At 44.6% G+C, this 72089-nt stretch overlaps 3 protein-coding genes across 3 annotated transcripts in view; 2 read left to right on the forward strand and 1 right to left on the reverse strand.

Annotated features, from left to right (window-relative positions):
• Positions 1-997, forward strand: part of CD93 (CD93 molecule) — a 7417-nt gene extending 6420 nt beyond the window's left edge. The window contains exon 2 of the mRNA XM_082744389.1: positions 1-997. This exon is cut by the window's left edge and continues 3809 nt beyond it. The gene's annotated coding sequence lies outside the window, so the exon portion shown is untranslated.
• Positions 998-36851: 35854 nt separating this feature from the next.
• THBD (thrombomodulin) lies at positions 36852-40609 on the forward strand. Its single transcript, XM_082745386.1, has one exon. The coding sequence runs from the start codon at positions 36871-36873 to the stop codon at positions 38746-38748; it is 1878 nt and encodes a 625-aa protein (XP_082601512.1). The 5' UTR covers positions 36852-36870; the 3' UTR covers positions 38749-40609.
• An 11217-nt stretch (positions 40610-51826) lies between these two features.
• On the reverse strand, positions 51827-54025 carry SSTR4 (somatostatin receptor 4). The gene has a single exon (XM_082745743.1). The coding sequence runs from the start codon at positions 53922-53924 to the stop codon at positions 52554-52556; it is 1371 nt and encodes a 456-aa protein (XP_082601869.1). The 5' UTR covers positions 53925-54025; the 3' UTR covers positions 51827-52553.
• Between the last annotated feature and the right edge of the window lie 18064 nt (positions 54026-72089).

Raw genomic sequence — 72089 nt, forward strand, 5'->3', positions numbered from 1 at the left:
CCTATTTCCCACAGATATTCTTATGAAAACTAAGAGAACAGAGGTGAGATTTGACCCCCCCAAAATACTACATTCAAAATAATGCAGTTTTTAAAAGCAAATATAGGGCAGCCTTTTCCTATTATTTTTCTCCTTACCTTCTCCATTGTCTGAATCAGGAAAACAGGAAAGCATGGCTTTCTAGCAGCTGCAAAATGGTGTAATGTCCCCTCCATATTTCCATCACCTTAAACAATAGATTTAGCATGGGAATCTGAGATATGATCCCTGAAAACATCTGTTTCTGTCTGGCTGCAAAAGCTACCGCTTATGTCTGTAGGGTTTGTGGCGGTTGTCAACCAAAAAAAAAAAAAAAAAAAAAAGGCTGATAATCAAAATTCTCCATGTGTTCTGTAATCAAATACCATATTCCGTTCCAGATTCCTGAAACTAATACTTGCTGAAGTGCTTTAAAAATAAAATAAAATAAAATAAAATAAAATAAAATAAAATAAAATAAAAAGAATTGTGTTTTGATCATGCCCATCTATTTTAGGAAGAAACTGTAAATTCTTTCTTACATTGTTCCTCTTATCTGCAAGGGGGCAAGCATTTCCTTTCTACAGATTTTGCCCTCTGTTCTTCTGGGCTGGGTTCTTTACATGCATATTTGGCTGAAGTTTGAATTACGTCGTTCACAAGGCCTTGTTCTGTGATACTTGATGTGATCGCAAATGTCAGTCATCGCTGCACAAAGGCTAGATGAGATGTTTGTATTTTTAAATCTGTGTATTCAAAATGCGGTGCACTAATTCTGTCACTGTGGGATTTCTTCTGTGGGGCTTCTTTCTGCCCTGGGCGCGACTGTTTCCCAGGGTGGGGAGGACAGGTTTGGCCGCTGCGTCGGTCTTAGAACTCTGAGAAACCAGGGGCATCTCGGGTCCGCCTCAATGAGTAGCCTGCTTGTTGTCCTTTGTGTTTTATGTCACATGCATAACCTAATAAACTCTGGAATGCATTTGTTGTCAACTTGTTTTAATACATTTCATAACAACTCGAACTACATGGCAGAACTTGAATTCATGGTCATTAAACATATCCGTTTCTCTCCTCAAGAGTCGCTTTAAAAAAGTACCTTGCCGGGGCGCCTGGGTGGCTCAGTGGTTTGGGCTGCTGCCTTTGGCTCAGGTCATGATCTCAGGGTCCTGGGATCGAGCCCCGCATCGGGCTCTCTGCTCCGCAGGAAGCCTGCTTCCCTCTCTCTCTCTCTCTCTCTCTCTCTGCCTGCCTCTCTGCGTACTTGTGATCTCTGTCTGTCAAATAAATAAATAAAATCTTAAAAAAAAAAAAAAAAGTACCTTGCCTGCCCCACTTCTGTATCTTTACCGACGGGTCATGAAAACTAACTCTGGGGCACCTAGCGTGGGGCGAGGGACAAGGACGTTCAGATAGACTGGGCTGCACTGTGTACTGTGTTTTGGCTGCTGAACCCAGCCAGGCTGGCCTCGATGGTTCCAGAGTTTGTCTTCTGATCCGAGTCTACTCCCTCGTGCCTCTCTGCCCGTTTAGTTTCCTGCATCATTTTAATTGCATGGGGGACACCTGGTGTGGGATTAAACATGCCCAGTTGATGTGATGTGGAAACACCATTCTGTAATTATCACAGGAGCATTTGCCACCACTTTGTCAGCAAAGCCTTTTCCGTTTGTTTAGCTAATTGCACAGGCAAACCAGATCCCTCCCTGCTTGGCTGCTGAGTCTCACTGTGCCTGAGAGCTGGGGCAGCAGGTGGTCAGATCTGAGTCTGCCTGCCTCCCAGACTGCGTGCCTGGTGAGAACAGGGCCTGGGTAGGACACAGTGCTCTGCTGCCATGCTAAGGGACAAGACACTTCTGATAACCATTCATTGCTTAAGGTTAAATAAAGCTGATCCTTTCAGCAGTCTGATCACTAATGAGATACATTTGGAAATTCTGTCTTAATATGAACAACCACGGCCGGCCCCAACCCACCTCCCCACCACACACACACACCACAATGTTTACATCCTTCTCTTTCATACTGAAAAACCTGAGGCCAGTGTTCCCTAATTCAGGAAAAGCCCATGAACAAAAATGACAAATTTAAATTCCTCTTTGTGACTTTTGCTATCTGTTAACTAAAATAACAACTATTAGATACATCTTTCAAATATGAATCTTGTACAAAGAAATTCAATACATACACAGTTCTATTTATTGCACAATACAAAGTCCATTTGCAAGAGATGGCATGTAGATTCAAACGCGAGACTTGCATGCCGTGGAGTTTAACACGAACCAAAGGAACATATCAAATTCTCAGCTGACTAAATGTACTCAGTAAGAGGAGACAAGGTACAGACAATAAACCCGCAAACTCAAAGCCGCAATGAACACTTCGCAGCTTCCAGAGAACCCCCATGTCATCCTTTGTGGAGGAAATAACCGACAGGTAAGCAGTGCAAAGGTGGCAAAGTGCAGCAAAGAAATGAAACAGCAGGATAACCCAGGAGGCTGGCAACTAGCCCCAGGGAGCCTGACTCGACAGAATGTTCTTCACGAGGCCACACAACCACAGGTCCTCACCTGAGCCTCCCAGTACCCAAACTGCCGCACTGTGAGCCACTTCCCCTCCCTGAAATCTTTGCGCTGGGCTCTTCTGTGAAGAGCCATCCATTGACTTGGATGTCGATCTTCTCCTGTGGTTGAAACTGGTCCACAGAACTCAACTCTATGGTAGGAAGGAGGGAAGGGAAGCAGGAAGGAAAGAGAGGCAGAGAGGGAGAGAGGGAGAGAGAGAGAGAGAGAGAGAGAGAGAGAGAGAAGAATGGAAGAAAGGAAAGAAGGAATGGAAAAAAACACCAAGAGAAAAAGCAGAAGGAGACAAAGGAAGGAAAGGAGAGAGAGAAAAGAGGGCGTGGAGGATGACTCTGATGTGGCCTGGGTCACTCAGCTTTAGTCTGAGATGCTTGGGGACCTCTTGTCCTCAGGGCCATCTCTAACTTCCTGGACCACACTTGGCAGAAGACAGGGCTCTATTTCCACTGAGCTTGGCTGAGGACCAACACCCTCTGTATCATGTTCTTGCCACCTCTTCCTGCAAAGCACCGCTTATCTCTTCCTCTTCATGTTTTATGCCTGTCCACATAATTCATAGCATAACGTCTTAAACTGGGTCGATGTCTTCTGTGCTGTAGAGATCCTTCTACATTCAAATATCCCACGGAAATACTGAAATATGTGAGGTAGAAGCAAATAATTGTGCCTTTTCCCTTCTTTCCCCAGGGTCTTCCTTCCCCCAAAAGATTATATCACAAATCAGGTGTTTCACTTCCTTGTCAAAATAGTCATCTGCACCCCCAGGAGCTGACCCCCAGGTATCCTAGCCCACCTCACGGTGATATGGCTTTGCTGACCTCCTCACATTTCTATTGCTTTTGTTTTCTACATAAAATTGTATGGTTAAGGGACTGATGTGTATTTGGCAGATTCTTTACAAACATGAAACTTTCTGAACATGAACCTGAACCTAAGCATGAATGTGAACATGAACATGTTTCTGAACATGTTTCATATCCTATTTTGTCTATTACAACTGATATACCTGATTATTAGTTGCATTTGATGAATACTTTTTCATTTTTAAACATTTAAAACGTTTCAGCTTCCTCGTGCCTCCTCGCTTTTCTCTCGCAAAAACAAAGCTGGATTTCACTATCTTCCCCCCATCACCCCGCCCAATTGTTTATTCAATCAAAAGTCTGTCTTTTAATGGGAGATCTAACCTATTCACAGTTACTGAGATGACTAGTGAATTTGCAGTGGCTTATTTTGTACATTCTATTTATCATGTTTTCTTGGTGCTTCTCTTCTCTATCAGTTATCGGCTTGCTTGACATTTCTTTGTCTACTTCTCTCTCTCTCTCTCTTTTTTTAAGATTTTATTTATTTATTTGACAGACAGAGATCACAAGTAGTCACAGATGTAGGCAGAGAGAGAGGAGGAAGCAGGCCCCCTGCTGAGCAGAAAGCCTGATGTAGGCCTCCATCCCAGACCCTGGGATCATGACCTGAGCCGTAGGTAGAGGCTTTAACCCACTGAGCCACCCAGGAGCCCCTCTTTGTCTACTTTTCCCTTTAATACTATGGAACTCTGTAAGAATTGCTTGTATTCTTCAAGCACTTCATTTTAATTTTTGCCTCCCATCTTCAAACCTGTCCTTCTTCATCAATATCTAATGTTAACTCATAATTATGCCCTTCTCCCCCCCCCAAAAAAAATAAGAACCATAGCAATCTGTGATTTCTTTTCTCTTCTCAAACGACACCAACCCCTAACACCATCACTCACTTTAATTGCATCTGAATTTTAGTGTTTGATTTCTACACTTTTTTTTTTATCAATGCCTGTTTAGATACTAAGAATTTTACATGATCCTTTTCTCTGTTCCCTCTCCCCTAATTCCCAGCGCTCTTGCATTTCATGAGAGTGGAGTTAACTACCAAGTGTTTTGGTTGTTTAGCTTTTGTCTTTTTCTGCGGGTGCCATCAAAGAGTACATTTTTGCTGCATCCTTGCATGATTGGAAATAGTTCTTTTCCCTGTCGAATGATGGCTTACCTGGATAATGATTTCTGTAATATATAGACCTTTCTTGATTTACAATGGGGTAGCATCCCACAAAAGCTATTGTAAGTTGAAAATACTCTAAGTTAAAAATCCATTAAATACACTTAACCCCTTAAACACAGCTTAGCCTAGCCTGCCATAAACATGCTTGGGCATTAGCCTACAGTTGGGCAAAATCATCTGACTCCAAGTTTATTTTATAAAGTGTTATAAATAGAGATAGTGTTAACTATCTCATGTGATTAATGGAATCCTGCACTAAACGTGAAAAACAGAAGAGTTGCTAGCACACCATTTGTTGGCCCCTGTGATGGCTTGGCTGACTGGGAGCTGCCTCTGCTCAGCATCATGACAGAGGATCGTCCCACATATCCCTAGCCTGCGAGAAGATCAAAACTCAGAGTGTGGTTTCCACTGAGGGCATGTTGCTTTCAGACTGCCAAGAAGTCTAAAACCCAAGTTGAATGATGGTAAGTCGGGGGCTGCCTGTAAACTATTGTCCTTCAGAACGCTCGAGATGTGGAGCCCTTGCTTTCTCTCAGGGGCTGTTCCGGATGCAAAGACTATGGCCAAGCGGTTACTTTCCTTCACAAGCAATTTATTTTCTTTCTTGTTCTTTCCCTGATGCTTCTCTCACTTCAGGTGTGCCAATGTGGTCCTTCTTCACAGCCTGCCTGCACTAGGCAGTGACTCCCATCTCAGGAAGGTGCTTTATTCTGGTGTCCATGCATGCACACACACGTGTGTGTAAGTGTGTGTGTGTGTGTGTTGGGATCCCCTGGAATCCCCTCAGGGCATGCTGGAACCCAGAGAGCTGGGCCTCAGCCCAGAGTTTCTGAGTCAGTGAGTTTGTGATGAAGCCCAAGAAGTTACATTTCCCATGGGTTTCCAGGTAAAGCTGCTGCTGTCACCAGCCTAGAGACCTGCATCCCCCCCACCCCTCACCCAAGCTTGGAGAACCTCTGCTTTATTCGGTTTTGGGTAATTTTCTTCTCTTACTATTGTGAGTATTCCCCCTCGTCCATTCTGTTGATTCTCTTGCTCTGGAAACGATTTTGTGATGGTATTCTTTTCCTCCACTGGGTTATAGAACTCTTCCTTCTCTCTAGCCTCCCAGGGACACTGGCTCTGCCTTGCTTTCTTTTTTTCCCAAAGCACTGGGTACCTTCTAGCATAGTTTATAACTTCGTTTCACAATTATGATGCATTACTTATAGTCTCTTTATATATGCAAGCTCCACAAGGGCAGCGGTCTTTGCTATGACCCAGGCATCTAGACCAGGGCCTGGCATACAGTGGTGTTCAACAAATGTTGAGTGCATGGGCGGCCAGAGGTATTGCAGCAATATAATACGCAAGTTGAGCCAACGCCACCCCTGGGTGGTCATGTTTGCACCCTTGATGTCCGTGACTTCTCTTTCCTAGTAGCCACAGACCACCAACTGCCCCCCCCCCCCACAGTCTGCTCACCCTGACCCTGTCTGGCTCAGGTGCTGCCCATACTCAGGCCTTCACTATGGCAACCCTGGACTGTCGCCGTCATGTCTGCTTGGCTTCCAAGCTCTTTCCACTCTAACTCCCAGAAGCATAGCTGGAGACAAGGATTTCAAAGCAAATACTTTATTGAGAAGTAGAAGAAATTGTGATAGAGTCTTGTAACCATGGAAACTCTAGGAAATGTTATAAAACACAGCAGAGTCATTCCACCTGCAGGACAAGGGAACCAGGATATTTATACAACTCCCATCTATAACTGGTTAAGGGCTATTCCCAATGTTGGTAATGAGTAATTCCTGGCACTTCCAGACAACCCAGCCTGTGGGCAGAGGGGTTGGGGAAGCCATCAGGTACAGGGACAAGGACACAGGTGGGTAGAATTTGACCCTGCCCATGGTGAAAAGGCTAAGGGCTGTGGATTGAGCACTAACAGCATCCTCATCTGTCCCTACAGGAAGTTGAGGCACTCCTTCCTTCCTCTATAGCTCATGGCCTGATTTCCCCAGGAGGAAGCTGGGCCCAAGGAAGGGCTTTTCTTTTTGAATTGCTATAATCCAAATCACTTAGTTTCTTGAGTGCTGGCTCAGAGGCCACATGCCTGTGTATTCCTAAGAGATGATAAGGTGCTGGAGGGCAAGCACTGAATCTGTATCATGTATCACACAGTGCTTTGCACATAGCTGAATAGCAAATATATTTTTAATAGATTTTATTTTTAGAGAGAGAGAGAGAGTACATGTGAGAGGAGGGGCAGAGGGAGAGGGAGAGAGAGAATCTCCAGCAGACTCCCTGCTGAGCAAGGAGCCCGACATGGAGCTCAATCTTACGACCTTGAGATCATGACCTGAGTCAAAATCAAATGCGGATAGTTAACCGACTAAGCCACCCAGGTGCCCCAAGTTGCAAATATTTTTAAAAATAAAGACCAACTGAATATGTTGTTTCATATGACATGTTATTAAAACCACATACGGGAAACCAATTATTTAACCTCTACTACTTACCTGATATAGAAGTAGTATTTATTGAGAAACAGGCACTATTAATATTCTCACTTTATAGGTAAGGAAGTTGACAAACTTGCCCATGGTCACATGGCTGCCAGCTGATGAAGTACGGGTGGGATCTTGCCGTGTCAGTCTTAATCACTGGGTTTCCCTGACTCCTATTAAAGTGAAAGGGAGGTGCATTTCTAATAGTGCCAACCAGCAACAAGTTAGACTGGTTTTCCTCTCAGCCTGTTCAACATAGGGAAGGTGGAGCACTCAGCAATGGTGGGTGGTTTTAATATTTTCTCATGTCCAAATGAACATACTCAAGCTTATGGACACCCCTAATACACACACACACACACACACACACACAGACACACACACACACACACACGTTCTAGGGCTGGAACTGCTCAAAAGCTGCCTGCCATCCCCAGAGAGACTGGCATTCCCACCCCACCTGTAAATCCCACAATCACATCCTCATTGACTCAGAGTGGTCATCCCTATTCCGTCTTGAGCAAGATGTCATGTTTGTGTGTCAACCAGATGTTCTTCAGCAGGTGAATGGGTAAAGATTGAGGTTTGCCCATCCGGTGGAATATGCCTCCTTGAGAAAAGGAGAGGACTAAGACATCTTTTGATATACACAATGACATGGGTGAATTTCAAAAGTATTGTGTTTTGCAAAGTAAACCAGACACATAAGAGTACAATTCTAGACTGGGTAACACTATTCTATTGTCTGAGAAAGTAGAATAATGGTTATATGAGAGTGGGGGTGAGGTTTTACCGCAAAGGACCTTGAGGGACCCTTGTGGAGAAGAATCTTCTGTCTTGATTGGGTGATGGTTACTGAGTGTTGATATTTGTCAAAACTCATCAAACCATACATATAAAATGGATACATTTTATTGTATGTAAATGACACCTCATTAAATTGATTTTATTTTGTATTTCATATTTATTTTTAAAATTTTAATTCCAATATGGTTAACACACAGTGTTACATTCATCTCAGGTGTACAATATAGTGATTCATCAATTCTAGACATGACTCAGTGCTCATCATGCTAAGTGTACTCTTAATCCCCTTCACCTATTTCATCCATTCCCACCCTTCCCCTCTGGAAACCACCATTAGGTTGATTTTAAACTCTTGCTTAGTGATGTTATAGATGAAATAAAGGTTTACAAGCTGTGATCTCTATTTTTTATAGAACAGGGAACCATGAGTGAGTCGGACTTCGTTATTTCAGAGGTAATGAAGAGTGAATGACTGAAGTTAGCCTTGTAATGTACGAATTTTGTCCATTTTCTGTATCTTCTTGCTCCGCCAAGGAGTGAATCTCTTGGGCAACCAATCCTCTCTCTATCTTCCTCCAAGGCAGCACAGGCATTACTAATCCCCTTCATTTTGCTGACCTCCATCAAATAGTCAATAGCACCATGAAGAAAGGGGCTCCCTGTCTGTTTCCTGACTCTCCCTCACACACAGTATGGACTTTTACAACTCACATTGTTGGATTATTTCTTTTACCACCCCTTATCTTCCTGAAAAACATCTAACTACATTTCCTTCTTCAACATCAAGTCAAACCCTACCTTTTTGATTTAAACCATGTACTTTTAGGGAAGTAGCTTTTTATTATGGGAAAAACCTTTCATGTTATTAAAATTCACAAATAAAAACAACTTTAGAAAATCTCTTAGTTACTGCAGATGCCAAGTTGAGAGTGAAACCAGTGTCAGCAGTAAAGTCATGGCTTTTCATTAAGAGGCTTTTTCCATTGCAGAGGAGACCAGATGCCCAGAATGACTTCTTTAATACAGAGACTGGATTTGATGTTTAATGGTTTGTGGTTGAAATTAAATGTTATTTGGTAACTTCAGCTGCATGTTGAAGGTCTTCAACATGAGGCATTTATCTTTTTTGAGCATAGGAAAAGATGATTCATTTAGGCCATGTTTTTTCAAAATCGGGATCACAAGGTCTGGAATCAACTCATGGGTTAGCTGAACAAACAAGAAAACAAACCAAAAACAAACAAACAAACAAACAAATAAATAAATAAATAAAGGTTTGCTGGAGAAATGAGGTTCATGAGAGGTTCCCAGCTGTAGCCAGCTAAAAATTCATCTCCTGGGGCACTTATCTCAATTTATATATGTATTTTTGTAAAACAGATACGATATATAAGTAATTCTTACATGAATGCAAATCAATATCTGTTCTGGGCATGTGATGCTGGTTCTTCTTGTATGTGAGGGAAACTTGTAATATTTAGCTGTGAATTTGCCTGAATGTTATAAAGCCTAGTTAACATGATGCTTATTTCTCTCAATCACCAGAGCTCAAAGGTGGGGGTTCTGGGGCTCCTGAATGTGCTCTCAGGGGCTTTCTATCTTTTTGGTCCTTCATCACCAGCCTGTGGGTTTCATCCTTATGGGTATGGCATGGCCCACTACGGCAGTCCTTTTTATTTTCTGTTTTAAAACATTGAATTAAGGGGTGCCTGGGTTGCTCAGTGGGTTAAAGCCTCTGCCTTTGGCTCAGGTCATGATCCCAGGGTCCTGGGATTGAGCCCCACATTGGGCTCTCTGCTCAGTAGGGAGACTTCTTCCTCCTCTTTCTCTCTGCCTATTTGTGATCTCTGTCTGTCAAGTAAATAAATAAAAATTTTTAAAAAAACATTGAATTAAAAAATTATATACAGAGCAAGGTACCAATGCCAATGATACAATCTGATGAGTCTTGAAAAACGTATATACAGCATAACTGCCTTTCCACTCAAGACACAGAACATGCCACCATGTGGCATGATTCCTGGACTCCCTTCCAGTTCGTTCTTACCCCAGAGACAAACACCCTTCTGCTTTCTACCACAGCGGGTTCATTTTGCCTGTTCTAGAAACTCATATTGATGGAATCAGAATTTATCAAGTTGAGGCCTCTCATTTTTGTTATTTGTTTTCTGCCTCTTGTACTGTGTGCTTGTCTTTCTTCTCTTTTCTTGTTTTATTTTGGATTAATCAAATACTCTTTTTTTTTATCGGACTTTTGTTTTCTGAGCAGTTTCAGGGTTATGGAAGAATTGATCTGAAATACAAAGAGTATTTCAGTATTTCAGTATTCCCATGCAATCTCTCAGTAATTTCCCTGTTATTAACATTTTGCATTGGTGTGGTGCCTTTGTATGCTTGATAAGCCAGTAATTCCCTGTGCCCCCCTGTCCTCCCCTCCCTCCCCACTGCCCCTGAACCCGTGGCAACCACTGGTCTTTCATTGTCTCTGTAGTTTTTTTTTTCCTAGAATGTCATATGGATGAAATCACACAGTATGTAAATTTTTAAGATTGGCTTAGCAGTATGCGTTTCAAGTTCCTCCATGTCTTTTCATGGCTTGAGAGCTCATTTCTTTTTAGCACTGAATCATGTTCCACTGTCCAGATGTACCACCATTTGTTCACACATTCACCTATCTTAGGACATCTTGCTGTTTTCAAGTTTTGGCAATCGTCCATAAAACACAAACTTTTGCATGCTGGTGTTTGTGTGAACATAAGTTTTAAACTCATTTTGGTAAATGCCTAGAAGTGTGTTTACTGGTCACATGGTAAGAATATGCTTAGTTTGTTAAAAACTACCAAACTGGTTTCCAAAAAGACTATATCATTTTACATTCCCAGCGGCAATGAATAAGAGCTCTTTTTGGTCCATATCCTGCCAGCATTTGCTATTGTCAGTGTTCTTGATGTTGGACATTCTAATAGGTGTGTGGTGGTGCCTCGTTGTTTTAATTTACATTTCCTTGTTGACATGATATGGGACATTTTTTCATTTGTGTATTTGCTATCTGTATATCTTCTCTGATGAAATGTATGTTCAGGTTTTTTGCTCATTTTTTAAAATGGAGTTGTTTGTAGTCTTAGTGTTGCATTTTAAAAATTCTCTGTATATTTTGGATAGCATTCCTCCATCAGATATTTGTTCCGGAAATATCTTCCCCCAGGATGTGGCTTGTCTTTCCATTCTCTTAACAAAAGTTTTTAAGTATATCTTCCTATTGCATTTTTATTTTTCTATTGAGTGTCAAGAGCTCAGTTGAGCTAGTAGGAGAGAGAGGGAGAGAGAACAAGAACAAGAGAAACTGTCAGGTGTTGGAGTAGCTGATTCAAGCAACAATAAGCCAAAATGAAAGAATCAGTGAAGACTTTAATCACTTAGTGAGACAGTCTCTGTAAGCAAGAGTCTAAAACCAGAGAAAGTGCTGAACCTCTTTTCCATTTTCTCCCATGGAAGGTAAAGGGTCAGCTAGATTAGCACAGACATGGGACAGGTCTCACTATGGATGTAGCCCTGGACAAAAGTCTCCAGCAGTGTTATGGGTTCTGAGGTAGGGTGAGGTGGAGAGGCAGAAGGCTATGAGTGGACTGAGTCAGAGTGAGGAAAAGTTTTCAAGGCTCCCCTTAGCCCCTAGCCCTGCCAGTAAGGAGACCAGAGCAAAGGTACCTGGAAACACCTCTGACCAGGGCCTCAGGTAAAAGACACCTGGGAATGAAGACACCCAGGGCTAGGAGTGCAAATATACAAGAAACATATCCAGCCAGGGGACCCTGAGTCTTGACTGCACATCCCTTTAACCCACTGAGGCACCCAGGTGCCCCAACTGCACCTCCCTTTAGAGACTGCCACGGACTGGTCATGCTCCAAGTTCACTATGGGGGTGAGGCAGCTTTCCCAATGACACCTGTTCCTAAGTCTTTGCAATTACCTGTGGTCAAGCCTAAAAAGTCACACATATTTTGGCCAGGAGCCAGACTTCTCATTGGGTGTTTGCTGATAATCCATTTGTATTATTTAGTTGTTGCTTTAGAAATTATATCTAAAAGGCACCTGGGTAGCTCAGTTGGTCAAGCATCTGCCTTTGGCTCAGGTCATGATCCCAAGGTCCTGCGATCCAACCACACATCAGGACCCCCACTCAGCAGAGAGTCTGCTTCTCCCTCTCCTTCTGCCTCTAGCTCTCTAGCTCTCTGTCAAATAAATAAATAAAATCTTTTAAAAAATTATATCTAATCAGCTTGTTCAGAGTTAATATTGGACCACTTTGTAAAAGATAACAAGGAACATGGAATGGTCTTCCATCTTTTTGTGTCTTCTTCAGTTTCTTTCATGAGTGTTCTGTAGTTCCTCAAGTACAGATCCTTTTGGTTAGGTTTATTCCCGGGTATCTTATGGTTCTCGGTGCTATAGTAAATGGAATCAATTGTCTAATTTCCCTTTCTGTATTTTCATTGTTAGTGTATAAGAAAGCAACTGATTTCTGTACATTGATTTTGTATTCTGCCACATTACTGAATTGCTGTATGAGTTCTAGTAGTTTGGGGGTGGAGTCCTGGGTTTTCCATATAAAGTATCATGTCATCTGTGAAAAGAGAGAGTTTGACTTCTCTACTGCCTAGAGCAATGTATACTTTCAATGCCATCCCTATCAAAATTCTACTGGCATTTTTCAAAGAGCTGGAACAAACAATCCTAAAATTTGTATGGAACCAGAAGAGACCCCCAAATTGCTGAGGAAATGTTGAAAATGAAAAACAAAATTGGAAACATCATGCTGCCTGATTTTAAGCTTTACTATAAAACTGTGATCACCAAGGCAGCATGGTACTGACAAAAAAACAGACACATAGACCAGTGGAACAGAGTAGAGAGCCCAGATATGGACTGTTAACTTTATGGTCAAATAATCTTCAACAAAGCAGGAAAAAACATACAGTGGAAAAAAGACAGTTTCTTCAATAAATGGTGCTGGTAAAATTGGACAGCTTTGTGTAGAGGAATGAAACTCAACCATTCTCTTACACCATATAAAAAATATAAACTCAAAATGGATAAAAGACCTCAGTGTGAGGCAGGAATCCATCAGAATCCTAGAGGAGAACATAGGCAGTAACCTCTTCGATATTAGCCACAGCAACTTCTTTCAAGATATGTCTCCAAAGGCAAAGGAAACAAAAGCGAAAATGAACTTTTGGGACTTTATCAAGATCAAAAGTTTCTGCACAGCAAAGGAAACAGTCAACTTAACAAAGAGGCAACCCATGGAACGGGAGAGGATATTCACAGATGACAGTACAGACAGAGGACTGATATCCAAGATCTATAAAGAACTCCTCAAACTCAACACACACAAAACAGATAATCACGTCAAAAAATGGGCAGAAGACATCAACAAACACTTCTCCAAAGATGACATACAAATGGCTAACAGACATATGAAAAAATGTTCATCATCATTAGCCATCAGGAAGATTCAAATCAAAACCACATTGAGATACCACCTTACACCAGTTAGAATGGCCAAAATTAACAAGACAGGAAACAACATGTGTTGGAGAGGATGTGGAGAAAGGGGAACCCTCTTCCACTGTTGGTGGGAATGCAAGTTGGTGCAGCCACTTTGGAAAACAGTGTGGAGATTCCTTAAGAAATTAAAAATAGAGCTTCCCTATGACTCTGCCATTGCACTCCTGGGTATTTACCCCAAAGATACAGATGTCGTGAAAAGAAGGGCCATCTGTACCCTGTTCATAGTTGTTCATAGCAGCAATGGCCACTGTTGCCAAACTGTGGAAAGAACCAAGATGCCCTTCACTGGATGAATGGATAAGGAAGATGTGGTCCATATGCACTATGGAATATTATGCCTCCATCAGAAAGGATGAATACCCAACTTTTGTAGCAACATGGACGGGACTGGAGGAAACTATGCTGAATGAAATAAGTCAAGCAGAGAGAGTCAATTAACACATGGTTTCACTTACTTATGCATAAGAAATAACATGGAGGACATGGAGAGATGGAGAGGAGAAGTGAGTTGGGGGCAATTGGAGAGGGAGATGAACCATGAGGGACTGTGGACTCTGAGAAACAAACTGAGGGTTTTAGAGGGACGGGAGGGTAGGGATTGGGTGAACCAGGTAGTGGGTATTATGGAGGGCACGTATTGCATGGAGTGGTGTGGTGCATAAACAATGAATTCTGGAACACTGAAAATAAATAAATAAATAAATAAATAAATAAATAAATAAATAACAAGAAACTTGGAACAGTACAATTCCATTAAGCATATCTTTTATATTATTTTTGTCACATAAAAATTTCATATTTACAGAATTTATAAATCTTATAATATAATATTATAGTGTTTGCTTTAAAGAGCCAGTTGTCTTTGAGGGAATTGAATAAATGTCATCTTTTATACTTACTCAAATATTTACCATTTTAGTTGTTTTTTGTTTCTCTTTGGAGGTCCAGATTTCCATCTGGTGTCATTTCCTCTCACCTGAGAGCTTCCCTTAGCACAAGTACAACACACGTCTGCTGGCACTGAATTACTTTCGTTTTCTTTTATCTGAAAATGGGTTTATTTCTCCTTCATCCTTGAAGAATATTTTATCCAGACATAATATTTTGTGTTGACCGTGGCTTTTTGTTTGTTTATTTTAGTACTTTAAAGATATCGTCCCATTGTCTTCTGGTTTGCATTGTTTCTGATAAGAGATCAGTTTGGTTTTTTCTCTAGCTACTTTTAAGATATTTTCCTTATTGTTCCTTTTCCTTGATTTGTCTATAAGAAACATAGTTAAGGTTTTGCCTGTAGTATGTGCTGGGGGCTCACTAAAATTCTTAGACCTATAGAATCTTAACAAAATTTTGGAAATTTGGAAAATATTTCATCAAATACTTTGTTGTTACATTCTCTTTCTTCTCTGCATCTAAGCCTCCAATTAAATACTCCAAATTAAGTTAAATAGCTTTGTTTATTCTTTCTGAAACTATGTATCTTTCTGTTCTTCAGACATGTTAATATCTACCGAGCTATATTCAAGTTTATAAGTTCACTGACCTATTTCCCTACCATTTCCTATATGCTTTTTTTTTTTTTGTTAGATTTTATTTTATTTATTTGACAGAGAGAGAGAGATGTCACAAGCAGGCAGAGGGGCAGGCAGAGAGAGAGGGGGAAGCAGGCTCCCCACTGAGCAGAGAGCCCGATGTGGGGCTGGAGCCCAGAACCCTGAGATCATGACCTGAGCTGAAGGCAGAGGCTTAACCCTCTGATCCACTCAGGTGCCCTTCCTATATGCTTTTAAGTTCAAAATGTAAAGTGTTCTATTCAGATATTGTACTTTCAGTATTAGAATTTCCATTTTTTTACAGTTTCCATTTCTTTACTGAGATTGTTTATTCAATGAGACTATCTTTTTCTTTAGCTCTTTGTGCTTATAATAGTTTCTTTAAAGTCTTCATCTGTTAATTACACTGCTTGATTCATTTCAAAACCTTTCTATTAACTTTTGTTTTTTTTAAATCATGCGTTATTTTTTCCCCATTTCTTTTAATGTCTAGTATTTTTAAATTGGTGGACTTCGACATACCTTGGAAGTTCTAGTTTATATAATCTTCCTCTTTTCTGTGAGTTTGACTTTTGTTCTATAAGTTGTTAAATTCCTGGTTGATTATATAGAATTTGTGAAGACTTGGTTTTATGCCTTACTAGGGCATCTTTTATTTATTTTTTATATCTTTTTATGTTTTTTATATTGTTTTATTATATCTTTTATTGTTTTTCCCCTTAATTGTAGACTAAATTCCTTTCTTCTGGGGCATAATCTTTATTTCTAACATGTGGCTTTTTGAGGGTTTCAGTGAAAAGCCCACATGTTTACCAAGCCTTCCTAATTTGGTGGGACTTAAACTTTTAAACTCTGTTTCCCCTGTGGTGGTCAGTGGCAGGCATGCATGTTCAGCCCTCTTGTTCATCATCTGTTAATTACCACTGGGTTTTTTGGATTCTCCCTCATGCATGTATTTCACAGGGTTAGTCAAAGCTCTAAGTGTAACTTACATTTAGATGATTTGAGGGCTCTTCCCTGTGACTTCCTGTTTTCTAAGATTACCATCTTACTTTCCAGCTGTGCAAACCCTGAATTCTATCCTTTAACACTTCTTGCCAGTAATACTAGGACCGTCTGCAAGGGTTTTAGTTACTCTGCACCCTGTGAATTGGGTGTGTGTTCAGGGAAAATACAAATAACATTGATCTCATCCAAAATAATTTCCTCCTTTGAAGGGTTAAGTCTTGCAGTTTCTGCCCAATTTTGGTCACTCCTCAGTGTCTTCAAATGGCTTTTTCATATTTTGTCCAAAATTCTTGCATTTTATTTATTTATTTATTCATTTATTTACCAGAACCGGATCCTAAGCTTATCATCTTTGAAGGACCCTCCAGGTCACTCACCATGCAGTGTTTTTATTTTCAGTTAGCTAGAACTGGACAACATGACCAACTCTAGGACAAGCACTGAAAGGAGGTTTAGAAAGTAGGGCTTATGGATTGGGAAGAGGGGTTGTTTCATCACAGTGTCTGCAACATTACCATTTAAAACATTCTTCAGTTCAAACCTTTCACATCTTTAGACTCACCTTCTTTTCTCTCCCAACAATACATGCTCCTATATCTCATCTAAATAAATGAGGGTTGACATAGTAATTTTAAACTAAAACTGAAGATTAGCCCATGAGTTTTGCATGACCTCAATGTACAGATTCTAGAAGATGATCATATATCCTTATAAGTTTTAAGGTTTTTGGGCCATAGATCTTCATAACGATTTCTTGGCCAACAAGTTCTGGGCAGCAATGTCAATAGCAGTATAATTTCTGACAAGAGTATAAATGGCAGTATCCATTTTCTCTGTAACAAGTTCTTGACACTTCTTCCCACATGTCTTCCTGGTTCCACCGCCCATCCTGGGTGTCCATGGACCAGATCCAGGGATTCATATCAGCCCTGACTGTGTCGTCCAAATTGTGTCATCTAACCTTAAGATGTGCATTTTATCCTCACTCTGAGAGGGAAAGGAAACTAAGACTCAGATAGAGATCATGAAAACAGCAGAAGAGTAGTAATGATTGCTTGGGCTCGTCCTATGTGTCTAGCATTGTGCTAAATGCCTTATTTCATTATGCACTAGACATTAAAAATTATGCTCAATTTACAGGTGGAGAAATTAAGACTTAATGACATTTAAGCTATTTGCCCAGTGTTACGAGCTTCAGAAGATTGAAACTGAAACCTGTCTGACTCTTCAGAACCTTGCTCTTATGAGAACCATGTCACTCCCTAAATGTTGATGAAAGAATAGCACAAGGAGACACGGTTCTGGTTCTGTTACAGAACGATGTACAGTATACATTGTGTCATCCAAAGAGATGACCTTTGTTCACCCCAGATTTAAAAAAAAAAAAAAAGGAAGAAAAAAAGAAAGAAAGAAAGAAAGGGAAAGGAAAGCAGAGAAAGTGTGATCTTTGAAGAGTTTTACTTTACTGTGCATAAAATCTGTTAAAAGCTAGTTTAGGACAGAGGAGTAGATGCAAGGCTATGTGGAAAGGGGCTGGGGGAGGTAAGGGTGGGTGGCTACATAGTGTGTGTTTGTGTGTGTTTGTACACATGTGCATCTCTGAACATTGGCTGCAAAACACGTCTTACAGATTGATACAAACCAATCAATGGATTTAAAATTCATGCCAGTTGCTATGTGAAATGGAATCTTGTATCCAAGGGGGCGGTTGAGGGCTCAGTAAGCTAACTGACCCCCTCTCCCAGTGTTACCATCTGTCTCATGGGGCTTCCCATGCTGCCTCTTCCTTCACATCCCATTCTTTATTTTGGGCATTTCCAGCACCCACTTTCTCTGCCACCTGGATCCCTAGGAGACTATCCCAGTATTGGTTAGCATCCAAGGCTTCAGCAACCCTTCTTACCCCTGGGAAGGCTCTAGGACTTGGACAATTGGTAAGTGGATACCAAAGGATGGAAGGGTAAGCAATTTATAAACACTGTACCATGTAGCTGAGAAAACTATTGAACATCTTCTCCTAGACAGGTTCTGAGACACATCCCTGGAGGTGGTTTTCATCCTCATGGCAGAGAGGAGGAACCTGTAGCACAGAGAGAGCTAAGCGTTAGCACTAGGACGGGGCTGAGAAGGGTCTGCCCCAGACCTTACAGAAGCCCAGGACTGGTTCTGTCCCTGCACCTGCTCATAATGAAGACACCAGGCAACTTAATTCTAGAGTTTGCTTGTTCGACATACTCATCTGCCTGCAATGAAATGAAGGACTGCTGGGGGAGAGCACTGAGAGGATCCAGGAACATCCTAAGAATTCAGTAAAGCAGAACTCCTCAGAGCTCTAGATTCAGTACCGTTTAAAACACTTCCTGTATGTGTGTGGTTCCTGGAGGCACTATATTCTGAATTCTACTAAGACCATTGCGTATTTAATTTCTGAAAAAATCAGAGAAGAGTTTGCAATGGTATGAGACATTGACTATTAAAAACAGCCCCAAGCTAAACTCTGTTGGTGGGAATGCAAACTGGTGCACCCCCCTGTGGGAAACAGTATGGAGAGCCTTCTAAAAATTAAAAATAGAATTACTATATGATCCAATAATTCCACTACTTGGTATTTACCCAAAAAGAATGAAAACACTAATTTAAAAAGATATATATTTCCTTTTATTGCATCATTATTTATAATAGTCAAAATATGGAAGCAACTGAAGTGTCCACTGATACATGAATAGATTAAGAAGATGTAATATATACATACAATGGAATTTTATTCAGTCGTAAAAAAACTATGAGATCTTGTCATTCCTAATCATAGATGGACCTAAAGGGTATTAGGCTAAATGAAATAAGGCAGACAGAGAAAGACAAATACCATTTGATTTCACTTATATGGGAAATCTTAAAAACAAAACAAAAAAGTAAACAAACAAAAAGCAGAAACAGACTCATAAATACAGAGAGATATGTGCTGGCTGCCAGAGGAGAGGGTCTTGGGGGAATGGGCAAAATGGGTGAAGTGGAAAGGGAGAAACAAGCTTCCAGAAATGGACTGAATAAGTCGTGGGAATGAAAGATACAGCATAGGGAATAGAGTCAAGGGTGTTGTAATAATGTATATTGACAGATGGTAGCTACATTGGTGGTAAACATAGCATAACATTTAGAATTGTCAAGTCATTATGTTATACACTTAAAGCTAATGTATTCTTGTGTGTCAGCAACACTTCAATAACAAAAGAAAAAGAAAAATGAAAGAGAATCTTATTGATAGAAAATAATCACTCTCATAGATGTTTATGATTTTCTCCTGTGGATAAAATATTGCAATAGGGATATAAAACTTGGTTGAAGCCTTCAGAGAGTTTACAAATCCTTTGAGAAGCAGATGTTCCAAAAAGAACAACAAAAATAGTAGAATTATTATAGTATTTTTAATGTTAGAACTTGAACTGGGCTTTTAAGCTCAAGTATTTGAATAGGTAAGAGCCAAGACAGGATGAGAAGAACAGAAGTCATTATTCATTTAGACATATTTATCCTGAGCCTAAAATGTGCTGGTCGTTGTGCCCTACATCTAAGCATAAGTAAATGGTGTGGATGTGTTGTCCACTCTATGGAGCAGAGAGAGGGAAGAGAAGTAAACAAAATAAATGTGTGATCACCACCTATGTGTGTGTGTATGCACATATGTGTATACATGTATATGTATAGATGCATATTTTTATGTTTATCAACATTAAGTGAGGCTTAAAGTAAATACATGTGTTGGATGGGATGAAGGGAAGGGATGGGGTGGAAGAAATGAAGAGGGGGAAGTGGTGGGTGGTGTGAGCATGGTGCTGAGAAGGAACAAGACAGAGACATGTAAAGTGCAAGATGGAAGAGAATTGCAAAGAGAGATGGGAGAGCAGCTGGCATAGCCACCCAGGGCAGGAAGGGCTGGGACGCAGAGGCAGAAGGTGCAAGGGGAAAGTTTCTGGGCAGCGCTCAGGAATGCTAAAGAAAGGGAACACACAGTTTAGCTGGAATGAGGGCTCATGAAGAAGAAAGAAATGGCCTTGGAAGAGCACAGGGGAGCCAATTAGAAGGAAACTCAGATCTGGAGCAACTTCTTAGAATGATGGCGTTGGGTGTCAGCCTGCTGGGTGGTGGATCTTGGTCCTTGCAAGGCTCTTCCCATGGCTGTCCTTTAATGATTCCCTCACTTGGACAAGGATGCAGTCCCAGAAAAACCTCTGGAGATTTGCAGGTGTCATGTGAATGGACAGCCACCCAGTAGTGCCTAAAGCAGATGCTAAATTCAGATCAAGATCGGCATCCATCTTTAAAGGACCAAGTGAGTTTCCCTCAAGTCAGTGCAAAATGTTCATCCACCCAGAGTCCATCACTAATATTGTACCCTGATTGTTTTATCACATGCCTACTCATCTATTCACCCATCGATACCTCTTATGTTGGGTGCATTTCAAAGTAAGTTTGCAGACATCAGTATATTTCCTTCTAAACATGTCGGCACGTGCCATTAACTAGAGTCCAATAATTGTTTATGGTTGTATTTTTCCTTTGAAGTAAAATTAACAGGTAATATTTAAATATAAATTATATTTTATATTTTATATATAATTTATAAATTATATTTAAGTATAAATTTTAGGTGTACCATTCCACGAGTTTTGACAGATGCAGACACCTTTGTAACTTCCACCCTTAATCAAAATAAGGAACATGACCATCACCCCCCAAAATTTCCTCATCTCCCTTCTCAGCCAATTATGACCACTCCCCCAAACTCAGGCTCTCACTAGAGGCAGCTGCTACTCTGATTCTCCCCCATCATGGATTAGTTTTAAAAAACCTTATGAAAATGGAATCAGAACATACTCTTTCGTGTAAATATGTTTTTATTCAGTGTAATTCTTCTGAAATTCATCTCTGCTATTGTGTGTTTACTTCTCCTAATGGCTGAATAGAATTCCATTGAATGGGCATACCACAATTCATGCATCTGTTTAACTGATGAACACCTGAGCTGTTTCTAGCTTGAAGCTGCATTTCACAAGACTGTCTTGGCACATCTTTGAGGCAAACCCACCCTGTGCATAAGGTTATACTTCATCTCCTTTAAAGGGATATAAAATGCAGGTGGCAAGATACAGAAAACACATTTTCTTATGACATAGTTGATGGGGACATTTTTATTACCAGGCTCCCTGTTGGGTGACATTCCTCTTAACAGAAATTTTCTTTCCACTCATTAGACTGCTAAAGCAAATAAAATTGCTCCATAAATGAAGGACTGTTGTTCTTTGCAGTGCTTTCTTGCTTCTGACCACGTCTTTTTGCCATAAACATTGCTCAAGTTCAACAGCCCTGTTCTGTGACCACTCTGAAAGTGGAGGAGAAACTGACATAGCCTTTTATGTTTTCTCTTTCAGGTTTTTATGGGGTGTAAGATGTGTGCCTTCTTGGAAGATGATGTTTCCATCTTTCAACCATTTGGCTAGGGAAGGTGACTGTCTTACAAATAAAATTAATCGCTGGGTGAGGGAAATTGAAAGTGAGTAATAAAGAATGTCCTGGTCACTGTGGGGGCCTTAGACAACTGTGTGGGCTCAGACCACCCCCAGTGATGTGTTTGAGAGAGTAGCCATCTAAGCTTTAGTTCTTGAACCAGCTCTGGCTTCTGAAGGAGGCATGGGACAACCCAAATCCAGGAAGGAAAAAAACTCACATAACCTTTTTATTTCCGTTTGTCTTTCTTCTCCTACTTTAAATTCTCCTTCTCATCTTTAAATTAAGAAAGAGAGGAATGTGTGGTATTATAAGCAAACTGAGCCTTTTAAACTCAGGTTTAGGAGCCCTGACAAAGGCTCAAGGGACACAGGGCTGGAGTTCTTACAGACCTTGCTGCTAAATCCAGGCAAGTCTGATTCAGATGACAGAGCAAAGATGTGTGGATGTGGGTTTCCAATGTTTTCAGGTGGCAAGTGAGGTACCACAATTACATCCAGCTAAGAAATTGTCTTTGAGGGGCACCTGGGTTAAAGCCTCTGCCTTCGGCTCAGGTCATGATACCAGAATCCTGAGATCGAGCCCCACATGCGGCTCTCTACTCCATGGGGAGCCTGCTTTCTCCTCTCTCTCTCTCTGCCTGCCTCTTTGCCTACTTGTGATCTCTCTCTCTGTCAAATAAATAAATAAATAAAATCTTTAAGAAAGAAAAGAAAAGAAGTCCTCTTTGAAGGGTTATAACATCGACATCGTCTTTGTCATTCATTTGGCCCAGGAATCAGCAGATGGTCTTGCAGTTTGAAGTGTGAAAGTTAAGAAACTTAATGAAATTCAAGAATGGCTTTTTTTAATGATATTTTAAAGAAGAAACAGAGGTTAGGTCAGAAAGAGATGAATGGTGCTTTTCATTCATGTCACTTAATAGCCCCTGAAGGTTTCATAAAACACAGTCCAAATGCTATATTTGCCATATTTGACCTGTGTCCTAAATCAGAAGTGTTAGGACAATGGTGTCATTTAGGCAAAATGATTTTTTTTCCTTGGTTTTATTGTCAATCCTTTATTATCTTTGGATCTACAGCCTCAGTCTGGTGGGCTCAATCACAAGTCCCCTGGTGGGACTTGCAATCACAAGTCCCTTAATGGAAGAGGAAGACAGAAGAGCCCGAGAATGAGCTATGACAACAAAAGCAGAGGTCAGAGAGTGAGAGAGGTTGGCAGGTGCTCCTCTGTTGGCTTTGAAGATGGAGTGGACCATCGGACAGGAAATGTAGGCAATCTCTAAAACGTGGGACGTTCTCTCCTAGATTCTCTAGAAGGAACACACTACTAACTCCTTGATTTGAACTTCTCACCTTGAAAGCCATTAACATAATAAATACGTGTTGTTTTAAACCACTAATCTCTGGTAGTTGGCTACAGCAGGAATAGGAAACAAACATACTCACATACTAAGCTACTCACCACAAATTATAGATATTTCCAAGTTTTTTAAAAATGTAACTTTGTTCTAGAATGTAGTAGTGACAGAGTGTTCACTGAAGAGTGATTAATAAAAGTGCATGAAATGTAGTGTCTGAATTAGTACCTGTCTGCAGGGCAGTGACCTTTGTTCCCATTTGCCAACCTTGTATGAGGTAATTCATGGTACCAAAGAACCTGTGTAGCAGACCACACTGAGCCAGTTAAATAATCAAAGGTGAGAAGGGCTTGTTTCTGCCTTTGATGTGGGGAGTTCAGAATACAGAGGAGTGTAAAGCATAGACTCACAACTTGAGGGAAATAACATGGAGGATTCCAAGTGCCCAATGGGGATCAGCCTCAGCAAAGCCAATTCAATATTTGTGGTTCTATCTGGGAGCCACGGGGAAGATTTATGGCCTTGAACTTGGAGAATGGAGCAGTGTTTCCCTCTGCAGTTCAAAGCTTCTAGTCATTTTAATTTGTCTTCCTTTCTCCAAATTCTTAAACACTCTTGTTTCTTCTTTCTCCCTCTTCCTTTACCCACCAGGGTTTCACAACAGTGATAAATACATCTATAATGGGGTAAAAATTAGAGGTAGGGCCCCATCCCTACCATTGCCCCTTATTATAGTTCCACTTTAGTGTTGGGTTTTTATCTTTTTATCTGGATATCTTCTTTGAATTAGGGAAAACTCTTGTAAGCAAGGTCTGCATCCTCTGGGATTTTTTCTTTTTTAATGTTTAAGGCAGGGATCAGCCAGCTATGACCTTCAGACCCAATCTGGTCTGCTGCCTATTTTTTAAGGCCCATGAGTGAAAAGTGGTTTTTACATGTTTTGTAGTTAGGAAAAAATCAAAAGAACAAAAATTTTTCATGGCATGAGAACATTGTAAAAGAAAATTCAGAGTCTGCAAATAAAGTTTTATTGGGACAGAGCACTTTTATTCACCCTACAATGGCAGAGACCAAATGGCCTACAAAACCTAAAATATTGACTATCTTCCCCCTTCGTTAACCTCTGGCTTAAGACATGATCTAATGAATATATAGAAGATACTATTAAATGATGACATTCAACTAAAAATAGGGGTCAGGCCTTGAAGTTTAGAGAAATCAGATCAGATAAATGACAATCCAGGAAGCTATACTTGAACTTATTCAGATTTGTACCAGCTAGGCCTGTGGTGGGCTGCCTGTAACAGAAATCCAATTATAGTGGTGGAACCAGATGAGGATTAATTTATCTCCCCAAAAGAAGTACAAAGGTTGATAGTCCATGGATGAGACTATGAATTCTTAATGCTTTCAGTATCTTGGATGCCTTCAGTCTTTTTCTTTTATCCCAATGCATGACTGTCAGCCTCATAACCATGATACCTGCTGTATCTTCTGTCTCTCTGGCAAAATTCTATAAATTCCAACTTGCTTGGCTTAGAAGCATATCCCTACTACCTCATTAGAATAAGACTTGGGATAAATGTGCCCCTGGAGTCAAGAACTGGGTTTGAAGTTTCCAGGGATGTGTTGGCAGAGCCAGAACCCAGAGTGGAAAGCCTAGGAAAGGAGATGGGGATGGTGAGAATAAGATCAAAGTGTTGGAGACCACTTCATTTGTCTCACGTGCCACGAGCCAGTGGTTCTCATGCATGTGCATCACAATCCCCAGGAATCCATGCTCAAACCCAGCTGGCTTAACTCTTGGAGTTTCTGTTTCAGGAGGCCTGGGCTGCATCCAGAATCTGCTTTTCTGACAAGTCACTAGGTGATGAGAGGTCTTTACAGAGCAAAGACATGACTGATGCTGATGGTCTTGAGAGTGCCTTTCCACACCTTTAGGGGGATCACTGAAACTCTAACAGAGGGCGAGGGAAGGAGCCTCTCATCTCAGTGAGGCCATTCAGTTGCCCTGCTGGCTCCTCCTGGGGCACAAACATGCTAGGGGACTTTGTGTGTAGCAAAACCCCAGGACCTTATCAAATGATGATTCTGATTCAAAAGGCAGAGGATGGAGTCAGAGAGGCTGTATTCTAACAAGCCTATACCTGATAATGCTGGTCTGGGGATGACACATGGAGGGACAAGACTGCGGTCACCTTGGTTGGCAGATTCTCTCCTCTTCCTCAGGCTGCACCACAGCAGGGTCACCCTGTTTCCAACCCAAGCTGCTGCTCACTATGCTAGAGAAAGCAGTGCCCAAGTATTTTGGGGTAGGATGTCCATATCTTCGTCAATTCTACTGAGGCTGGGGGACTAACTTACTTGAATGATGTTCTCAACTGCTTGGAAAGCCGGTGGGCCAGAAATGGAAATGTCAGCAAACCCTTTTTGAGAATTAGTAAGCCAAATTTTTTTTATCATTATTTTCCCCAGATTCAGAGATTGCTTAATTCTCAACAGAAAAAGCAACTTTTAGATTGCAAGATAAAATATGAAAATGATGGCCAAGCTCAAGACCACAGGAAAAGAGCAGAAAGGGCACACACTGAGAAAATAGAGCTACAGAATGTCTCTGTGGCATATTTCAAGTTCTGAACTTACTTTCTTTTTCAGCTGTGTGCATTTATCTGCTTGCCATAGAACCAGCTGGAGTTTTAAATTTGCACCATGAATAATGCTGCCAGAATTCTCCCTTACATCTGTTGGCTCCAAGGTTCTCCAGTGGCCAGCTGGTCACCAGAAGTGATCATAAAAGTACAACCAGTTCCAAGGAAAAACATTTTTCTCTATTGCCTATGGGGAGAGACAAGTAGGCATCCCATAATTCCCCTCTATGGAGAACACTTTAAGGGACTCTGGAAAGACAAAGTTTGCCAAATGTCCCAATAGTCCCTTCCAAAGCAGAAGAGATCCCAAAGACGAGTCGTTGCCAGTGCTTCTCTGAAATCTGGCTTCAGAATGATTCTCAGTCCAGAAAGTATTCCCAATGATTTTGGTGTGGACCCTTTCTCTCCATGGGTGGGCTAGCTCTCAATGCAGGTGAGTGGGATCTGAGCATGAGGGTGAGCAGGAGATGAAGTTCCCTCAATGAGGAGCCACTCCCATACCTCTCTCCTAAAAGCTTTATAAAGCCTCAGGCACCCATAGGCCTGTGGATAGAAGTGGAATTTCTGAATGACAGTCTCAAATGTTGGCCACCCCGACCCCAGAGTAAAGCTCCCTCCTTATAGCTGCTCTCTGTGATTCCTTCACTCCCCAGAGGGTCTGCTTTCTCAAGTTCAAGATGTTCCCAGTCAAATCACCCGAAGTGTCAAACCGTCCTGCAGGACTGCAGCCACCAAAGATCTGCAGCAGCTAGTCTGCAACCCTGATTGACCAGATGTTGATGGAAATTAGCCATCTGCCTGCGCGAGCATCTGTGAGTTACTGAAAGAACTAGGTCTGTATTATTCAATAGCAACCTGACAAGGTAATGAGGGAGGGGAGGTTTAAATATTGATTGCTTGCATCAATAAATTTGGGGAAGATTTGTTACATAGCAGTAGATAGCTGGTTGTGTTGGACACCCCTGTGCTCACTCATGCTACAACAGCAGCGCCGAGTAGTTCCAATAGAGACCAAAGGTCCAGCAAAGCCTGAAGCATTTGCTACCTGGCCTTTCACAGAGAAAGTTTGCCCTCCTCCTGCATCCACAGAATTTTTCCCATACCTGGTCTTAACTGTTGCTCTGACTGTCTCCCCTTCCACAACTCAAACCAAGAAGCCACAAGGTGTCATAACTAAATAGTAAATTGGTAATTATATTGCCACTGAGTTGGGACAGGGCTCTACTACATGGTCTGATTGAATCCCTATGATAAAAATCTGTTCACTTGTGAAATGTGTGTTTGGGGAAATGTATGCATGAGCTCTGGGGTGCAGAAATCCAAGTTCTTCCTGAGTCCACAAGGGCGGCTCTCCTGTGATGCTGAGGAAGACATCCACATTAAATGCTTCAAAAGCAGTGAGCTAAAAGTGACCCAAAATACATTCTATTTTGCATGAAACTTCAAAATATAGGTGGTATATTACTTACCAAATTACTTTCAAAGTCACTAGCTTTCAATTCCTAAAAAATAATTTAACCTTCTTTATAAAGAATTAGAACCCATTAGTTATGAAATACGTATTTGCTGTTGAAAGTGTGGGGTAAGTTTGAAAATCATCCGTTATGCTTCAACACAGATAATTTTATTAAATAGACATATATAAGCTACCTATTATATGATATGTAGGTTTTTTTTTTCCTAAATAAGGTAGATCATCTATTTTCACAGCTTTCCATCCAAAGGATGTATCACTTATAATTCATTAACTATCCTTCATATGCTAACAAAATATTCAGGTATCTCATTCTCAAAAAGATTATATGCAGTTAGTCTTATGACAGTTAAGTGTTTTTGTTGCTGAATTTCTTATATCCGATACATTTAAAGATATTAAAATACAATTTTGTTATAAAACATAAACAAAAATATAAGTCCTCTTTTCTGATTTTCATATCTAAGTAAGGTATGTTCTCTACACATGTTTCACTTTTCAGCCTCTCATCCCGCATGCAGTTGAGCCAAGAACATATCCCACAGGAAATGTCTGCCAGACGTCAAAGCATATTTGACGTTTTTCAAATAACGTTTTTGGATTTCTTGGCTCTCTTGTGAGAAGTGTCTTCAAGGACAGAGCATTCCTTTCAAATATGTATTGTATTTTCAGTAAAAACAAAATATGCTATGAATAAATACTATATAAAAAAATAAAGGAAGAGTCTAAAATAGCATAAGTATACCTTGACAAAACATAGTTCCAGAGGCTTCTATCTGACTAACTGAGATAGTTCTGTATTCTTTTAACTCAGTAGTTTGTAATTCAGGGGTTCCATGAATTTAATGGGAAAAAAAGTTACACCCTTTTTTTCACTAAACTCTACGTGGAACTTAGCATATCCCAACATTATTGAACAAGAAATATCAGCACTGAATTCACAGATAGTTCTCACCACAGTGTAGTTATTACAGATCTCTCAACAGCTGGTCTGCCTTGGTCATCACTTTATGGTATTAAGTGATGCACCACCAAGTGTTGTGATTTTAAATTCCATAAAGAGGCATTTATATATGATACAACATATTTGCTTCTTTTTGACATTCTCCAACTGTATTTCAATATGATTGGTGTCCTTTGTAATTCTGTGTATTTTGTCATGTGTGTTTATTCAAAACGTTATCCTGAGAAAGGGTCGATAGGCTTCTTTGCTCAACTGCAGAATGGTCCATGGCACAAATGTCCGCTCCCTCTTACTCACCGTCCGTGGCCCGAGCAGAGATCACCACATACAGCCAGACCAAGATCGCTGAAGGTGATACTGCCCAGCTGGTGTGTCTTGCTGTTTTCCTGCGTTCCTCTCTTCTCAAAAAATACTTCTTGAGAGGACACTTGAGTGAGAAGACCAATGTGACAGCCCATGGATCCATCAGGCACAAAATCCTCTCCAGTACCAGTGTGGGCCACACTGGACAACCAACCTGAAGCAGGTCACCAATCGTCTGTGAGCTGCCTTTGGCTTATGGGAAGATGCGTCAAGATGACAGATGCAGAGCTCTGTTTAAAGGTCTAGACAGTTATTGGTACCATTTGGCACCTCAAATGATAAAATCTTCAGTGGTGGGAAAAAGCTCAGAGGTGCATTTGGTGACTCCCATGCTTGAGGAACTGGGGGGACATTTTCTTATTTTCTTAGTATCTTGATTGGGAATATAATCCACAGGTCTCACAATTCACTTATTTAAAGTGAACAGATAGTTTTCCAAGAGCTTTTAGTGTATTTACAGAGTTGTGCAACCATTAACAAATTAATTTTAAAACAATTTCATTACCCCAAAAGAAACCCACACTCATTAGCATACCCCAATTCCCCACACACCCACCTACTCCCAATCTCTAGGCAACCAGCAATCTACTTTTGGTCTCTTGAGATTCATCTATGCTGCACATTTCCTGGAAATGGAATCACACAGTATGTGGCCTTTTGTGACTAGCTCTTTCATTTAGCATAATGTTTTCAAGATTCACCTATGTGGTGGCACAAATCGATATATCATGTCTTTTTATTTATTTTAATGAATAATATTCCATAGTATGGATATATCTGGATTCCTTCTACTCTTTAGCTATTATTTATAATGCTCTTGTGAACATTTGTGTACAGGTTTTTGTGTGGACACATTCTAATTTTTCCTGAGTATATGCCTAGGAGTAGAATTACTGGATCATATGGTAACTTTATGTTTAACATTTTGTGTAACTACCAAGCTGCTCTCCAAAGATGCTACACCACCATAGAAATCCACCAGCGGTGTAGAAAAATCCTATTTATTCCACATCCTTGTCAACACTCATTGTATCCTGTCTTTCTGATTCTAGCTGCTCTAGTATCAGTGAAATAGCATCTCACTGTGGTTCTGATTTTCATTTCCCTGATGCCCAGTGGTGTTGAGCATGTTTTCATGTCCTTGTTGGCCATTAATATTTATTCAGATCACTTGCCTATATTTTAATTGGATTAGTATTTTTATTACTGACTTGTAGTAGTTCTTTACATATTCTAGAGATAAGTCCTGTATCATATAAATAATTTGCAAATATTTTTCCCATTCTCCCATTCTGTGTGTGTGTCTTTTCACTTTGAAGCACAGACATTTTTAATGTCGATAATATGCAATTTCTGTGTTTTCTTTTGTTGCTTCTGCCATTGGCATATTGCTAAGAAATCATTGACTAATCTAAGGTCATGAAAATTTATACACCTATGTTTTCTATTAAGATTTTTCTAATTTTAGCTCTTACATATAGAGCTTTTATCGACTTTTAGTTAATTTTTGAAAGGAAATGAAGTAGGAGTCTGACCCTATTTCATGTGGCGATCCAGTTATCCCATCACCATTTGTTGAAGAGAATGTTCTTTCCCACATTTAACTGCCTTGGCACCCTGTGAAAATTAACTGACCATAAATGTGAGGGTTCTTTCTGGACTCTCCATTTTATGCCTGTCCATTTGCCAGTGCCACACTCTTCTAATTACTGTACATTTGTGGTAAATTTTGAAATCAAGAAGCATGAATCTTCCTGTTTTGTTTCTCTTTTCCAAGATTGCTTTAGTTATTTAGAAATAACTAAATATTTATTTAGATAAATACATATTTAATTTTTATTTAAAATTAATTTTTAAATTTAATTAAAAATTAATTAATGTAATTTTTATTTAAAAATTAAATTTTAATTACTTTAAAGTTAATTTTTATTTAATAAATAATTAAATTATTTTAATTTAAATAAATTAAATTTATTTAATTTATTAAATAAATTGCACTGAATTATGATCCATTTTGGGAGCATTGATTGATGTCTGTCTTAACCATGTTAAGTCTTCTGATTCTTAAATATAGGATGGAGTTTCATTTATTTAGGTCTTAAACATTTTTTTTTTCCAACATTGCTTTGTAGTTTCCAGAGTACAACTGACCCTTGGAACAATACAGGTTTGAACTACACAGGTCCACCTATATGAGGATGGTGTGTGTGTTACAGTGTGTGTTTGTGTGTGATAAATACAGGGCAGGACTGTAAATGTATCTTCCTTATGATTTTCTTATAACTTTTCTCCAGCTTACTTTATTATAAGAATAGAGTATATAATATAAGTGACATATGCAATACGTGTTAATGACTATGTCATTGGTAAGACTTATAGCTGACCATAAGTTATCAGCAGTTAAGATTTTGGGCATTAAAAAACTCTATGCAAAAATTTGCCCATATCAGGGGGTAGTGCTCCAACCCTTTCATTGTCCAAGGGTCGATTGTATACATGTTGCACTACTTTTGTTAAATTGACTCCTAAGTATTTTATTTTTTTTGACACTGTTGTAAATAGAATTGCTTTCTTGACATTATTTTTGGCTTATGCATTGTTACCATTTGGGATTATAGTTGATTTTTGTATATTGATGTTGTATCCTGCAACCACTAAACTCATTTATTAGTTCTTACAGTTTTTAGATGTTTTCCTTAGGATTTTCCATGTACAGACATGATAACATCATTAATGAATAGAGATAATTTTATTCTTTTTTTTTTTTTTTTCTTCTAATCTGGATGCCTTTCATTTCATTTCCATGCTTAACTGTTCTGGTGAGACTCTCCAGAACATTTGAGTGGCAGTGGCAAGAGGAGATATCTTTGTCTGACTTCTGATCTTAGGAGGAAGGTTTTAAGTCTTTCACAGTAAGTATATCAGCTGTGGGTTTTTTGCAGATGCAACATATTTCCTTTTACAAAACAATGAACCAATAAAGGATTGTAAATTTTTACCTTGCTTCTGGAAGAAAGCTTACATTTCTGGGTGAGAGCCAAATTTAGTAGACTATTTGTTCTGCCCCACTGACATACTGCTGTTTGTTGAGTAACATTTGCTTATCAGGCATTTCTTTTCCGTGCTTAGATTCATATATTGCTGCATGGCCACAAACTTAATTTTTATGTCTGCACTTTAGTATTATTATGGCTTATAAATATTTTTAATTTTATAACTTATTTCTTCCTAATATCTCAATGATTGTAATTAAAATCAAGGTTAAAAATAATACTCATGTGTTTATTAATCAAGTACTAGTAAGGGTCATATAATTTTTTTTTTTTTAAAGATTTTATTTATTTATTTGACAGAGAGAGATCACAAGTAGGCAGAGACACAGACAGAGAGAGAGAGAGAAGGAAGCAGGCTCCCTGCGGAGCAGAGAGCCTGATGCGGGACTCGATCCCAGGACCCTGAGATCATGACCTGAGCCGAAGGCAGCGGCTTAACCCACTGAGCCACCCAGGCGCCCAGGGTCATATAATTTTAACACTCCTGTTAATGTTTCCCTTATAGGTTCTGACTTTGGTTTTGATAACCATTATCTTGAAAATAACTGTTGTGAAACAATATCTTTTGAATCTAAGAAGGGGACACTCATGTGTCCCCACCAATGGCTTCCTCGAGGTGACATTATCTGACTATCTGTGTAGATTAGAACCATCTAATAGAAACTTTGCTAATGATCAAATGTTCTGTCTTCATACTGACCAATCCAGTAGACATTAGTCTATTGTGCACTTGACATGTGACTAATAAGACTGAGGGACTTAATTTTTAACTTTAATTTTAATGAGTTTAAGTTTAAATAATCACGGGAGAGCAGTGCCTGTCCTATTGGACAGTGTATGCAGCTTTCATCTACCTCATTCCCATGTGCTTCCCAAAGCAGTTTCCACCCAAGGGGCCTGGAACTTTCTTCACCAACACAAATTAGTAGTCAGTCATCTTTCTCCATGATCTCCATGTCCTTAGCACTTGGAATTATGCATTCTGATAGATGACTTTTCAGCAAGTGCTCATGTTGGAACTAGAAACTTCTTTTTAAGTCTTTTAAGAAAAAAGCTGCCTCCCACGCTTGAAACAAATCTTTGAGAAGGTATGTCTGGGGCAACACATTTCCCTAGGGTCCCCTTTTGCATCTGGACTCCTCTTTATTTCTGTGTTCACAACATCCACCAGCAGTAACAACTGTACTTGTTGAATAGCTGCTGTGTTACAAGAAAGGTTAACAATCCCTCTGTGTAAATTGTCTAATTTCCACAACAAACCCATAAATTAGATAACATATCTCCAATTTTGGGGGGAGAAAACCAGAGATTTAAGTAACTTAGCCAAACTCTAGCAACTGGCAAATGGCAAAATCAGGGCTCTGATATATTGCACATTCTAATTCTCTCATCCTAAAGTGAGCTGGAGAATCTTAGTTTCACCATTGACTAGCTGTGTGGCCTTGGGAAGTCACTTATTCTGCCTGACCTTCATCTTTCTCCACATCTGGAAAAAGAGAAATTAACAATGGATGCCTCCAGGGCAGACAAGGAGTTAGCCTGAGGTTTTATGAGAGCCCTCCAAGTGCATAGGGGCCCAGTGCTTGCTTCCTGGGCTATCCGTCCTGGCATGTGAACTTATTTTTATCCTTGATTTTTTTTCCATGATTGTTTATTGTTATTATCAGTAAAAATGCTTAGCTGAACTGAATTTTACCCAGTAGACATTTAGTGAGTCTCTACTATGGTCACGAATCATGCTGGTGTTGAACACAATCAGTGGCTGAGTTCAAATTCTAGAAAGCAGAGTGTTTCCTTTTCTAACTAAAATTTGTCGAAAGTTTACCACAGTTTACCAATTCTAAATGCTTTACATGCATAACTCACGCAATTCTCATTGTAACACTTTGTAGCAATGACTATTAGTATTCAAATATTCTAATCCTCATCACACAGTTAAGGAAAATGAGGAACAGAAAGGCTGAGCTACTTGCCATATGTGACATATGTGATAATTTATAAACATTGGAGCTGGGGGCTTAAAGCAAGCCAAGCTGGCTGCAAAGCCCCCACTCCTAACCCCGAGGCACTGAGGTCCCCCATCCTTATGTTTGCAAGTTACCCTGAGAAAGTCATTCCAGAGCCAGGGCACGAAGGAACACCCCCAAGAGGTGCTCAAACAACCCTGAGCACTGTCTGCAAACAAAACATGCTGTAGGCTGGATGTCTAAGAGTTATGCTCCATGCCCAGGAACCTAGATTGTAAGTCTAGGAAGGAGCATGATTAAAAAGCATACAATTACTTGTAAAGCAAAAGAGGTGTAAGTGCTAAGTTGCTGATAGAAAGTCCTACGCACTTCACACAGAGCTCAGTTCTGGTTTGGTTACTCAGAAACACGTGTGATGGAGCAGTGTGTCACAGGTGCCTTAAAGGAAGGGTCAGATTTCAGCGGAGGGAGAAGAGGCAGCAACGAGAACTTTACTGGTAGACAAAAAGACAGGAGCCATGGGGTGGCAGTGAGGCACAGTGAGACGTTTCTCTGCCGGTCAGCAGGGGCCCCTCTTGCTGGGCCCTTCAGCATCTGTAGGAACAAGTGAATTTGAAAAAGGTGGGTTGCAAAGAGGTATAGGCCATGGGCAGAACTGTGAGGACTGGCCACCCTCATGGGGGAAGAAGAGCAGATGGGCCACCCCTCTGGCAAGTAGAGGAGAGGAGGAGCAGGAAGGTAGGTGTCTCAGAAGCTGTGGGATGAAGAGAACCTGAAATAGCCAGAGATCAAGAGTGCACACAACATATAGACATCAAGAAAAAGAGATACCAAAAATGAGTTTTTGGCTTCAGTATTTAGGACATGATGGGTGTTCCTCAAGGGAGGCGTTGCAATGAAACAGCAAAATGGGCCTGGGCTGGTGAGCCCTCAGTAAGGGCAGCAGGGCCAGGGGCCAGCCAATGGAAAGGGAGCTACTAGTATCAATCCCATGGAGACATAGGGAGTAGCCAATCCCCCTAAGCAGAAGGTCCAGAGAGGAACGGAGGTAGTTTAAAATATGCAAAAAAGCCTCAAAGTAATGGCCCAAGGAGACCCAAATAGGGCACCCTACTAAAGATGGCCATGCTGAATCATCTAGAACCCATCCAAGAAGTGAACCAGCCTGGTGTGGGGGCAAGACTTGATTCTTGAATATCCCTCAAACTCCTTTGAGGGCTGGCAGGCTTGAAAATTTTAGTCAAGTTTGAGGAAAGGGTGTAACAGGTCCTGTCCTCTCTCTTGCCTCACACATACAGGCATTGCTCTCATTTTCTGAAATCTTTCAGGGACTATCTATCTGTCCGGGAAGGCCAAAGGGCCAGCTGCACCTGAGGCAGCCCTGCTCCAGCTCCAGCCTCCGTGGGTGGGCTGTGCATGTGAGTCAAGACCCAGGCTCAGCACAGGCAGCCGCTGGGACGTCAGACCAGATTCTGCCTGCTCCCACCAGCAGACAACCCCACTCTTCAAAACTGCTGGTCTTTCCTTCTCACCCCAGAGGTGCAGAGGCACCCATTCCAGGGTTCCCCAGACCTTAGTTTCCATGCTGCGCTCCCCCACCTAGCTTTCAGGAGGCAGTAGTTGTCCTTGTTGGAGCTCCCGCGCTCCACCCTGGGATAAGACGTTGGGAAATGCAGGAAAGGACCACTGTACCTCCTCCTTTTCACTCTTGGAGTGCCCACACCCCACACCTTTGGTCACTATCAGTAGAATGCCGGGAAGGGGTGAGTGGGCACGTGGTTGCCTTTCACTTGTGAAGAGGCCACACTGCCCTTACAGGGTCTGCGCTCTGCTGGACCAAAGAGGCAAAACACCCAGCTGAAAGGTGGAATCCGCGAGGGGGTTCCCTGGAGAAAATTTTCTTGTCCCAGGGCAAGGGCCCTGCATTCCTCCACCCATTATTAAGCTTTTCAGCCCAAGTTTAGAGCTCTCCAACTTTTGGGGCTTTGTTTAGAGTTCAACAGCGCCGCCCTCTGGTGTTTGGTTGTGAGTGATCATAGCGGAGAGGTGGCATAGGATTAAAAAAAAAAAAAGTTTGTCCCTCCCTTATGTCCCCCCCCCCCCACACTCCCTTATGTTTTGGACACCAAACACACACACACACACACACCACACACACACATTCTTGGTAAGTGAATAAGCGGTAAAGGTCGCGAAAGTGACAGATTCCCATCTCCTCGTCGCAGCTGTCCCCACCCTGTCCGTCCGGAGGACCGCCCTTCTGCAACGCGAGTGGCATTACGTTGCACTTTTACATCACTCTGATCTCTCAGCCAAATGCAAAATTCCTTAACCGTCCCAAGCCAAATTCGCTTGGAGCCCGCGAGGGCTCCCGAGCGCCCCTTTCGGGGTGTGAGATGGCCTATCCCTCTGTGAAGCTGGATAAAAACAGACCCAACAGGCTAGCGCGCTCCGCAACACGCCTGCTCCTACAGGGCTCTGCAAGAAATTCGCCTCATGCGACAAACCATAAGTGACTCTTAATCTCAACAAAACAAACTGAGGGTTGCTGGGGGGAGGAGGGTTGGGAGAGAGTGGTGGGGTTATGGACATTGGGGCGGGTTTGTGCTATGGTGAGTGCTGTGAAGTGTGTAAACCTGGCGATTCACAGACCTGTACCCCTGGGGATAAAAATATATTATATGTTTATTAAAAAATAAAAAAAATTTTAAAAAAGTTCTTTTTTAAAAAAGAATTCTTAAAAAAAAAAAAAAAAAGAATTCGCCTCATGCTCAGGGACCCGTGGGTCCCTGGTTGTGCGCGGAGCTCGCCAGTGTTAGGCCAGTTCTTCTCCCTTCCCCCATCATCGCGCCAGCCACACCCTCTGTCCTCTGGGGCCCAGCGCATCGTGTCTCCTGCTTTAGGCGCCAGGGCTCGGGACGGGGTCCAGTTCTTTCACCAACACTGCTTCTTTGGGGGAAGCCCACGCCCTTGGCACCCCCTCCCCAAATTTTCCTCTTGTCGGGCACCTCCCCCTAGATCCGGGCCGGTCGTGGGCACTACCTCCCCGTAGCTCATTCAAAGCCCTCCTCTCTGGTCTCCACAGAGTTCCGCAATCCAGACTTCCCTTGAAATCGGTGGTAACATTCTTTTATAAGAAAAAGAAAGAGGACCGAGAGATTAAGAGGGGCTGCGTATTAAGCCCCCTTTACGACCGCGAGCCTGAGGGCCCTAGTGGCGGGGGAGGACGTCGTCTTGCTGACAGAGGTACTGTCTTCCCGCGGCGCCTGCGCCTGGCGGTCCCGCCTGGGGACCTCCCAGCGCCCGGGCCGGGTTTACTCATCCCGGCGAGGTGATCCCAGGCGCGAGGGCGGGCACAAGGCGCCGGGAGAACCCAGTAATCCGAGAATGCAGCATCAGCCCTTCCCACCAGGCACTTCCTTCCTTTTCCCGAACGTCCAGGAGGGAGGGCCACGCACTTATAAACCCCCGCCCCGGCCGGCCGGCATGTCAGAGGCTGCTTCGCCAGCGCTGCGCGCCGCGGCTGGACACGTCTGGGCTGGGACCAACGCAAGCGCCTGTCGCCGGCGGCGCCCTGCGCTTCTCGGTTCCCTCGGAGCTCTGGCCATGTCGCGGCGTTTGCGCTCTCCCCCGCGCCTGCCGTCGGCGTGCTGGGACAGCATGCTCCGGGTCCTGCTCCTCGGCGTGCTGGCCCCCGCGGGTCTGGGGCTCCCCACGTCCCCAGAGCCTCAGCCACGCGGCAGCCAGTGCGTCGAGCACGACTGCTTCGAGCTTTTCCGGGGCCCCGCGACCTTCTTCGCCGCCAGCCAGGCCTGCGAAGGGTTGGGGGGCCACCTGATGACTGTGCGCTCCTCAGTGGCGGCTGATGTCATCTCCTTGCTACTGAGCGGCGACAGCGGCGACAGCCCGCGCCTCTGGATCGGCCTGCAGCTCCCGCCCGGTTGCAGCGACCCAGGGCAACTCGGGCCCTTGCGCGGCTTCCAGTGGGTTACCGGCGACAACCGCACCAGCTACAGCAGGTGGGCGCGGTTGCACTTTGACCCAGCGCCTCTCTGCGGCCCCCTGTGCGTCGCAGTCTCGGAAGCTGGGGCCCTAGCACCCCGCGAGCCAGCCTGGGAGGAGCAGCAGTGCACTGCAGAAGCTGATGGTTTCCTCTGCGAGTTCCACTTTGCAGCCTCCTGCAAGCCCCTGCTCGTGGACTCTGGAGCCGTGGCGGCCGCTGGTGTAACGATCACCTATAGCACCCCGTTCGGGGCCACTGGCGCGGACTTCCAGGCGCTACCCGCGGGTAGCTCTGCCTCTATAGCGCCCTTCGGAGTGGAGCTGGAGTGCGCGGCGCCGCCAGGAGAGGCCGAGGCGCGCTGGGGCCGGGATGACCAGGGCGCCTGGGACTGCAGCGTCGAGAACGGTGGCTGCCAGGACACTTGCAACAGGAGCGCTGAGACGTCTCAGTGCTTCTGCCCGGCTGACGCCTACCTAGAGGCTGACGGGCGCTCCTGCGCCGCACAAGCGGATCACCCTTGCCACAAACTCTGCGAGCACTATTGCATTACCAACAGCTACGTGCCCGGCTCTTACTCGTGCATGTGCGAGACCGGCTACCAGCTGGCTGCTGACCAGCACGGGTGCGAGGACGTGGACGACTGTATCCAGGTGCCCAGTCCGTGCCCGCAGCGATGTGTTAATACGCGGGGCGCCTTTGAATGCCACTGCAACCCTGGCTTTGAGCTGGTGAACAACGACTGCGTGGAGTCAGTGGACCCGTGCTTAGGGAGCAAGTGCGAGTACCAGTGCCAGCCTGTGGGCCAGACAGACTATCGCTGCATCTGCGCTGAGGGCTTCGCACCCAGCCCTCACGACCCACAGAGGTGCCTAATGTTCTGTAACCAGACTGCATGCCCAGCAGACTGCGATCCCTACAGCCCAACTTCCTGCCAGTGCCCTGAAGGCTACATCCTGGACGACGGCTTCATGTGCACAGACATCGATGAGTGCGAAAATGGAGACTGCCCCGGGGCCTGCCGCAACCTCCCAGGCACCTACGAGTGCATCTGTGGGCCTGACTGTGACCCCACCGAGGTGAACACTGATGGTGATGGTGACGGCGGTTCTGGGGAGCCCCCGGTCAGCCCGACTCCCGGCGCCACCTTGAGCCCCTCACCTATAGGGCCCTTGCATTCTGGAGTGCTCATCGGCATCTCCATCGCCAGCCTGTCTCTGGTGGTGGCGCTTTTGGCGCTCTTGTGCCACCTGCGCAAGAAGCAAGGCACCACGAGGGCGGAGCTGGAGTATAAGTGTGGTTCCCCGGCCAAAGAGGTGGTGCTCCAGCATGTGCGAACTGAGCAGATGCCTCAGAAACTCTGAGAGGCCTCTTTCCTGTCCCCTGCTGTGGGGTGGGCCTTCCCTCCCTCCTGTGTCTCTTCCCCTCCCCCAGCCTTACTCCCTGGGCACCTAATCCAAAGCACTTTAGCTGGCATCAGAACTGGAGAAGATTCTGTCCCCCTTCTTTTGCTGATTCCACACTTGGCCGGGGAGCGGGGGTTGGAAGGAGTATAGGCCCCAGCCACTTCCATGACATCATCACACGGCTAGGCAGAGATGGGAATTTATAGCGAAGATGCAGACTACAGAGTGTCCCAAGACCTCACCAAGGGGCACAGGATGGGGGAGCCTCCTTGGCTGGCTTGCAATCCCGTGGTCTTTGCGTCAGACTTGCAATCCTGTGGACTAGTGAGTGTAATCAAGGTGTGGATAATGACCAAGATATTTATTTTTTTTTAAGTATTTAGGATGATTTTTTTTTCCTTTGTGTTTCCTTCCCCCCCACCCGTATATGTTCAGTACCCGCTTTGTATCCCTCCCTTCTTCACTTCCCCTTCCCTATCTGTATATTTATATATTTCTATTCTTCAGGTGGGAGTTAAACCATCTTGGTGGTTCCCAGCGCTCTCACATTGCTGAAGCCAAGCCCCTGTTCCCTTTGTTATTCCACCCAATTTTCCCCTCCCTGGAATTCAGCCAACATACCCAGTCTCCCTACCTGGTCACCCTCCTTCTGTCTTTCCATGTCTACCTTGGAAAAATGTATGTATGAAGTAGAATCCAAAACACTACAGTCAAGGTTGGTTGGAATTTATTTGCTCTTGAACCAGGCTTGCTAATTTATCCTGAAATTTCAGGCTTCCAGAGTAATATCATTTTAACAAAAGTTAAGATGTGAGGGCATTCATTGAACTAATGTTGCCGGACTGTCGCAGAAATTCAACCCAAGGAGTTTTTTGTATTTTTATTTTTTAAACAATGAGCCTGGGTTTTATTGTCATTTTCGTTTGAACTGAAAGATCTATATTGTTGTTAAGCTTCTTATGCCGGTTTCTTGTTCCCATTATTATAACTGTTGTTGTTGTTATTACTGGTTATTTTTGACAACGTTGAAAATGTTCTCATTATTGCTCTAGATTAAGAAGGAAATGAATTTCTTCCCACAAGAGAGTTTAAGAAAGTTCTAAGCTGCACAATTCATGCGTTACCATTTTGAGTCTTACTCTTTTTGTAATGTGAGCTCCAAAACAAAACCAGTTCTGCTGGGTTTGGGGGGGGGTTGGGAATTGGGGGATGAAGCCTGGAGGTTGTCCAATGAGGGCCTCACCTTGATCAGGCCCTCCTCGGGAATTTCTCCCACTTTAAAGGGGCCTTCTAACCCTGGCCACTTAGAACAGGATCCCTGGACGAGAAGGGAGAGCAGCTCCTGGCGGCTTGCTAGAAATGCAGAAGCTCCAGCTGCACAAGAATTCATATTTTAACAAGATCTGCAGGGGTCTGCCCAATATAGCTTGAGAAGAACTGTTTCAGACAGCTTCCAAATTTCTGGAATACATTAAATATAGATCAGTAATAAGCAGCAGGCCAAGTCCGGGCCTATATTCTCAAGAAACTGAGGAATTTTCAATTAATAGATTTGCTTTCTGATAGAAAAGACTAGGTACACATCTTTAGACATTGCTACACAGGGTTGTTGGTTCAACTAAGCTAGGAATGAATTGTGTTTCACTGTATGGGAAAAATGTATCATACAAGTGTATCTTTTGTAAAACAAAGGTTTTCCTCTATTTTGTAAACTCAGCACATTTGTACATAGTTATTTATTTATTGGAGATAAACTAGAACACAGGCAAAACTCTTGCTTATGACATCACATGTAGAAAATAAACAAATAACAAAGTGATCTTGAGTTTTGTGTCTGTTCACCTACCCTTCCCCAACCCCCTCATTTTATGTCATTACACAGGGCTCACAAAAAAATGAAATGCTAGGAGGCACCTGGAAAGGCAGCTCCACACCCCGTCACTAACTCCATCTGCTCATGGCACCGTCTCTGACTTTCAGAGATCTTTCCAGAGAAGATTGTTTGCACTGTAGAAGGACTTCGTGTTATGTCTGTGTGCACAAATATTTATGTTTCCTTCAGTAACCATAACAACTTCATACATAAGACTTGTGTCTATGTGTTTTGAAACACATTATAGGATTATTTGTTGGGGTGAGTTAAAGAAACAGTTCATAGGGGCATTTCTAGAATCCCAGCTGTGTGTCCTTCCTGTGAATGGTCTGGCATTATCTGCCCTCTGAGATATCCAAATACAACAGTCACGAGGGGTCTCAGTCTGTGGCTCTAATTCAAAGAATCATTTCCACATACCAAGGTCTCATGCAGTATTAAATCGTTCTTTTTTCTGTTGGAGATTAGAAATACTGTGTTTTGTAAGACACATTTCCTGGGGCCCTTTTCCTTGGAGTGTGGCACTGCCTGAATTTTATATACAGTGCTCTGAAAATTTTCATAAAGCAGAAGTTGGAAGACAACCGAGTTTGATCAAATATTCAAACATTTATTATACATCTGGATAATGCTGAATTTCTCTTAACTCTGCTTACTGTTGCACAGATGCAGCTGGAGATTCTGTATCCATCCTGGATGAAGCTGACAGCTTTGAGGTGTGTGGGGGTGTGGCCACTATGCATAGCACATAGGGTCTCACAGGATCCTAAGTTGAGCAATGTTGCCTTTAGGAGTCTGGCAGACGCAGAAAACCAAAGTCAGTAGTAGGTACATGTGAAGGAAAAAGTTGATATGTGTCAGCAAAGCAGGCACACATGAATGGTGCTGGGGGTCTAGAGGAGAGAGCGGTAGCTTATAGATTTGTCCTTACTACTGGACTTCATTTTTCTTTTCTTTTTTTAAAAATATTTTATTTATTTATTTGACACAGAGAGAGAAAGCGAGAGACAGGGAAAGAGGGAACACAAGCAGGGGGAATGGGAGAGGGTGAAGCAGGCTTCCTGCTGAGCAGGGACTTGATCCCAGGACCCCAGGATCAGGACTTAAACAGAAGGAAGACACTTAATGACTAAGCCACCCAGGTGCCCTGGACTTCATTTTTCAAAAGTATCTGCTTCCAAGCAGCTTACGAATGACTAACTAGGGCTCATTGCTTTAGGGTTTCTCTAAAATCCAAAGGAGGGGAATTTTCTTAAGGGATACAGGAAGACCAAAACACACTTTTTTTTTCTTTTTTAAAGATTTTATTTATTTATTTGACAGACAGAGATCACAAGTAGGCAGAGAGAGAGAGAGGAGGAGGAAGCAGGCTCCCTGCCCAGCAGAGAGCCCGATGCAGGACTCGATCCTAGGACCCTGAGATCATGACCTGAGCCGAAGGCAGAGGCCCAACCCACTGAGCCACCCAGGCGCCCCCAAAACACACTTTTAAGATTCAGAGTTGAAAATCCTTACTGGGTCATCTTGGACCTCAGGGCACTGGTTGGGTGTGGCGGGGGGAGCCCAGTCCCTCCACACCCTCCTCATTCCCTGTCTTGTGGGAAGTTAAACATCCCTGCTTATAGGCGTCCTCTAAACTTGGGATTCTCAAAACAACTGGGAAACCGCAGCCCCACTCTGAGAAAGATGCCAGGATCACATAAACAAATCAGTCGGCTATAGGAACAGTGGCCCAGAATTTAGAATCAGAGTAAACCTTATGAAACAGGGGCTGTGGGTCAATTTGTATGGCCTCCTTTTCTGTTCACATTATGGGATATCCAGGTCTGAGGGAGAATTCCAAATCTCGGTACATGGTATGTGTTTGCTGACGACAATGCACAGCTTGCAGAGCCTGGGGAAGAAGGTCAAGCTCATACTTGTGGATAAGTCAGAACTTGATTTTGTGAGCTAAATGGCATCTGTCCCCTCCTCAGATCTAGCTCCTTTTGTTGGACTAGTTTGGCAAATATTTATTGAGCATGTACTCTGTGCCTGGTTTAGTGATAGGCATGGTAGCAACCCTCTACCCTGAGAAGCTTACACTCTGGTGGGGGAGACAAATATAAAACAAATAAATGCCCCCAAACTGTATTGCATTTAGACACAGCTCCTACTGCTACCTACTGTCCTACTATTGTCCTGAGGAGAAGCTCAGCACAATAGGTCAGTGGAATTTAGGTTGCAGGAATAAAGAAAGTGTCTTTGATGAGCTGACCCTTAACACTAGACAAGGAGGGACAAGGGTTAGTCAAATGCAGAGTGAAGAAGAAAGCAGTCTGGGTAAAGGAACAGCATGTGCAAAGGCCCTGTGCAGGGAAGAGTCTTGGCAGAGGGCATGAAGCATGGTGAACAAGGGGAAGGTGTCCAAGATGGAGCTGGAGAGGTAGCATGGAGAGGTAAGAGTCGATGGGAGAGGAGACTCCAGGTTAGCTTATCAAGGGTGAATTCTATCACAGAAGCAAGAGTGCCAGTCAAAGAGTTTTAACAAGAGCACACTGGTATTCAATTTCTGTACTAAAATTGCTTGAGAAGGTAACAGCCACTTCTAGGCTTATTCACATGTCTCCATGGGCAGACACCTGGATGGTTTCCCTTGTAAGCATCCAGCAGGACTAACAAGGGGTTTGGGTGTCATATACACCTGGATTTGAATCCCAGCCTGACACTGGGTGGTCACATAACCATGAGTTCCATGCAGCCCCTGTAAGGCTATAAAGTAGGGTGCTGGCAAGTGCCACCCCACAGGGTTTCCATGAGCATTAGATGAGGTGAGTTAGCACAGGTTTGGGCACACAACAGGTGCCCCCAAAATTCTAGCAAATGTGTCATAAGTAAATGGATGCATCCGTGGATAAAAACAAATGATTAGGTTGCGATCTCAGTTGTCTTGAGAAGAAATCCGAGGTGTATGGGAAGTAGGAAGTATTCTTTGCAGGCAAGATGCAGTCACTTGGAAGAGATGCTGTCCACCCTTGAGGGAGAATTCTGGTGGGATCTGGGGCATCCTTAAGGAGGGAGGTGTTTGAACTGGGTGAGAAACAGCTCCAGGGGAGCCGTAAAATCCTGCCACCAAGTTCTCTTCTCTCTGCTCATAAACCCATCAAAGCATAGGGCTGCAGAGATCCCCTCCAGTGTGCTCCTGGGTAGGCCACAGAGAAGGAGAGAATAAACCCCAAAGTACCCTGCTTGCTTTCTCAGGACCCAAAAGAGAATGAAAAAATTGGCTCCATCCCAGGCAGCCCGTGGGGCCGTGGGAAAGGCAGCACTACCCACACCCTCACCCTCACTGCCCCAAGGGAACCTCAAGTGTAGCAACACCAAAGAGGAACTGGCAGAAGAGAAAGGAATCATCAGTTGAAAATGATTAGCGGCCCCAGCTGCCCACACTCTTGACGGGTGACTTTGGGCAAATCTCTAAGCTTTGTCAACCATCTGCCTCACTGGGGAAGTGCAAGGGGGTTGGTGGGGGTGGACACCTAAATGCCCCAGGGGAGTCACAAACTCTGCTATGACTGAGCTTCCTGGCCCTGCCACACATGGGCGCACCTCCCCAAAACAGGGTCAGCTGCCACCTGTGTCTCAGGAAAGGCAGCACCGTTTCTTAAAGGGTGGGGACTTGGGGAAATATTCATCAGAAAAATATATGCACATTTGCTCATCTTCCTCTTTCTTTGTGGGGAGAAAGGAGACCTAAGCTCCTAAGGATCTAAGTGGTGTTTGATCACTGATTAGGGGCCAAAAGAATAAAATCTGTGAGCCTGGAAAGTTCTGGCCATTAGGACCATGAGTGCCAGGAAGAGCAGGCCCAGGTGGTGGATAGTGCATTTTACTCATTTTACTTTGACTCATTTTTTTTTTTAAGGAAAAAATTCCCAATATAATTGACACACATTAAAATTCTCCCCTTTTGGTGACCAGATCTGTAAGTCCTGAAGAGTACACACATTCCTGGAACTAGCACCATCATCAACATATAGGACATTTTTGTGAGACCAGAAGGGTCACTCAGGCCACTCCCCTTCACAGTCATTGGAGTTGTGAGCACACACCAGATGAGGATTCTTTCTTCCCTGAAGCCTGCCAACGCCACCTCCCCCCCCCCCACCGGCCGCCCCTTCAGAGTCTCCCCACACCAAGGACCCTATGTTTTCATGTTTGAATCACAAAGATGAACTTTTCTAAGCTTTGACCAGACTGCCTGACTCTCTCAACCTCCAGCAAAGAGGTTTCAGTGAAATCTGACTCCTGTGTCTCCTAGTACCTTGCTTATTGGCCCCGTGCTCTGGACTCATGCCGCCAAAATTCCTAGCAGCCCACCAGGAGTGTGGAAAGAACAAAAAAGCAAGATGACAAATCCCATGCCACAATTTCAGGGGTGGAGCTTGAGGGTGCAATAAGGAAGCAAGGAGGGGAGCCTGGGAGCTCAGTCAGTAAATGTCTGCCTTCGTTTGGCTCAGGTCATGATCCCAGGGTCCTGGGATGGAGCCCCATATCAGGCTTCCTGCTGAGCAGGGAGCCCGCTTCTCCCTCTCCAGCTCTCCTATGCTTATGTTCCCTCTCTCACCATCCCTCTCTGTAATAAACAAATAAAATCTTTTTTAAAAAAATAAAGAAGAAAGGAAGGAGTGTGCAAAGAGAAATGATGGTGCTGCCTATTCACACTTCCTGAGGTGCTTCTGTCTACCATTCTGGTTGTGGACAGGGCTAAGTAACAGGAGATCCCCAAGTTCTAATCTGGGAGGGGTCTGTTGGTCTCGTGTTAAATGGGGGCGAATTATTATTTCATGTCTTTAGGGAAAACTGAGGTTACAAAGCACATACATAAACACATTTTCATCATGGTCAAGACTCTGTGGGGGGTATCCAAGTTCATGTGAAAACACATCCCTGACCTTTTCAGGCGTTTCTTCATAAAATAATACAGGCAACGCCCGGCTCTTCCTTTCGTTTTCAGAACATGTGCCCTGGGGTCCAACACTATCTCTTTTTGTTTTGAGAGAGTCCTTCTCTCATTTTTTTTTTTTTTTCTTTTGGTCAGCAGGTTCAGATGTAGGCAAACAACTGATTTCCTCTCACAAGAGAAATGAAATATTTTTTTAACATCAGATTCTAACAGAATCAAAATCCTTCTCAGCTTGTTTTGAAAGTGTGATTACAAAGGAAAGAAGAACCCTGGGGATGCATTAGTTCAAAGTCACACCCACTAGAGACAGGGGAGCAAGTCACAGAAGGGTTTCAGGATCCAGTGAAAAACATCAAGATTCTAAACTGGGGTCCGTGATGATATCATGCCCCCTGGGGCCACACGCCAGGCATTTTTCTGATTTTCTGTCTGAAATAAATCTTTTTTTTTTTAATGGGACATATCATGACTGGTATTATCCTAAGATGAACCTTCTTCTCTCCCACATATGGAACATGAGACAACTTCTCTTTATTATCTTTCTGAAATCTTTCTTATGGCTTCACACTGAGACTGGGCCCAACTGCTTACTCGTGGGTTGTTTGACTCCCAGGCAGACCTTCCTTCAGCCACCCAGCCGGGAAGAGGTGGTTTGCCACAGCATCCTGAATCCTCCCTTCTTCCTTCTGCCTCTTGCTTCAACTCCTTTTAATTCCTAGAGAATTAAAGTGTCCCACAGACTCTGGGGATCTTGAGCCTTGCACACCATCACCCCTGTTCTGGGGGCATCCATTGTTAAATTTGTCTTGAAATGGTGATTAAAAGCAAAAGTGCCACTTTGAGCAATTCTTTGCCAGAATGTGATTCCTGTCTTTCATCAAACATTTCACCCTTCTCTCAAAGGGGGACTTTGGAAATCCAACAGTAACATGATGAGAAGGGAAAGTCACCGAGCAAGTGCTGGCTTCTATCTGAACGTCCAGAGCTCAGGACAGGGAACACGGGGCTATCCAGCAGCAAGGTGCTTGCAGGCCTGGGATAAATGGAAATGATGTGTCCACCATACACTTGAAGTGTATCCACTCTGCAAAGCTTTGGAGGGAGTCTGAACCCTTGGCTTGGAAGGGAAGCCATGCTTTCTCTCCAAAGTTCAGAGTAAAAGACTATGAGGTCATTGAGAAGTTGGGACTTTGCCCAGGGAGGTACTCAAGCTCCTGGTTTGTGGGTGACGGATTTCTGGACCCCAAAGGTTCTTTTCATATCTGGTATGTTGAAAGGACAGCGTTTCCTCAGTAAATGGGCTGAGAGATCCCTGTCTGGGTAAAGGAGCTCAGGAAACGGTATGGGTGGGTGGTTTCCCTCAATTTAGGGAGCATACTGCCCCCAGTTTGGTCCCCTCTTGTCTGCCCGTGCTATTGGCAGCCTTCCCCCTCAGGGCATGGATCACTGCTACCAAAAGGGAAATGCATGGTGACAAAAACCGTCCCCACCTTGACTGGGGTGGCAGTTGAACAACTATCGTTAGTGCACATTTGTCAGAATCCATAGAGCTGAGCACCTAGAAGGAGTGATTGTTGCCAGATGTAAATTAGACTTCAGTAAAAATAGATTAAAAAGAAATCACAGCCTCCTCAAGAGTGGCTAAAGAAATCCTAAATTAAAAAAAAAAAAATTCCAATTCTCTGTATAGACCTTGTTGTCTAGTTCTCTGCCAGCTGGTCACCATTCAAATACTGAACCTTCCTCTAGGCCAGGCCCCCATACAGTCTTGTTCTGGCCTTTCTCCAGGGACCATGGAGCTTTCCTGCAGTTACACTGGGCTGATAAGTTGATGCTCTGTCCCTGGTCCGTGTGTCCGCAAGTCTGTCCTCCCCAGACCGCCACACATTCGCACTGTGCCAGTGTTGACCTCGGGCAACCCAAATAGACCCAGGCACTGCACCGCCATGTGGCATCAGCGGGTGCCCGCGGTGTCTTTCCTCAATAGAAAGCTGTAGTTTTTATTTCAACCAAGTCAGTACTTCCATTCTAAGTGACACAATTAATGATCTTGGATTTTTTTTTTAAGTTCTTCCCCATTTTCAGAGGCACCCTTCCTGGTTAGACACTAAGCCCAGGGTCCCAAATCCTTAAAGGGACTTATGAGGCACTGTTGGTCTGTCTCCCAATGCCTCTTGCTGACTGGATATCATCTATCCCTTGTCCTAATCCCTTGTGGATCTTCTGTGCCTACCACAATAGGTCCTCTAAGTACGCTCTCCCTCTGCCTTGAGCCCTTTGTACTTTCTACCCTACCCTCTTCTCCTGGTTGGATCTTACTCGTCCTTTAAGGAGGTCATCTCCAGCAAACTTCCTAGGGAAACCTGCCCTAATAACCATGTCAGGTTCTTTTAGTACATCATCTTATAGAAACCAGAGTCCATTCCTGGGTTGCTCTAATTTCGGCTTAAAATTCTACTCTCATTTCTGAGGTTCTCTGACTAATGCTTATCTTTGGCCACCTAACTTCCAAGTCTCATAAGGACAGAGGGGCAGTCTGTGGAGGCTCCCCATGGTGCCTCAAAGCTGCCAGAAGCAGCACTCACTGTTCTGTATGCACACACCCTCACCTGCACACAGCTCCCCAGAGCAGAGCTTTGAGGTGCATTCCTGATGGATGGTATGTAACCCAGGACAGAGCCTTAGGATTCTGACATTTGTGCTTAAGGAATCTGAGGCTTTTCTGTCACCTACTCCAGGTAAGGGGTAGTGAGAGACGGGGATGTTTTATCACCGGCAGCCAGCCTGAAAAAATCTTCAAAAACCCAAATTTACAGGGCTTGGCCCAGTTACTGCTCAGGCTGCCATGTCCAGTTTCTGAGGAGCACGGCTGAACATTGGGGGCTTTTTTCTTCTTTGATATCAGCCTTTGGCACCTAGGCAGTGCTAGTATGATGTTTTTAATGAAAGTGAATCCAAGGATTTAAAGATTAAAATGAAAATAGTATGCATCTTTGCTCCGTGACATAGTGCCGACAAATTGGGCAAGAATTCTGATGAGTGATCACAGGTCAAGTTCAAACACCATCTTCTGACCATCTGGTAAAAATAAACACCTGGCTTGTTACTGAACAGCAAGTTAAAAACAACTTCAGAAGGCAAGGCAAGTTCACTGACTGAAGGGGGTATCTAAAGGCTGTTTCTAATATTAATAGCAGCAATGGCCACAGTCACCAAAATGTGGAAAGAACCAAGATGCCCTTCAGTGGACAAATAGATAAAGAAGATGTGGTCCTTATATACTATGGAGTATTATGCCTCCATCAGAAAGGATGAATACCCAACTTTTGTAGCAACATGGACGGGACTGGAGGAGATTATACTGAGTGAAATAAGTTAAACAAAAGAGTCAATTATCATATGGTTTTGCTTATTTGTGGAGCATAAGGAATGACATGGAGGACATGGGGAGATGGAGAGAAGTGAGTTGAGGGAAATTGGAGGAGAGATGAACCTGAGAAACAAATTGAGGGTTTTGGAGGGGAGGGGGTTGGGGGGGTTGGGTGAGCCTGGTGGTGGGTGTTAAGGAGGGTATGTATTGCATGAGGCACTGGGTGTGGTGCATAAACAAGGAATTCTGGAACATTGAAAAGAAATTTAAAAAGAAAAAAAAAAAAGCTGTTTCTACCCAGGTGAATAATGTTTTCATTCATTTTGAAGCCAAAAGCTGTTATAGTCAACAGAGCAGGACTCAGGTCAAAGGGTGCCTACGTTGCTGACCTCCCCCCCAGGTATGTGACATGTGTGAGGGGTCTCAGGACACCAGCTGCCTCTGTCCCTAACTTCATTTCACTGTAATCTTGCTGCTCAGGAGCTGGGAGGGTTTCAGGCAACCAGCTGTTCCAAAGGTCTCAGGGTTGATGCTAACTAAGGTCGACAGCACTGTTAATGGGTTATAACTGTTCCCAGGACAGATGCTGCTGCCAGTGACGAGGTGTTACCCCCCAAGAAGCGGGAAGGCTCTGCAGCTGAGGAAGACCCTGGTCAGCAGCACGCTCTCCCCTCAACACCCCCCCCCCCCCCGCCCTCCGCTAGCCCCGCCCCCTCCAGGGCCCGATTTATGACTCCCAAATCAGGGGTTGGTGTTCACGCTCATTTTTAACAAGGGATAGAAAGAGTACTCAGCATAAAAGAATGCTGTCGTTCACCCTCCCACTGCCTCAGTTAGCACGCCTCTCCAGCACTTTTGAGAAGGCGGTTTACAGCTGATGAGAACTCCAAACCCACACCCTGCTTTTGTGCACATTTCACGTGAGAAACTGAGGCTCAGAGAAATTTCAACACTAGTCTCTGGTCCTGCTGGAGGGCCCCCGTCTCTAGGGGGACTTTTTCTTTTATTGCCTAAGGCTGTCTCAACCATCGCCAACTAGTTTAAAACGTTGCATTTCCAATACTCAGCCCAGCAGGAGTGTTGCCAAGATGCTTGGTCAGTGCCCTATCTTCCTCAGCAGAGAGTTTGCCTGGTGTGAATCTTGGAGACTGAAGAGAAGGACCCCAGCCCCACACAACTGCGGGGGGTGGGGTGGGGGGCTGGCAAAAGTCCAGGAGCTTATGCTCATTTCAGATCATTGCCAGGGCCACGAACCCCTTGCCGCATTGCTCTCAGCCTGGGGGTCGACCAGATTTTCCGAGTGAGCACCCTGCTGAATGCTGCCGGACACTGGGGAACAAAGAAATACTTCGGTTTCAAAGACTGCCAGGAAATTACAGTTACACAAGGCTGGTGGATACCAGCACTGACTTACTCCAGGTGCCCAAAGAAACTCTAGTGGGTACAGCAGGTTTGGGCTGGACCTTGTCCAGTGTTTACGTGCATGTGTGTGTGCACATGGGGCGCATGCATGTTTGGATTAAAGCTCATGTTCAAGGGGAGCTTCCAACCCACAGCCATGTCTCCAGGACATGTCTCCAGGACATAGTACAGATTGGCTACACATTTTCTCTGCCAGACAGATGTACAATACCCCAAGGCGCAGACCCAAAAGAACGGCATCTCTACCTCAACCCACCCAGTCCTACGAGACACACTTGGATCCACACTGATTATCGCCTATACACCATGCTTCTGGCTGGCCAGCTAGAGGAACAAGGATCCAATGGTTATAGGCCCAAAGATAGCTCAGGCTGTTTTTGGTTTTCATTCAGTAGGGAAGAAGCTGGAATCTATAGCCACAAGGAAAAGAACATACAGTTAGACCTCTGTTACAGTGTGCTTGTACCGGGAAGACCTCTTGATTTTATCGGTGGAACTCTGAGGACCCTGAGCTTCAGCTATTTGCCTGCCTCACACAATATTTATATCTAGGACCAGAAGTCAGCTCTCTTGCCTGTTTCCTAGACACTATGCTTCTGCTCATATCAAGTAAAACTCTGATCTTGGCTTTGTTCTACTTCTTCCTTGCTGCCTGGGGTGGAAGCAGAACATCCTCCTAGGCCTTACCCTGCCCTCCTGGCCATACCTCAGTATTCTTTAGCCTCCTAGAAGCCCCCTGTGCCCATCTGGGGACGCCTGCTGGCTGCCTGAAAAGGCTCAAGGCAGGTGAGGTCTGTGAGGCTGGCAAATCGCAAGTATTTTCTCTAGAAGCCCTCCTGCCAGGAAGCTGTGAGCTCCAGGGGGCTCTTTGAAGAGCAAAGGGGCTCTCTCTTCAGCTGTCTTTTCCTCCCTCCCTGCCTGTGTTCCTCTCTCCATCTGGATGGGATCAGCCAAACCCAGAAGGGTCTTCTGCTGTGCTAAAGCCAGATGGTGTCTCCCCCACATAGCTGTTCACAAATGTTTAATAGTGTGTTTTCACTCCAGAGCCCAACGTAAGCATTGCAATATTTCTTCATAGAAAACAGGATTAAAGCTCATCGTAAGCTGACTTTTTCCTTTGGGAAAAGCTAATTTATCCATCAGGCAAAAAGTTAAGAGTTGCTTACTGTGTTCAGCCTATATATGTTTATTATCTACATCTGGTTGATGTTTTACTGAATTGTGATTTTTTTTTTTTTTAATAGTGGGTGATAGAGCTGCCTCCTCTATCCAAAATCTGGGCTGATTTCCATCTGCGTTCTCTGGTCTCCTTTCCCTCCTCCCCTGGCTCCCCTCCTACTCACCACTGTGGTATAAACTGCCGATTTAATGAGGTCATGCTCCCATGCCAAGGGTCGAGGCAAAAAAATCACATAATAGGAGCAAATGGGATTTGCCCTTTCTGCTTTTTTATTACTGACCTAATAAAATTTGTGACATAACGAATCCCACATTACGATTCTCCAAACCTTTTCTATTCAGGAAGCCTGCTGTCAGACCAAGACAACCGGAGGGACACTTCTGACTGCAAGCAAGCGCTGGGGGGATGGGGTTGACAAACTGTTGCCCCAGACCCTTGTGCATAAATTTCAGTTAGAGAAGAACCCAGGAACGGAAGCAAAGGGAGTGTGCTTGGAGGCATCTTCCTTCTTCCCTTTTTGTATCGAACATGTGATGCCCCCACTACAGCCAAAGAATCTGCAGAGAGTAAGGGCACTGGCTGCCTCCACCCTCTGGACAGTCCTCTCCCGGGCAGAGATAGAGATTCTGTCACACGTCACAGGCAGATGGCTATTCCTCCCTGGCATGCCCCGGCCTCCCACCCCTGGGAAAATAGTCAGAGGTCCAAGGATAATTAACATCATAGATCAGCACTCAGAAGAGTCCTACCCCCATGGAGGTATCCTCCTGAAACCCAGAGTCCTGGGGATGGGAGAAAGCAAAGGAGCTTTGATGCTCTTGGGGCTAGCATGGAGACTGCTGGAAAAAGGTGCCTGTGGTGGGAACAGGTGGCAGCTCTTAGGTGACCATCAGGGACAGGCAGTCTGCTGGGTTGTAAGGATGGCACAGACTCCTTCGAGGTGGCCAGGCTGGGGAGGAGGTGAAAGCATTCTTCAGAAGGTGGTGGTCCCAGTGAGGGGGACCTGTTTGCGGCTGGGTTCCGGTTGCAAGGGCTCCTGCTGGCAGGGGAGCGGAGGGCATATCCATCCTGCCCCACCTCTGCTCTTGAGAGCAGTGGCATAATAGTCCAGGGGTTCTTCTTCAGCACCACCAGCGGCATCCAGGAGGCAGCAACGCAGGCAGAGAACCCGTTGGAAAGAACGGCGGAAGTTGTCAGAGAGGAAGCCATAGAGGATGGGGTTGGCACAGCTGTTGGCGTAGCTGAGGATGAGGGACACGTGGTTGACCGTGGCATCAAGGCTGGTCACAAACAGATTCAGCAGCTGCACCACGTAGAAAGGCATCCAGCAGAGCACAAAGACGGCTACCACCATCAGTACCAGCCGCGTGATCTTCTTTTCGGAGCGCCTCCGCTGCTGCCAGCCGGCCCGGAGTGCCACGGCCCGCATCTTACCCACAATAAGCAGGTAGCACAGGCCGATGGCCAGAACGGGCAGCAGAAAGCCCAGCAGGAAAGTATAGACCACAAAGACCGCTGACCAAGCCGGGTGCGGCCAATGCAGGTTGCAAGCCACCGCCTGGCCGCCCCGAGCCGTCCTGGTGTCTGCGAAGATGGCAATGGGCAGGGTGACCAGCAAGGACGCCAACCACACGCCCAAGTTGATCAGCTTGGCCACGCTTGGTCTCCGGTAGGTGGCGGCACGAAGAGGGTGTACCACGGCGATGTAGCGGTCCACGCTGAGCACCGTCAGACAGAAGACGCTGGTGAACATGTTGAGGCCATCCACACTGAGCACGGCGCGGCACAGCATAGACCCGAAGGGCCAGTGGCGCAGGGCAGCCGACGAGGCCACGAAGGGCACGCTCAGCATGAACAGCTCATCCGCGATGGCCAGGTTAAGCAGGTAGATGTTAGTGGCCGTTTTCATCTTGGCGTAGCGAAGGATCACAAAGATGACCAGGGCGTTGCCCACCAGGCCCACCAGGCACACCAGCGCGTAGATGAACTGGATGGCGACCATGCCTGCTGCCCCCGCATCCCCGGTCCCCGCCGCTGCTTCCTCCTCCCCGGCCGGGGCGCAGCTGGCGTTGACCGCTGGGGACCAGGCCTTCTCGAGATCTTCCTCGCCCCCCGGGGGCAGCGTCGGGGAAGCGCTCATGCCCAGGGGTGCCCGCCCGGAGCTGCGGAGCGCAGCGGAGCAGACTGGGCTAGGGCTCCGGCGCAGAGGCACGTGCCTCTCCCTGCTCCGCCTGAAGAGCCGGCGGCAGGCCCGCCGGCAGCACCCTCCAATCCCGCGCCCCAGTCCCCGCGCCCGCGTGCCCCGCCCCGTTCGCCCACCTCCGCTCCCGGGCCGCACTACCATCCGGGCCCCCGCCCGGGATCCAGCCCCGCCGCAGGTCTTCCTTCACTTTAGATCCGTTCACCCGGCCCCGTGGCCTCTTCTCCAGCCGGTTGCCGCTCCCTCCCCCTGCTCTGTACTCTGCAGCCACGAGGCTGGAGCGGGGGAGGTGGGGAGGGTCCCTGAGTCCTCCGTTTGAGTGACGCGGCTCTGGGGATGGCAGGGAACTAACCTGGGGGTGCGGAGCCATTTGCCAGGCGCTTGACGTCCACCCTGCCCCCCCCCCCCAACCCCTGTGAACCTCTTGAATACCTGCAGGGTCTGTACGACTTTTTTAAACTCATGTCACTGAGGTGGATACTGAACCTCCTGTAGGCATCCCGGCAAGTTCTAGGTCTACAAGATCCAGGTCGCCCCCTCCCCGCACTCTACGCAACCACAAATACCAGGCAGGCCCTTTTTAGCAAGATGTCGGTGGGGTGAGGGTAGGGTGGCCTCCAGGAACGGAGGTGCACGCGCACCAAAGCAGAGATGCCATAAAAGAAAGCCAGCTATCTTGTCCTGTGCCCATTGTGCTAGACCTCACAGATGGAAACAGCTCGCCCCAGAGCCAGATGCCCCGAAACCTACGCGGAGCCGGGTATTAACTTAGGAGGCATCTCCAATGTAGACTTGGAAATGTGCCTGGGGAAGGGCGGTGCAGAAAGATTTGTGTTCCAGGCTGGATTTCCTCCTCTCCCAAACTCCAGAAAGTGCCCATTGACGCCCCTGGACTTGATGATCCTGGACTAGACAGTCCCAGTGTGACCCAGCAGACAGCCCCACAGCCCTGTCCCTATTAGTCCACAAGGGGCACAGTAGAATTAGTGAAGTAGGGATTTGCCTTGGAAGATTATCCTCATAGTAATGCTGGCACTTTGGAACCCCAGATCAGCCCGGTAGTGGCCTCCTTGAGACTCCCTTCAAGACAGTCCTGAAAAGCTTTTGGTGTATGTGGAAGTGGCTGCAGGCCACCCAGAGGTGTGTGTGTGGGGGGGGGGGGGGGGACAGGGGTTGGGGTCCCAGTTCCAGTGCCCAGTGGCTGGAGTAGTTTCCAAAGAGAAGGTGGTAAGATGCTTGAGGCCAGCTGGAGGTGACCTTTCATAGGGCTTGGAGGCTGCTGACTGCTATTCACCCAGGATTTTTTTGGAGGGGGGCAGAACACAGGTGATAAGCACCTAAGCAACATAGTGGCGAAGTCTAATCTCTGTCCCCAATTTCTGCCACTCAAATGGTTCTTTTAAAAGGTTTGTCTTAAGAAATAAAAATAAAAATAAAAATAAATAATAAAATATTTGTCTTAGCAGCCCTCCTCCTCTTTATGGACTCTCCTTAAATGGGTCTGTCCTTTCCTCTGCTCCCATTTTCCTCGTTGTCTCTAAGGGAGAGACTCTTATAGGGGAAAGAGAGGGTGACGTAGTCTTTAAGGAATATGTATAAGTCAGCTGTCCAGGTCAGAGTTGGGGTCTGCATGGCTCCTTGACCTTTGGCAGAGGATGGCCTGGGAGTGTAGGTCTGCAAGGTCTACACAAGGAGCCTTTGGAGCGCTGGCAACAGCACAAGCACGAGCTGCATGTCTGTGCCACAACTATTGCAGCAGGAAGCTGAGCAGGCCCTCCGGTGCATTCCTGGGACACACAGGGCATGTAGGCCTTGAAACTAGGCTGCCTGGTTCAAATCCAGCTTCACCTCCTTCCAGATATGCAGCCTTGGGCAAATTCCTCTGTCTCTGTGTGCCTCAGTTTCCACATCTGGAAAGTGGGTATTACGGTACTATTTGGTAGAGCACCATGAGGATCCATCACAATGGTATACCTACAGTGACTGGGGAAGTACTTGGCCATGGTCAGCACTCAGTGAGTATGGGCTATCCAGGTTACTTATTTTTCTACCCCTCTTTAGGTGGTGAGACTAAAGAGGATGTCTGTCTTCTCTCACTTGGCACCACACTGTCCCATGTTCCATTGGTTGGCTGCTTTCAGAGAGCAAAAAGTTAAGGTCATGGTGGAGGTCCCCAATACCCTCCCCCATGAATTATTATTAAAGCTTTTGTTGTCAGATGTATTGGTTTCTACCGACAGTGCTTTTATATCTAACCTGTATTGAAAACAATGTGTCTGTGTTCAAGGCCAGGAGCAGGGAATCATTCTGGTCCCAGACTGTATATTTAGGGAGGGGTCAGAGAGGCATTTGAGATGTGGACCACTCAAGCAACTGAATTCTTTAGATAATGAGGACTCACAGTGCTGAACCCCTCCTGAGATGGACCTGGGGGGGGGAGGGTCACATTTACCTTGTCCTGAGATGGACATTCTTCTGTCCATTCTGTTTCCCTACTTTGTCCTCAGATTCCATCAGGCCTCGTCAGGTTGGGATTGGCAAGTGTATATTCGCTTTTGAAAAATTGCTCTAATGATGAAAACAAAGTTGAGTTGATACCGAGAATCACTGTCTTCACCCCAGCATCATCATAATGAAAAAAATCTCATGGACTAGAAGAACAGGAGGTTGGGAAATTCAGGTTGATATGGAGGTTCTTTCTCAAAGTCAAGAAAGTCATGAGGCTGAGTTACTTGGAGTTTTGTTTGAGCTGACACTGGGGGGCAGGAGGTCAGTTTTGAACAGCAGACTTGTTGGAGGCAACATAGTGTAACGTGACTGGCTTGATCTGTACCCCAGCTCATTGCTTACCAGATATGTGACGTTGGTCAAGTTACTCAAACTCTGTGCCTCCATTTCCTCCCCCTGTAAAATGACATTAATCTTAGTCCCATCACAGAGGGGCTGTTGTTCAGATAGGACAAGCTGACATACATAAAACAGTTATGACAGGATCTGGCAGTGATAAACACCAATATATGTTTATTATTATTAATACTCCATCCTAAGTCTCTGGTGCTTGCTTGTTCAAAGTTCCTGGGCACGGCTGGTTTTGCCCCAAATACACTGACATTAAGCAGATGACCCCCTTTGTCAAACTCAGTGAGGTGCAAGGAGCAGGTATCACTCCTGAATATTCTAAAGGCTCTCCAGGTAATTATAATGCATATTGAGGCAACACTCAACTAAAAGGACTTATTAAGAGGCAGGAAGCCTGAGGGCCACAGTGTGTGGAGATCACTCTGCCTCCTGGGTGGTGGCTGAAGGAAGGGGCCAGGAGAAATATCCGGAAAATCAGAGACCTCTCTGCTCAGAGACAGAGCTCAAGAGGGGCACCCTGTTAGAACCCAGGTGGGAAGAGGCTACGGTGGTCAGGGGCCCATTGCTGTGCTCTCCCAAGGGACTAAGTACCACTGAAAGGGGACCAGCCACATTTCTCCACTGGGACAGAAAACAAAGTGAGACATTCATGCTGAGTAAAAGTGGGGGGACAGGGGGGCAAACTCCATTTGTAAGCTGTCCTTCAGCTCCCCTGTCCTTTGCTGTTGGATGTTTATATAGGGGCCAGTTTGGGGTTGTTAATTAAATATCTAACATCAGGCCCAAATTGGTCCCCTGCCCATTGTTACAAGCAGTGCAGAGCTGGAGCTGGGCTGGGTCTGAGTGTCCTTCTCTGGGTGGTGATAGGCGGCCCAGGGACCCAGCTGGCCCCAGCTGCTGGAGGGCTGGTGGAATTTCCAAGGCTGAGCCAGGGCAGCGAGGGTAGAGCAGAGGCCTCACAGCCCCTCCCCCAAGCCAGAGAGAAGAGCGCCTTTGTTGGAAATATGATTAATCTCCTCTATTTCCATTGTTCCGATGTGCTCCTTAGGCCAGAGCCTCCAAGCATCTGGGCCACAGGTCTTCCAGAAGAGCTTCTTTTGCAAATAACCATGCACCAAGGAGAGCCTTGACCCTCAGCAGCGTGATGACTGTTGTCCGGAGAGCCACTTCTGTCATCTGCTGATTAGAAAATCATCTCAAGTGCTCTCAGCAGCTCAGCTTGGCTTTGATAGCTTCTGCTGGGTATAGTGAAGCATAATTTACCAGGAGCTGAGTGCATGGCATTGTCAGAAGCGATGTACATGATCGGCTCTTCTTCAGATTCCCATCTGGACTCCAGTGATGTGGTCAGGATGGTGACAACGCAGTCCCATTCCACCCCAAAGACTTTACTGTGAGGTCGAGGATTTCCTTTAGGAGTTTATTACCTATTAAATGACTTCCTTGAAAAGAGAGTGAACCAAAAATCATGTGAGATAACCAGAAATTCGGCATGAGAAAGGCACGGGTCTGGGACAGGAGCAGTTTTCGTGCGCTATCCGGATCACGTATCCAGACTGGGCTGTCGATCACTTGGAGTGAGGAAATGGAGCGGCATTCTGTTCTCTGGAGTTGTTTTCTACCATCCCAGCCTCCTGGTCTCATTGTTCTGGGTGTAGAAGAGAATGAGCTGGAAGACACAACATGGGTTCCGCCCTGAACCCTCTGCTCAGGGCAGGTGTAAGCATGGGCGGCTCCTTTCGGGCGCCTGTGCTCCTAGTGTGGGCTTGGCAGCCAGCACCCAAACCACCTGTTGGAAGCACCCATCCTGGATCTGCTGAGTCCAAAACACTGAAGGTGGGGACCAGCTAGAGTGCTCACCGGCCTTCCAGGGCCCTGCAGTGACACTTGAGTCTGAGAGCCACTGGTATTGCCTTTTGAGTCTCACTTCCTTGTCCAGCCCACTTCCCAGAGGGGTGAACCAGTATCAGGAAAGATTATTTGACATGAGTGCTCTGAAATCTCCAGATGACTTGGCCATATGGCTCTTGAACGTTTGCACGTCAGATCTCAGACCTTTGAGTGAACAAAAGAATAGGAAACATCTTTTTTAAATTGGTTTTTTGTTGAAGTGATAGGGATATGGAGGTAAAATGGAATGTATTATAAAATGAGTTTTACCTGTTTCTTTTTTATCTTTTTTACTCTGACTGTTGGAAAATTTAAGTTACATTTGTGTCTTGCATGATATTTGTACAACATTAGACCCTGTCAGATGCCACAGGCAATGCTGTTAACATGCTGTTCCTGCACTGTCAAAATCATAGATCTATGTGGCTCTTCGAATTAAACTTTAAAAAAAAAAATTAAATTCAGTGCCTTAGTCACATTAACTGTATTTCAGGCACTCAATAGTCACATGTGGCCGCCATGGGAACTGAACCATGGGAATCTAGACCAGTCCATTGTAATGGAAAGTATAGCATTAGAGATTAAGAGTGGGACCTTTAGTTCCCAGAGTTGCAGTCTGGTTTTGACAAAGTTTCAGCCATTGCTGCCTATCTACCAAACTTCACCATCGCCTCTTCCTTGTGGGTAAATCTCTGATTTTGTTTAAGACTTCACTTTAAATACACTCAGGTGCTCAAGTTGGTTCCCTCCCCAGAATCTGTGATTTCTTTGGAGGTGAGCATAGGCCCTAACTCTGGCCAAAGAGACATTAGGGAAATTATTGAAGTTGCAGGGGGTAGCTTCTGAGACAGTTTTGGCTATTTTCCGGCAGGAATATAATGCTTAGAGTGGCTGTAGCCACTTTGTGACTGTGAGGTGGAACACTTATCTAATATAATAGCCAGTATATTGAAGATGGTAGGGTAGGGATCAGGAAGGAACTAGGGTGCTTGGTAATAGTTGAGAGCTGATGGGACGACCAACTCTGGCACTATTCCCACTGAACTTCTTCTTATGTGAAGTAATGTACATTCTTGTCCTATATTCTTGTTGGTGTATTTTCTGTTACTTGCAGCCAGAAACACTCTAGCCCATTATCCTTGGGACATCCACTGACCTTCCCGAGCTTGCTGTTCTCATCTCTAAGACATGAACACAGAGTTCTCACCTCATTCTATGAGATCATGTGATACTTGTGCTAGTAGGCATTTATCTCACACTCATTGTGTGTGGGACAGTTCAATACAGCAGACTCATGTAGCATCCATATAATGCTTAGTATGGGATCCTGAATCTTATATGTTCTCACCACTTAGCATTACAAACATTATCACAGGAGTCAAGTGATTAATTTGGACATTCTTTTCCTAAACATTTTACTTACCGTGGGAAGAAGTAGCCATTCTGGTTCTTCTTCCACCTTTCCAGGAGGATTTGAGAAGCAGTTGCAAAATGTTTTTGCCCCTCAGCCCATTTTGGAAATTCACATCTTCCCACAACTGAAAGACACAGAAATCAATACATAGAATTCTGCCTTCCTTGTGTTCAGGTTATAATGGCTATATAAAAATAGACTCACGATGAAGTTCCTGAAAATCTCTCTGGAAGCTAAAAGAGTTCATTGTAGGAATGACTCCTAGATAGATTCTAAGCTTCTTGAATTTAAGGATGGGCTTTACTCTGTTGGAACACCATGCTCTACCTGTCATGGTCTGGGACAGGAGTAGACTCTCAAGCAATCATCTGCTGCTTAACACTTTGTCAAGAACTGCAAAGGGTTGAAGACTGACCCTACTTGAAAGCTGTCAGCTGACCACAGTCTCCTGGAAGCTGGCTCAAGTCTTGGCTCAGGGGCACGGACTTCATCTCTTAGGGCTCAGCAGGGGCATGGATTTCCTGTTGAGATCCCCCCTCTTCTCCCCTGTCCCCTGCCCCCCCCCAGCTCAGGAAGGTGCCAGGGACGTGGGCTCACGTGTGTGCTGGGCACACACAGTCTATGGAGGTTTGCACCACAGCTGAAGAATTCTGAGTTTAAAGACTACTAATCTTATAAAGAGAGGTAGCAAACCGCCCCATCTTTGCTCCTGAGGGAGATATTATTGTTATTATCCTGATCAGGAGACAGATCTGCCTTTTGCCCCAACCAGACATTATCCATGTCTCCCAAGGCTTTTGCTGTACAAACAGCCTTGGGAAAAGGATAAAGGCCTGAGCACATAGAATGCAAAGATGAGAGAGACTGAGATGGATTGTCTCCCAACACTCTGTCTTCAAATGGGGTGGAGTAGAAACCCCACGGTGTCTCGCTTCTGTCAGTCTCTTCCTGGATACCCTGTTGGTATGTGACAGAAATTCTTGCTGTCTGTGTGGTGCTCCAAGCTGTCCCAGACCCCAAATTTCACCTTTTGGCAACCCATCACTTTCCAGATAAATCATTCCCAGGGTCCCCATTCAGATGACCAAGCAAGTGAATCTGATAGGTCCAGCTTGGATCCATACCCCATCCTGGATCACCAAGCTGTGGTTAGCGGGCAGGGTCAGTTAGCACCAACGCTTGGCCCATCCTCGTGTGTGGGCAGGAGGAGCAGATTCTCTTAGGGTGAAGGCAGGGAGACAGCATTGATAAAGACTAATCTATCGAACATCCATCCTTACATCCATGTTACCATTGTCAGCAGCAGCAAACTCTTTAGAAGTCTTCTAAATCACTTCTATTAAAGAGAGTCATCAAACATGACTCAAGTAACTTCAGCAGAAAACAGTCACTATAATAAAGGCCTTTCAGTATACAGTCTGCATTTTCTGAATATTCAAAAAAAAAAAAAAAAACTAGACGGTGCCACCCTGCTGTGTGTGTGCAAAGCAATGCATGACAGCTCTTTTTATGGCTGGTGGCTTGCTGGGTTTTTGCTCTTTGGAAGGTATCGGAATCATTTGTATCACCACCAAAATGTGCTGTTTATGAAAAATAGAAAAGCAATTGCAAAACCAGTCCCACAGACAGAGAAAAGGCAGTCTGTTGAAAAGTGATTACCAGGGATGGGGTGGAGAGGGTGAGGACATGGAAACAGTGGAGTTCTGAAAAGCAAAAGTCTGTTTCGACAGGACCCACCGGTGAGGAGCGGCCCTGCAAGGCTGCTCCCAGGCCTGTCCAGCTGAATGTGGGTGGAGGGGTCAGAACAGGCAGTTGGGTTCTCCTCTTCATGGCCTTTCTCCTTTTGTCTGTATCAGTAGAATCCTTCTGGTTTCCTAATCACCAGCCTCTCAGGAAACAAGGCTCAGAGCTCGTGAATGTGTACTTCAGTGTCGAATGCATTTTCAACCTGCATGATACTTCATGGGCTTATCTATGTTTAAATTATTCTTTCATCATGAAATGAAAGACCAATCCAAATAAAGAAACCTGAATAAAGTCTGAATAAAGTCTGTTTAAGACAAGGCAGAGGATAAGTGGCCCCTGGGTGGTTCTGTTGGTTAAGTCTGACTCTGAATCTTGGCTCAGGTCTTGTGACCTCAGGGTTGTGAGTTCAGGTCCTGTGTTGGGATTCACGCTCAGTGTGGAGCCTACTTAAAAAAACAAAACAAAACAAAAGAAAACAAGACAAGGCAGAGGGCAAGAAAGGGTCAATTGTGTATGCTCAGTCAACATTAGTCTCTAGTTTAGAAAATGTCAATGACCAACATCCAACAGGCAAATTTGATGTGAGGGGAGTGGGTCTAATTTCCTCTGTTCTTGGAAGTACTTGAACACATCTGCCCCCCACCTTGTCTTGTGGCCCATAATCAGAGAGGCCTCACACCTGCCCACTAGTTAACCATTTTCCAGGCTTTGGGACTACTTATCCTCAAGAAGTCCTGCATCAGACACTGAGCATGGAGACTGCCTTCCTCCAAACACATGGGGAAGCTGAACTCTTGCCTTGTCGCCCACCTCATACCCCTGCCTGTGGCTTTTCTCTTGTCCTTGATGTATTGTCCTAGCCCCTACAGCTTGACTCTCAGGAAGTGGCTTCCTACCTCCTATCCCCATTGTCTTTCCAGGGCTTGGGTATTCATCCATCCATCCATCCATCCAGGTTAATTTTTGAATGCTCAAGGCATTGAACTAAGCATTTTGAAAGCTGCAGTGAGGGGCACCTGGGTGGCTCAGTGGGTTAGGCCTCTGCCTTCAGCTCAGGTCATGATCTCGGTCCTGGGATCGAGCCCCACATTGGGCTCTCTGCTCAGCGGGGAGCCTGCTAACCCCTCTCTCTCTGCCTGCCTTTCTGCCTACTTGTGATCTCTCTCTCCCTGTCAAATAAATAAATAAAAATCTTAAAAAAAAAAAAAATGAAAGCTGCAGTGATGAGGGGCACCTGGGTAGTTCAGTCAGTTAAGCGGCTGTCTTCAACTCAAGTTATAATCCCAGGGTCCTGGGTTCCCTGCTCTGCGAAGAACCTGATTCTCCCTCTTCCTCTGCCTGCCTACTTGTGCTCTCCCTCTATCTCTCTGTCAAATAAATAAATAAAATCTGTAAAAGAAAGAAATAAAGAAAGGAAAGAAAGAAAGAAAGAAAGAAAGAAACTAAGTTAGTTACAAGGATGAAAACAAAAGCCTGGTGTCTTCTCTTGTGAGATCACAATCCACTGTGAGAAGTTAGTCAAGCAAACAAGGTACCCTTCAAATGCATGTAGGCCATGCTGGAGACTGCATTAGGATTTAGGGAGAGAGGGGGACCTGGGCACACTTCACAATGACAGACAGCCCTGAAGATGTGTTCAGACTTCTGTAGACAAGAGAAGTTGCCAAGATAGAGCCAGGAGGGTGGGGGGCAGGGACCCAGGGAACTCAAGACTAGGGGAGAGGGCTTCCTTCCCATCTGTTCCTAGTGCTGATGGAACCCTGGTGGGTTTTACCTAATAGGAGAACATTTCTCCTCATCACTTTGGCAATAACTTACATTCTGGGTGGTGTCTTCCCTGGAGGACCTCTGAGTGTTGACAGTGTCTGAACAGTTTTGTATGGCTAGAAAAGTGTGCATGGGACCACGTTCAAAGAAAGAGAACATGTATTTAAAGTTGACGTGTACACTCTCATCTCTTCCCTGCCAACCCTCTAGAAGCTGGGTAGAGGTGGTCTTCAAAGGCACCATCTGGAACAGCCCCAGGAGATGTGTTTTCATACCATTAGGAACAATTACTCTAGCAAGTTCCAGCTTCTCTGTTTTGCTAAAACAATTCATGCTGAAAATCAATATTTGCTGAGTGATGAGTTGACTCTCATTGTGCAGAGCCCTAAGACTGGAGCTATCACTTTCCTGGGAAACAATGCTTCTCAGATTCACCTGGGGCATATGGTCAAGTGCAGGCTTGGGGTCTGGCTGACTTGAGAACACTGGGGTGAGGTGGAAAGCTGCAGTCTGGGATCTGCATTTTTAGCACACTCCCTGGATGATTTTAATGGAAGCCAGAATTTGAATCCCTTTTTCTAGAAATTGGGTAAGAGGATCTGCTAAAAAAGACCAGGATTTGCTACAGCTGATCTGGGGGTGGGGTGGTCCATGGGTATGTAATGTGCCTCTGAGATTTTTTGGGGTTGGGTCCCTGGCTGCATGAACCACGATCCGTGAAGCTGAAATTCCAGAGTCTACATATTTTATAAGCACTTTGGCTACTTATAAATGAGGAAGGAGTGATTTTAGAGCAGAGCAGCTGGAATGGATTTTCAATTTTCCTAACATCATAATTTTTTTTTTTTTTTTTTTTAGTGATTGAACTGAGGTGATTTTCATAGCCTGTAGTAAACAGAAGTAACACAAGGAGTTGAAGGTCAGTAATCCTTGAGATGGCCAAGGACTTTTCAGGTGAGACTATGGGCCTTGCTAGAAATGCAAACTCTGTGCCCTAGAATCTGAATCATCAACTTGGGGTCCTAGGAAACTGTGTTTTTATGAGCCCTCTAGAGAATTCTGATTGTGGTCAAGTTTGAGAACCAATGCTTTCGACTTTGGTGGACAGGTGGAAATTGCCTGGTGAGTGTCTCCATGACCTCAGGCGTGTCCTCTCTCTCACTGCTACCTGATCAGATGGGAGAGGGACAATTGAGATCTTCTTGCCCCCTACTGCAGTGCAGAGACGCTGGAACAAATTCTTAGCTGCAATGCCCCCATATTCTTTTACTAGCCATCTTTGGTGAATTCAAGTGAAATTCTTTATATTTTATGAAATAAAAAGTCCTGGTAAAATTGTTGGTTAATGTAAGACCAAAAAGTCTAAGATTTTTGCTGAGTATGAGAAGGGGGTGGCTGGCTGGCTTGGTTGTAGAGCATATGACTCTTGACCTCAGGTTTGTGAGTTCAAGCCCCACACTGGGTGTAGAAGTGTAGAACTTACTTTATTTTATTTTTTATTTGACAGAGAAAGAGAGATCACAAATGGGCAGAGAGGCAGGCAGAGGGAGAGGATGAAGCAGGCCCCCCACCGAGAAGAAAGCCTGATGCAGAGCTAATCCCAGGACCCTGAGATCTTGACCTGAGCCAAAGACAGAGGCTTACCCACTGAGTCACCAGGCGCCCCTAGAACTTACTTTAAAAAAAATTGGTGTGTGAAAGGGGAAACTAGAAACTATAGAGGGAAGAGAGCTGGTGAACACTACCATAAACCAAGGATGGAAGTTAAAAATCAGCAAGATCAGGACAAGACAAAGCCGCATAACATCTGAGATGATATATTGATGGGAACACCAGGCATGTCTGTGGCATTACTGCCCAGAATGCATAACCTGAATCAGTCCATTAGGAAACATCAGGCAAACCCAAACTGAGTGACAGTCTTCAAAATAACCGACCTCTACTTTTTAAAACATCAAGGTCAAGAGCGCCATGCTGAGGGGCTCTTGAGAACTGACAACTGAACATATGTGGTGCTGGATTGGATGTTGGGGAGGGGGACTGGACTAGCACGGGCATCACTGGCAGCCAGCACCACTCGGTGTGGCCAGTACATCTGATAATAGAATGGTTCAGTGTTAAATTATCTGATATTGATTATTGTTCTGTGATTGTGTAAGAGAATATCTTTGTTCTTAAGAAAACACAAGTAGAATATTTAGGAAGTGAGTATGCAGGATGTCTATAACTTAGCCTCAAATGGTTTAGACAGTAAAAGGAGAGTCTGAGAGAATGAAAATGATAAATATAAGCAGTAGGTGAATCTCTGTAAAGAGTATATGGGAGTTCTTTGACTCTTACAACTTTTTTGTGGAAACTTAAGTTTTTAAAAAAGTGTGTATAATTGGAATGGTGATTGCTATCATTGTTTTTAAATAGCAGGATTAAAGGCCGTGTTCCTTTTCATATTTAAAGATGTTTTCTGCCAAATAATCGTTATAAGCTTAACTATCCTTGAAATCCAAGAACAATTGAAATGATACAAATGATTCTTATCATACATATTCCAACTGTGCTTTTCTTTTCTTTTCAAGTATTTTATTTATTTGAGAGAGCAGAGTAAGAGAGAGAGAGGGCACAAGTGCGGAGAAGTGCAGAGGGTAAATGAGAAACACACTCCCCCCTTCACAGGGAGCCCCATGCCTGGCTCAGTCCTAGGACCCTGGGATCATGACCTGAACTGAAGGCAGACACTTAACTAATGGAGCCACCAGGGTGCCTTGAGCTTTTTTTTTTCTTTCTGCTGGTTAAGGTGTCTGTGCCTACTTCCCTAAAGGATTTGAGAAACACATCACTGAGCATGATACACAACTAATGAATCGTTGGACACTACATCAAAAAAAGTGATGTACTGTATATTGGCTAATTGAACATAACAATAAAAAATAAATAAAAATAAAGCTAGTAATTTTACAGACAAAAAAAGAAAAGGAAAGAAAAGAAAAGCAAAGAAAAAAAAAGAAAAGAAAAGAAACACACACAAACCCCCACCAAATAGGACTCAAACCACACACAAAAGTGGGAGGGAAGATAATTAACGCATGCAACTGTGAATGAAAGCATTGGTCCTTTTGCCCCTCCCTTTTTCTGAGAAGCCTGGAGTTTTCCAGATCCCATGCTACTGGGTATGTCTCTTCCCCATGCACAATTAACATGTTTCCTGGAGAGTTTCACTATCATAAGGACACCCTTTTTGCTGACTACTCTGTATGCTCCACAATCCCAAAATGTGAGGCTGTCAGGTCTTTGAGGAGGCACTAAAGTACCTTCTTTTTGCTTTTTCTGCCTTGCTAAGCATCTCAGTGATATTATAGAGATCATTATCTTTTCTGGTACTTTTAGCATTGTTACTGGGTGAAGATCTAGACAATACTTGGCAGATGCCAAATCCCCAAGATAATGGCTGTTATTTTAAGGATCTTCCTCCTCTTCAAACATGGTTACCAAGATAACGCACACAGATCACAGACATCCTCATTACAATGAGCTTCGTTTTTGAACATATAAACAGGCAACGTGCAAGTCGCTGGATTAGCTTGAAGCTCTGTGGGGTGAAGCCAGAATGGCCGAACTCTGCCAGGGGTTTGAAGGTGCCTGGGTTTCCCTTGCAGACAATGCATGGAGAGCCTGGAGGAAATGCCTCCAGCAAAGCCTGCTGTTGAACTGGGACGCCCTGTCCTCTTAAAGGGCCACTGCAAGGCTAAAGCCAGTCCAGAGCTGACTTCTTTTATGCATGTTTCTTTGTGGGTTTTTTTTTTTTTTTTGGACATATGTTTATTCCTACTTTACCGTTGTTAGAAATAGCACAGTTCCTTAGAAATACCAGTTTGTGGTGACTCTCCAGATCTCTGTGGCCATGTTCAAGGAAGTGTTCCAAACAGCAACGACTGCAAAACACTCTACTTAATAGCTTGATCATCAAACAAGACCTTCTTATCATAAAGGAGCTGTTTTGGATGGTGTTTGACATCCTTCCATTTGAGAAGGATGCTATTTGAAGGAGACTTGTGGTGAGTCTAGTTTTCTGGTGGAAGGAGGAGGAAGGTACTCTGGCTGCAGCCTGAATTTAAGCTGAACACTGTGTTAGGCATGACACACACGGGTGAGCATGTGTGTATTCGGTGTGCACATACACACAGCTATGCATATACAGCTGACCCTGGAACAACACAGTTTGAACCACACTTGTCCACTTACACGTGGATATCTTCCAATAAATACAGTATACTTCTATAAATGTATGTTCTCTTTGTTTACTTTATTGCAAGAATACAGAATATGATGTATATAACACAGAAAATATGCATTAAGCAAATGCTTTGTTATTGATAAGGTTTCTGGCCAATAGTAATTACATGTTTTGGATCAAAACATACTTTTTGATTTTTTACTATGCTGAGCATCAGCACCCCAACCCTTGCGTTGTTCAAGACTTAGCCACATATACATGTGAATATGTATATATACATGTAAGTATGTGTGTGTACATATGTATCTCTTTTCTTCTCAGCACCTGGGCACTTGGCTAAGAATCCCACATTACAGGTTAGGCAGGTGATGCCCAAGTTGGGGGACACTGCACGTGAGGAGTGGGGCAGAGCTTATAGGGATGTCTGGCTGCTTTCAAACCCATGGCCCTCTGACTCTACCTTACTTCCTTCTTTTTGCATAAAAAATGAAAACTTTTCTGAGCCGAAGCACTTCCTAATTTGTTTTGATCATTGGATTATGTGTATGGCTGGGGGTGGGTGGGTGGGTAGGCATTTCCAGTTACTACTACTGCGTAATAAAATACCTGGCCTGACAAATGTCACATTTGCTAGAAAAATCAAACCATACGAGCTGCCCTGTGGGTTCCCAGTAAAGGATCCTAGCGGAGGCCAAGCCAAGGTATGGTAGGGCATGGTGAGACCCTGGTTGGTGGTCCTTTCTTCCCATCTTCCCTGGGCTCTGCAAACTTCCATTTACTCTCTCTGCCTCAGTTTCTCCATTTGTAAAGTGAGCTAATAGTAGCAACATCTCCTATTAGTACTACCAGATAGTATCAATACCAAATATGGTACATATCAAAGGAGATAATGCATGTACTCTCTCTGATATGATGCCTGAAACAGAATAAATGAGCAGTTGCTGTTACTGCAGGCGGTAATAATGATGCTTATGTGATGAAGTTCCCATTATGGGAGCACAAAGGATGGTGACCATCTCCACCTGAGCAGGAGGTGCTGGAGAATATCTGACTGAGGGTCTATAAGAACCAAACTCGCAGTTATCTGATCTTGCGCGAGCAGGTGTGTGTGTGTTTACTGCAAGCTTTTAAATGTAACAATCTTTTTAAAAATTACATGTTCAATGGAAATAAGCCTTTTTAAAAAGTGCCAGGTGCCTTTTCATCTGTCACAAAGAAGTTTCTAGTTGTTACAATGTTGAGACCTTGAGAAAGAGGACTTTTACATATTTAAATAAACTCGGGTTTTGCATTTCTGCTTCTGAAATCTGACAACCAAGATACTCAGACATTTTTTTCAAAATAAACAACTTATGCTTATGACTTGAGGGATTAAAAAAAAAAAGATGCAGGTGATTTTTAAAGAGTCCTTAAACCAATGCAAATCCAGGTTGCCTGGGTGGCTCAGTTGGTTAAGCATCTGCTTTCAGCTCAGGTCATGATCTCAGGGTCCCAGGATCAAGCCCTGCATAGGGCTCTCCACTCAGTAGGAAGTCTGCTTCTCTTTCTCATTCTCCCCCTGTGCTCGCTTTCTCTCTCTCTCTCATTATCTCTCTTTCAAATAAATAAAAATCTTAAAAAAAAAAAAAACCACAAAGCAAACCCTTTCACCCCAAAGTCTATATTCCATTCCCCTGCCCCTGCTGGGGAAGGAGGTTTTCCAGCTCAGTGGGGCTTACTGTGCACACACAGCCCTTCTAGTAGATGGTTTAATCTGGCCAGGCTTTTGTTCTGCTCAAGTGGGGAAGCAGGTGAGCTTCTTTTTTTTTTTTTTTTTTAAAGATTTTATTTATTTATTTGACAGAGAGAAATCACAAGTAGGCAGAGAGGCAGGCAGAGAGAGAGAGGGAAGCAGGCTCCCTGCTGAGCAGAGTGCCCAATGCGGGACTTGATCCCAGGACCCTGAGATCATGACCTGAGCCGAAGGCAGTGGCCCAACCCACTGAGCCACCCAGGCGCCCGCAGGTGAGCTTCTTTAAATGTTTGCAGTGACAACCACTGAGCGTCACTCATGGCCAGGCACCCTGATCCTGGAGCTACAGTCTGTGCTTGAATGTGACTCTGGTAGCTGGGGGCCAAGCCAGCCTGCAGGTGCCAGGACACTTCAGACCATGTGACACTTCACGGCTCTTAGCCAATGACTGAGAGGGTGGGTACAAAAGGCTGGCTTCCTCTGCCTCCAGGAAAGACCTGCTCTCGGTTTGTCAGAGCTCCCCGTGGGATCAGGCTGAAGCTGGTCTCCTGCTGATGCCATATGCTCACTTAGCCTTCTTCTTCACCATCCTGCTTCTATCACTGCCTTTCTCCTCATCCTAAACACACCGGAATCCCCTTCCCTGTCTCTACTTCTAGAAATCCAGTCACCAATACTGCCTTTAATGAATGCTAGAGACAAGAACAGTCCCCCTACCATGGTGTGTGTGTGAACCGAGAACACCAAGGCCAAGCAGCCAGTCCCCGGCAGGGAAGGCCACCGCTCCCTGAGAGCACAGCGCTGCACGATCAGGACTTTGGGGGAGGGGCACCCCATCCACAGAGCCAGGGGCTGCACATCCATGGAAGGCACGAGAAGACACTTTCCTTTATGGAAGACCCCGGGTTGCAGGACCTTTGGGATTTGAGTCAGACCTTAGCGGACGTTATCCCTGAATGTCAAGACCAGGATGTGAGCAGCACATGTACTTCCTGGGCCTGGCTTGGCTCTCCAGCCTCACACTCTTTACTGGCATTCGAGATCCAGCTCCTCTCTGCCAACTTGCACTCCAGTTCCTGTTCTCTTAAACGTGGTTCCGACTTGCTCTGTCTCTACCCTCTGAGCCAGACCGCCACTGGGATATGCGGTGACAGCATTCGTTTTCATTCCCTCAGCCAGGCACGGACAGCAATGGCCCCGGGACAGCAAGACATGCACAGCAAGCATTTGGACTGAATCCTGTCTCTTTGGAGCCAGGCGTTTATGTCCTGGTTCCTGTCTCAGTTTCTTCCCTTTGGTCACTCCTCAAACCGTCTCGGTTTGCAAACAATATTGTCCTCATTCCCATATTTCATGCTATTTGTTAGGACACTGTCCCCACCAGCAGGACTGGCCTTCCCCAACTGACAAATCCTGATTGTCCCTCAAGACCCAAATCAAGAATCAGGTGCTTCTTGCTTCTGCTTCAGCACCTAAGCCCTGTCTCCTCCAGCAGACAATCTCCTTCTTGCAGCTGATTCACACCTTCACAGAGCCTTCTGACTGCAACCAGAAATCTATGTCAGCACTTCTTTAATGTGCATATGGACCCCCATGGGCCTTGTTAAAATGTGGTTCCTGGTTCGGTGACTCTGGAGCAGGGCCTGAGACTCTGCATTTCTCACAAGCTCCTTGGGAGCTGATGTTGTAGGTCCACGGGGTATATGTGGATTAGCAAGGGTTTTTGTGACACCCTTGTCTCCTCTCCCAGATACCTAGGAGGAACAGTCTTTATCTGATTTACCTTTGTAGCTTCTCCCCTGCCTGAACCAGTACTAAATACACCTCACAGGCTCACCTACTGTGGGTTTAAATAGATGAGTGCACGCCCAACAGGCATTTACTGAAAGGTTGTTGTAACTTAGATTAAAGAGGAAAGCAGAGATGGATAAGCCCTGTGTTCCTTAAGGCTCTGTGCTAGGAGGTTCCTGGCATGCAGATGGTGTTCACGTTTTTGTATTTGGTAATACAGAGCTCCATGCAAAAGCTGCACGTACCCTATCTCCTTTCTCCTTAGTGCTATCTGATAAGGACACAGTGTGGGCCCTACCTCTCCGATGATGAAGCTGGAAGGTACTAGCCACACAAGAATGAGGTGGTTACGAGGCAGAGGTCTTCCAAGGTAGTCTTGCCCATCAGACACTGGTTGCCACTGTGGTGCCATAGGAAGAGCCTTGCTCTTGCCCAGGGACCTGTAGGCATCCATCGCACCGGATTTTATCAACAACTACCCAGTTAGGGAAGTTTTGCATCTTTCCTCTAAGTATGCTGCAGAATGTTCTCTGCACGTCTTGAGAAAGTCATAGGCTGACTTTCCATCTGACAACTCAGCTTATTTTAGCTTACTTCAGCCCCTGTGGTGACTCTCCATTGTGCTTCCTTGTGTCCCTGAGCTCCGAGTCCAGGGGACATGCTTACACTCCATTCCCTACTCCACCCCCTGAGTTCCCTACGCCCCCCCACCCTCACCCCACACCCCCATCCAAGCCTAAGCAGCTCTCCTCACTTCTAGGTCCTCTGCAATGTAGAATTCGCTGATACCCATGGGTGTCTTGCAACCACTGCTGAAGAGGGACAACTGTGCTGCTCAGAGATGATGTCACAGCCCGAAGAGTAAGAACTGGGACTTCAGAG

Source organism: Mustela nivalis (assembly GCF_964662115.1).
Source record: "Mustela nivalis genome assembly, chromosome: 8".
NCBI classification, from domain to species: Eukaryota; Metazoa; Chordata; class Mammalia; order Carnivora; family Mustelidae; genus Mustela; species Mustela nivalis.

Excerpts from the sequence above, each read along its gene's own strand:
- THBD (XM_082745386.1), top strand. The coding sequence starts at position 36,871 with ATGTCAGAGGCTGCTTCGCCAGCGCTGCGCGCCGCGGCTGGACACGTC.
- SSTR4 (XM_082745743.1), bottom strand. The coding sequence starts at position 53,924 with ATGGTAGTGCGGCCCGGGAGCGGAGGTGGGCGAACGGGGCGGGGCACG.